At 48.8% G+C, this 72,089-nt stretch overlaps 1 protein-coding gene across 1 annotated transcript; it reads right to left on the reverse strand.

Annotated features, from left to right (window-relative positions):
- Positions 1-4,316: 4,316 nt before the first annotated feature.
- On the reverse strand, positions 4,317-26,915 carry LOC148538629 (E3 SUMO-protein ligase ZBED1-like). Its single transcript, XM_088452560.1, has 3 exons — positions 25,064-26,915; positions 5,109-5,282; positions 4,317-4,381 (listed from the first exon to the last, which is right to left on the reverse strand). The coding sequence occupies exons 1-3, from the start codon at positions 26,913-26,915 to the stop codon at positions 4,317-4,319; spliced, it is 2,091 nt and encodes a 696-aa protein (XP_088308686.1).
- Between the last annotated feature and the right edge of the window lie 45,174 nt (positions 26,916-72,089).

Here is a 72,089-nt window from a genome sequence, read left to right on the forward strand (position 1 = left end):
TTATATACAGTATACATTAATATGGGGCATGAGGCTATATTTTGCCTAAGGCCCTGTGGGGTCTTAGGGCTTGATTTAGTAGCAGGTGCAGGAGTGTATTTATAATAGGTGCAGGTGCCGCTGTGGCCACTTTCCTGGTGACCTGCACATGCGCTATTGACTCAGGGCAAACTCTAGTGTCCAGAATATAAGTGTGACGCTGGCCACGCACCGCTCAGGGCTCAGGACAGCGAGGAGGGGGCCTGTGTCGGAAACGGGCTACCTCCTCTCTAGAAACGCCCCATAGCAGACACAATGTCAATATTTTCACAGATCGAGCGTTTGTTAGCTATTGCGTATGTGTGAACACTGCACTGCGCACAGGCAGCAATTGCATTGCAATTACATTCATAAATAAGAACCATTCGTGAAGAGAGTGACAGGTAGTCAGTGTTTGGGGGTGGTAATGGGGTTGGTTAGAAAAACGCAGACGTGTCTCTCCGTTTTAAATGCTGGTACCGATGTTTACGCTGTTGCTCATCATTGGGTGGATATGGGAAGGCAGCAGTGGACGTCCCTATGCTCGGATAAGCTTTGGAAGCATTAGTATATTTTCGCAGCAGCATATCGCATGTGGAATCGCAGCTGAGATTGCATTAGCGTCCGCTGCTGAATCAGACCCTTAATCCGGCTCTGGGACAGAGCAGAAGGAAGGAGGAATTGAGCAGGGGCGTATTTCTAATGAGTGCAGGGTGTGCGGTGCACTCGGGCGCCTGTGTTCAGGGTGGGCCCACACGGCACACCCTACACACATACTTTTTAATACTTACGTCTCCAAAGTCCCACGTCGGCTGGAGCAGCCCACTTGTGCACGTCATGTCCAGGAAGTGTATGCAACCATCGGTACATCGGGTAACATCAGATGCTATCGCAGCACTTGAGGTTGGCCATACCCTGCCACAAGCACTGCGAGCACCTCAGTGTAAAAACAAGCCAGGTGACGGGTACTATGATGCTGTCTTATAATTATGCACACCTCTAAAACGCCGCTGAGATGCTCAGGCACGCCTGTGTTTGCACCTCCACTCCCCCGTATGTAATGGCCAGCCCCTGTTACCACCTACAAACGGCTTCCACTGTCACTTAATCTGCTGGGCTGTCTATGTGCAGCGAGCGAATGCATTGTGAACTTTCACTAAGGTATCCACATGCGCACAATGCATACCATCGGCAGCAGCGAAAGTATGCATATTAACGAGCGGGTCTGAATCAGACCCTCAGGTCTCTTACTAGCTGCTTTTATCTCTTTTTATGCCACACATGGGGGCCTAGTCATCGTTACTTAATTTTTACAAGAGCAGGTTATAATTAACATTTTCACCTGCAATTGTAAAAATGAAGTTATTGGGCCATTCATCACGAAGGTAAAGCAGGAGATATCACAGATATATCTCCAGCTTACCTTTCTCTCCTGGAATGGCCCGCTGTCCACATACACTAGTATCACAGATATCTCCTGCTTACCTTTCTTTCCCGGAATGGCCTGCTGTCCCCATACACTAGTATCACAGATATTTCCTGCTTACCTTTCTCTCCCGGAATGGCCCGCTGTCCTCATACACTAGTATCACAGATATCTCCTGCTTACCTTTCTTTCCCGGAATGGCCTGCTGTCCCCATACACTAGTATCACAGATATTTCCTGCTTACCTTTCTCTCCTGGAATGGCCCGCTGTCCCCATACACTAGTATCACAGATATCTCCTGCTTACCTTTCTCTCCCGGAATGGCCCGTTGTTCCCATACACTAGTATCACAGACAGTGGCGTAAATAAGGGGGGTTGAGCGGGGCACATGCCCTGGGCACCATGGCAAACCCTGCAGAGGGTGGCGCCGCTAGTCAGGGTTTCATACCCACCCTCCCACCACCATTGTGTCCTGTCTGGACTTTACCGAGCAGGCAAGTGTGCCACTGCCTGCTAGCCTGGTGTTGGCTGGGCTGCCTGTAGGGGGAGCTGCAGCGGAAGCTCGCAGCCCCTCCTAGGCAGCCTTTCTAAAAGCTCTATCCTCCTCCTGACTTGGACTAGAGCTGCCGTCTGCGGCGGATGACGAGTGATTGCGACCTCCCCAGTGCTCTCCATCTCCGCTCAGCGTAGGTAAGTTATTGGTGGGGGGAGGAGGGGGTGGAGGGTGTGAATGGCTAAGCTGCCACGGAAGGGGGGGGCTTTAATTTTTTAGGTGTGGCGTCGGGGGGAGGCAGCTGCTGGCTGCATTTGCGTGAAATAATTGTGTGACTGTATAGGCTTTCAGTGTGTGTGTGTATATGTGTCAGTGTGTGTGTTTATAGGCTTTCAGTGTGTATTTGTATGTATATGTGTCAGTGTTTATATATAGGCTTTCAGTGTGTGTGTGTATATGTGTCAGTGTGTGTATATATAGGCTTTCAGTGTGTGTGTGTGTCTATATGTGTCAGTGTGTGTGTGTATATATCTGTATATGTGTCATGTGTGTAAATATGTCTGTGTGTATCTGTCAGTGTATGTATATCTGTGTGTCTGTGTGTTGAGAGACAACGCGAGGGGAGGTGATGGTGTGTTGAGAGACAATGCGAGGTGGAGGTGATGGTGTGCTGAGAGACGACGCAGGGTTGGATCTGATCATGTGACAGATACGACGCAGGGGGGAGATGACGGTGTGCTAAGAGACGATGCAGGGGGGGTGATGGTGTGATAAGAGACGACACAGGGGGGGTGATTGTGTGGCCGAAAGATAGGTAGGGGGAGGTGGTGGTGTGCTAAGAGATGACACGGGGGAGATGATGGTGTGCTGAGAGTTGATGCTGGGGGGCTGATGGTGTGGCTGTAAGTTAACGCAGGGGGGAGGTGATGGTGTGGCTGAGAGTTGACGCAGGGGGGGAGGTGACGGTGTGCTGAGAATTGACTCAGGGGAGGCGGTGATGGTGTGCTGAGAGACAAATCGGTGGGGAGTTGATGGTGCGTTGAGAGACGAGGTGGGGGGAGGCGATGGTGTGGCTAAGAAGAGATTACACAGGGAGGGAGGTGATGGTCTGCTGAGAGATGATGCAGTGAGATGATAGTGTGGCTGAGAGACACAGGGGGAAGGAAGTTACACAGGGGGAACAAGTCTGGTTGAACCGCTGTCGTATGATGATGACCTTGTTGATATTCCTACACAAACAGGCATCTTCCGGATGATGTGACCTACATGAATATTGAATACCAACTGAAGACGCCTTTGTGCCAGTGAGGATGTATTTCTTCAGAGGTTCCACATTGTGAGAAACCACCGTATAGGTAAAGTGCATCTAGAATGCAAAGGAATGTTCACAGATTGACAAGAAATGGTTGGCGTGTCATGTTGCCACGCACTATTTTCAGTAGCCACGCCCCTTCGGGTATTTGACCACACCCTTTTTTACCATACGCCTAAGGCGCGCTAAACATCTTTTTAATGGGTGGTGGTGTTGGGGAGGGGGGGGCGCACCAATCTTAAATTTGCCCTGGGCTCCGAAGACCCTAGCTACGCCACTGTATCACAGATATCTTCTACTTACCTTTCTCTCGCAGAATGGCCCGCTGTCCCCATACTCTAGTATCACAGGGATCTCATGCTTATCTTTCTCTCGCGGAATGGCCTGCTGTCCCCATACTCTAGTATCACAGATATCTCCTGCTTACCTTTCTCTCTCGGAATGGCCTGCTGTCCCCATACACTAGTATGGGGACAGAATTCATCAAGCTCCGAAAATATAATATTTTCAGAGCTAGAGTGCGGGACCATTCGCCATCTTCAGGTGGCGAAAGCTACCGATACCCGATCCTTCGCTATGGTGAGGAGTCCCGGGTTGTGAAGAGGGATCTTTTCGGATACCTTCGCTTCTGTCCGTCTCCTTCCGCCGGACGTCGGGGCTCTTGAGCACATGCGTGATCTGTAGGTGGCTCATGCGCACTCCCATCACTGCTCCGAAAGGAACAGTGAAAAGATTCACTGATTTTCGGATCAGCTGATGAAGCAATGATGAATTGCTCCTGAATCCGCGGCGAGTTAAGATGTTAATTATCGAACCCCAATAATTAACATAATGAATAGGCCCCTAAGGGGTAAATTTACTAAATGTTGATTTAGCTAGATTTAAAACATAGATGGGCTTTCCAAATGCAAAAATTTGCATATTTATCATCCGTAGGGTTTCATCTTCAATTCGAAGTTGAAACCCTACGATGATAAATTTGTAGATTATGCCTTTGGAAAGCCCATCTATGTTGATGAGTGACCATATAGATGTACAGGGTTGCCGGCCTAGTCCATTATACAGGTCATAGAACTCTGCGGTGACTTCTGATATATCCGTAATAATGTAAGGTAGGGGGGTATATTGCACCTTATGATAGACAAGATTTAATTACATTTAGTAAGAAATAGAACTTGTGAACAGTATTAGCAACTTATTATGGTTTTATGTTGATCAATACCAATAAATGTATAATACTATGGGGAGTTAGATCACCTATGCGTCACAATTTCCGAATGGTAAAATGCGTTAACTAAATAAAAATTATTGCTGGTAAATACAAATGAGCAAAAATTGTAAGATGTGTGTCTGTCTGCGCTAGCATTTTCGCCAGGATTATGTCATGCATACATCACATACACTTACTTTTTGTTGTTATAAATTGGTTTATTGCTAATTATATACAAATGTTTTTCTTTCTCCTGGTTTTCCTACTCTTTTTGAAATTCTGATGACAGCACTGTGGGCAGGAGTTAGTTTTGCTCCTACTCATGTCTTGCTCTCTGCAGAGAGTCCATACATAAATAGAGCATGGGGGTTCACCATCGTTCTACCTCTTCCACCATCGATAGTCTTGCACCACATGCTCTCATATGTCAGCATACAGCTTTTCCCAGTATGTATAAATTGTTCATGCCCAGTTGTTTATTTATTGGCGCCACCCATTTTTGGGGAGTTGGGGCGACAGGGACCATCCATTTTCTGGCTATCATGACCGGTTAGAATATGCAATTTAACCAGAAATAGATGTGGATTCCGATTATCCATGATAGAATGCTGACCAACATATAAACATATGGGTCATCAGCATTCTTACAAATGTTTCCTTCTCCATTGTTAGAACTTTCTTCCACAGGCTCTTCCGTCTCTTCCTCTTCACGTATACTGGGAAGACTTGGCCTAAATGCATAGCTCTTGTATTTGTAGATCCTACGTTTGCTATACATTGGTGGGGTGTTGATGATTTTTCGCAGAATATCTGCTTCCTCTTCTAACGAGAGATCCATGGATTGGACATTAGAGCAGATGCCAGGATTCTGAGCTATGGCAGATGCAGCATAATCCCCATCATTATCATCATCATCTTTACAGCATTTGCTTCCGCAACATCCCATTTTGCAATGGAAACGTCTTACCTCCAGCTCCCTTCAAGAAGTGAGAATCAAGCCAAACAGCTCATTGTATATGATCCATATGTGACCTCATAATGGCCAGACATGGTAATACATTGTGACATCACCAGTCTGTGTAATCAGCAGAAGCAGCATCTGTCATACCTATGTGATTTTTGTCTTGGCATCCATGGATTATAATGAAAAATACTGAACCCAGTCATTAACAACCAGAGTTGACCAGTGACCAGTGACAAAATCGGCACCATTAGTCAGTGCTGCCTATGCTTACTTATCAATCTGCCTCCACTTCCACAGTGATGCTGAATGTACCCAAGTAGAACAATAAATATATAGTGAGATGAGATAGCCAAACTGACGCTATGTTATGGAAAGCATGAGATAGCACTGATCTGTTCAATTTAATTTGAGTGTTGTGGGCGTGTAGACAGACTTCCTTGCTGGTTTGTAAGAACAGCGGCTGGGATAGGCTTCCACATGCAGTCACGCGGATATTTAATATACATGAGCGGATTCTCGCATTACCATAGTATAGTAAGCAGGCAGCCGTAAAAGTGACCAATGATTATGTGGAGACCCACCCGCACCATTGTTAATCTGACCCTAATCATAAATCGATAGTCAATGTTTCTGATTGGATGGAAATGGATCGCAATCGTTGCCGCCATTTATTCTACGGTGTCAGCATCATAGCACCCTTTGTGTATGGGCTGCAACTAAGCAAAGGTGTCACCAGTTCTGGTGACACCCGGTACGCACTCCATTTTCCCCTAGTGCAGCAGAGACTGTTGCCGTAGATTTATTCTTTTGCTTTGGAGTTTACTTTGTTGGCCTATTGACCCTGGGCTGGATGTTCCCTGGCCCTTGGCTACATGGGTATTGTTGCACCTCATTTATCTGGGTGGGGAATTAGGTAGTTAAGTATAGTTGGGGTGGAGCTTAGTTTGGGGATCCAGATATGACATAGGTTGGGGGCTTAGTGTCTTATAGGGTGGGGGGGGTGTTCTTATAGTTGCTGCCTAAGCTGTAGAGATACCAGCTGATCAGCTGTTGTGCATATTATTTATTTCTGTTTTATTCTTGTTGGTCTGGACTACTTTACAAACGTTTCTTTGAGGTGAGTCTATGTTGCCGGGTCTGGTATTGGGAATTGTGGCCTTTCCTATTTTTACATCAGGGTCCATAGGGTATCCACAGGATACCTTGGGGTATAGGTGATGACGTCAGGCATCGGGCACCATAGAGTTAAGTTTTCAGCCTCCCAGGATGCACTAGGGTCCCCATCCTATACCCCGTCCCCGCGCCAAGGCATCTCAGTTTCATTGGTGCCCGATTCGGAGTCGGAGCACCTGTTTAGAGGGGGCTAAGCATAGCCCCTGAAGTTTTCTTCAAGGCAGCTGTGGCTGCCCATCTGGAAGTACAGCATGGACAGTCAATACTGACGTCGATGCTGTCTTCCCTACACCCCGCCGGTACCAGAACGCCGGTACCGATCCGGGGATGCTGGTAAGCATCTGGGGTCACCGCTAGCGGTGACCCCAGATGTTTTGGGCCATGGCCGGATCTAAGGGGGACAACAGGTAAGCAGCAGGGGTCCCGCGGTGGGACCCTGCTGAACATGGTCCAAAGTCCCCAGGCAGGGGGCTCCCTGGGGACTGGCTGCAGCGTGGAGCCAGGTATTAACCTGCGCTTCCACTACCCCCCTGGGACAGCGGACCGCGGCAGAGCTGTAGCGCTGCGGCATCCCAGGGGTTAAATGCAGGCCAGGGGAGCGCGCCTTCCCTGTCTCAGCCAGCGCCTCTCCTGCTGCACACAGCCCTCTCTGCACACGCCGACTGGCCCTGTGGCAGCGCTCCTCCCCCAGGCCAGCCTCCTCTATGCTCCTCGGTGGCCATCTTCAGTAACGCATGGTGAACGCTGCTGGAAGCCTAAGATCGGAGGCATCGTGGTCTGGGTCCCCCCGCATACCTCTCCTCCACTTGGTCAGATATGTGTATGCAGCGCTGTGTCCTGCCAGACTCTGTGTAGTTGAGTATCAGCGCTGATAGTGCAGGATTTATTTTTCTGTGCATTGTATGTGACTGTGCTAGCGCTGCTGCCTGTATTTTTAATTTACTGTCAGCCTTATCACTGTCCCTGTTCTTTCTGCTAAAGCCCTTGCGGTGCGGAGCTTGCAGGGTAGTCTCTCGCTATACTAACAAGTATTGGTGAGAGGGGTCACATACTTACCATCATGTCTGAGAGTGACTTTCCTCTCCAGCTTCAGTGTACTACATGTAAAGTACCTATAGCTTGGGAGGGTAGCGCGGAGGGACTATGCCGGCAGTGTTATTTATTGGTGTGGCCAATTACTGTCACAGCACCGGTACAGGAGCCGCCCTGGGCTTGTTTCGCCAAAGCACTTACAACCCTGGTGGGCCAGTTGGCTCCGCCGCCTGCGTTCTCACAGATGGGATTGTCCCAGCAATCAGTGGTGTCGTCACCCATGCAGGGTTTCCCGAGGCAATTGATGGTACCCCACAGTCTCCCTATTTCCCCTCCCCAGGTCTCTCAGGAGCCTGCGTGGGTTAATCCCCTGACTAGTTCTGTACAGCACTTGTTGGATGTGTTACAAGGGGAGTCTGTGTTGCGGCCACATAAGCGGCCGGTGGCATCTCTGTCTGCTCCTTATGAGGATGACGACGTGACGTCTGATGATGGGGAGATTCTGGATCTTTCGGACCAGGAACCCTTCCGTACTAAGGAGGCGGACGCTAGGTCCAAGGTGTATATTCCTGGATTTATTCGGGCAGTCCGCACAGCTTTGGTGATTGAGGACGAAGATCCTCCGGTGTCCAAATCTAAATATGCCTTTTTTAAGGATATTAAGGGTGACGCCACAGTGTTTCCTCTTTCGGGGTCAATTGGTGGACCATTTAGAGGAGGCGTGGAAACAGCCTGGCAAACGGTACCAGCCACAGAGGCATTTGGCGGTGGCTTATCCGTTCGCGGATAATTATTTTTCTAAGTGGGAATCCCCTCCACAGGTGGATTCTCATGTGACACGCCTAGTCCGTAGTGCCACATTACCCATGCCGTCCATGTCTTCCCTAAAGGATGCTACGGACCGCAAGGTGGAGATCTGCCTAAAGTCCGTTTATTCCCTTGCGGGGGGGGGGGCAGCTAGGCCGGCTATGGCCATTTGTTGGGTTGTCAGAGCTATGGAGCACTGGGCTGACACTTTGGAGGCGTCCTTCGATTCCGACTGTTCAGCTGAACAGATAGAGTTGATCGGCAATCTCCGGGATTCGGCCACTTATATCAACAAAGCGGCCTTGGATATCAGTACCCTGGCGTCTCGGATTTCTTCGGCAGCTGTAGCTGCTCGTCGCAACTTATGGTTGCGATCTTGGAAGGCGGACGCTGATTCCAACAAGGGCTTGGAAGCGTTGCCTTTTAGTTCTATTTGGTCCGGACCTGGACAAACTTGGAGCCACACTGGCGGCAGCCAAATCGGCATGTCTCCCATCTGCTGCAGTTCCTTCCGGTTCAGGTACGTCGTCCTTTCGGCCTTATAGGGCCCCCCAAAAATCGGCCAAGCCCCGGAAGCAGGCCTGGAGTACCAGACGTCCGGCCCCTAAGCCAGATGACAAGCCTGCGACCTGACGGTCCGGGCCTCCCTTTGGGGGATCCCAAAGTGGGAGGCCGCCTGCTGCAGTTCGCCCGGTGTTGGTCAGTCACCACGACAGACACTTGGGTTCACGAGGTGGTTTCTCGCGGGTACGCCCTCTCCTTCCGGCACAGACCCCCGTCTCAATTCTTCACCACGGGTCTGTCATCAGACCGGAACAAAGCCTTGGAACTGCGGAAGGTCTTGCACACTATGCTCCAGGCTGGAGTTATAGTGCCTGTTCCATTCTCCCAGAGGGGCCAAAGTTTCTATTCCAATCTCTTTTCGGTGCAGAAACCCAATGGGTCGTATCGTCCGATACTCAACCTCAAAGCTCTCAACAAGTCTTTGCGGGTGCCGAAGTTTCGGATGGAGACCCTACGGTCCATCATTCTGGTGCTGGAACTTGGAACCTCCATCATGTTGTCGTTGTACATACAGGACGCTTACCTGCATGTCCCTATTCTTTTACGTCATCAACAGTTCCTCAGGTTTGCAATCTGCAACGACCACTTTCAGTTCCGGGCGTTACCTTTTGGCCTGGCGACAGCACCACGTGTTTTCATCAAGGTGATGGCGGTCATGGCGGCTTCCCTGCGGCTGCAGGGAGTCCGCATGTTACCGTACTTGGACGACCTTCTCTTGGTGGCAGGATCTCCAGAGCTCCTTCTACGCCACTTGGACCTGACCATTGCGGTACTGCAGTGGCACGGCTGGTTAATAACCTGACAGAAGTCCACCCTGATCCTGTCTCAGCGGATTCTGCACCGCGGAGCCTTATTGGACTCCGGACAGCAAAAGATCTTTGTGACGGGGGAAAAGATCTCTGTCTTGCAGTTGAGGGTGCACAGTTGTCTGCAGAGCCGCCGGGTGTCTCTGCACTCGGCGATGAGGTTACTGGGTTCCATGGTGTCGGTATTCGAAATGGGGGAATATGCCCAGTTTCACTCCAGACTACTGCAGCACCTGATCCTGTCCAAATGGAATGGACTGCCTCAGACTCTAAAATCCCAGACGATGGTGCTCACTCTGGAGGTTCGCCTGTCCCTAGCCTGGTGGTTGCAGACGACCCATCTCAGCAAGGGTCGTCTGTTCTGGGTGGCGAATTGGGTCCTGTTGACAACAGACGCCAGTCTTCGGGGCTGGGGAGCAGTCTCTGGTCCACACTTGTTCCAGGGCAGGTGAACTCAGGCAGAAACAGAGCTTCCAATAAACATTTTGGAGCTCCGCGCGGTGTTCAATGCTCTCCAGCAGGCACATCGTGTTCTCCCAGGTCACCCAGTGCAGGTCCAGTCAGACAACGCTACCACCGTGGCCTACATAAATCGGCAGGGAGGAACCCGAAGTCGGGCGGCTCTCGTAGAGGTGTCCCGAATCCTGGTATGGGCAGAGCGCAATCTCCCGGCCGTATCAGCAGTATTCATCCCGGGAGTGCTAAACTGGGAGGCGGACTTTCTCAGTCGCCGGGACGTTCATCCGGAGGAATGGTCCCTGCACCCGGACGATTTTCAACTGCTGGTGGACAGGTGGGGTCTTCCAGAGATCGACCTCACGGCGTCCCGGCACACAACAAGTTGTCGGTGTACGGGTCTCGCACAAGAGACGAAAAGGCGTCTCTGGTGGATGCTCTGTCCGTCCGGTGGACGTTCCGGTTCGCTTATCTGTTTCTTCTGTTTTCCCTTCTTCCGCGGGTAATCCGGAAATTCAAACAGGAAGGAGGGACGCTTCTGTTGATAGCCCCCGCATGGCCCAGACGGCACTGGTTCTCAGACCTTCAGGGTCTGTCCGTGGACAGTCCTCTGCGGTTTCCGCTACGACCGGACCTTCTGTCACAGGGTCCTTGTCTTCACCCGGACCTGACTCGGCTGTCTTTGATGGCGTGGCTGTTGAGACGGCCATGGGGGTTTTCCAGCTCTAGTGCAAACCATGCTAATAGCTCGGAAACCGTCTTCCGCGAGAATATACCATCGTGTGTGGCATACGTTCTTCCAGTGGTGTCGACCGAGAGGTTATGCACCTCGGGAGTTTCGTCTGTCTAGAGTGCTAGCCTTCCTACAAGCGGGACTGGACCATGGGCTTCGCCTTGCTTCTTTAAAGGTGCAGGTATCTGCCCTGTCTGTCTGGTTCCATCGTAGCATTGCTACAATCCCTGATGTGCGCACCTTTATGCAAGGTGTTCTGCGAATTCAGCCGCCATTTATTCCACCTGTGGTGCCTTGGGACTTGGCTGTGGTCCTGAGGGCTCTCCAGGGACCGCCGTTTGAACCACTGGGCTCAGTGGATCTTAAATGGCTAACAGCTAAGACTGTTTTCCTTTTGGCCATAGCTTCAGCCAGACGTGTTTCTGATTTAGGGGCTCTCTCTTGTAGACCCCCTTTCTTGATTTTTCATGGGAACAGGGCAGTGCTGCGCACTCGTCCTGAATTTCTTCCCAAAGTTGTTTCCCAGTTTCATGTTAACGAAGAAATCGTTGTGCCGGCTTTTAACTCACCTGGCCTTTCAGTGGGTGAGGCCACTTTGGATGTTGTGCGGGCCTTAAGAACTTATGTTGACCGCACTTCATTTAGGAAGTCGGACGCCTTGTTTGTCCTCTATGGCTTCCGTAAAAAGGGTTGGCCTGCTTCAAAGCAAACTTTGGCAGCGTGGATCCGTATGGCGGTTTCAGAAGCTTATCTTCATGAAGGCCTGCCGGTTCCACCTTCTGTGAGGGCTCATTCCACTAGGTCTGTGGGTCCTTCATGGGCAGCTCGACGTGGTGCTTCTGCAGTCCGGATCTGAAAGGCGGCCACGTGGTCTTCTGTCCATACCTTTGTGAGGTATTATGCATTTGACACCTTTGCCTCTCAGGATGCTTCCTTCGGGCGGCGGATTCCCCTTTCAGCACAGGAGCGTCCCCACCCTTAAAGGATACTGCTTTGGGACATCCCCAAGGTATCCTGTGGATACCCTATGGACCCTGAAGTAGAAAATATGAGATATGGTAAGAACTTACCTTTTGTTATCTCTATTTCTACGAAGTCCACTCCCGCCCTGTCGCACCTGTGCTGCAGATGGGCTTTGCTCTGGTCACCGGTTTTTCCATCTCCCTCTGGTGAGAATGTGATTCTTGTGTGTGTCCAGATCTTTTTTTCTATCTTCCTTCTCCTCCTCCGGCCTATGGCTTGGTACGTAACTGAGATGCCTTGGCTCGGGGGCGGGGTATAGGAGGGGGACCCTAGTGCATCCTGGGAGGCTGAAAACTTAACTCTATGGTGCCCGATGCCTGACGTCATCACCTATACCCCAAGGTATCCTGTGGAACCCTATGGACTTCGTAGAAATAGAGATAACAAAGGTAAGTTCTTACCATATCTCATATTTTCGTTATCCTTATTTTCATAAAGAGCCATATTGACCCTATGTGTAGGCTGGAATTTCTCCTTACTTTGCAGGTACTTATCTCTCTTGTTATTTTTATTTCTCATTGCGAGGGCCTGGAAGGCTCCTTCAGGCACCCAACTCGTTGATATTATACTATTAGGGGTTTTGTATCTGTGGACTACCTGCACAGTGTATTATAAAGCTGTTACCTTTTCGTTTTTGACCTTGTTCTCTCCTTTATTTTTTGTTTTCTTTAATATATTCTGTACTTATCCTTCACCACACTAGGCCACTGACTGGATATGCGTAAAACTTTTTCATATTGTCTTTTTGTACTGTCTTTGATATTGTATATTTAATGTTATTTTGTTTTATTGCTGTCTTCATTCATGCCAGTCCTTTTGTATTGTTTATTTTGAAACTGCACATTTGTCTTGTCTCAAATGTATTCTGTTATTTTGGGTATAAACTTTAAAAAAACTTGCAAATATAAACTGATAAAAGAAAACGCAAAGGACAGCTCTTCAAATAAGAGCTGGGTCGGACTGGACCACAGGGGTGCGGAGAAATCCCCGGTGGTCCCCACTGCCTATGGGCCCTCCCCCCTTTTCTAGTTGTGAGGTTCCAGACCTCAAATTATAGATAGTTACTCTATTAGACAGTTACCTGGAGGAGCAGGACCACTGATCAACATGGGGGCTTGGTTCCCTTCTAGAGAAACTACACCAAGATTTGCCTCATGGTTAGGCAATCATCTGTGGTTTCTTTCTCAACCCCTCTGGTGGATAACCACACCCTTTAAGCATGGGCCCCTACCACTGCATTCCCAAGGTGGGCCCTTCATGCACTTCTGCATTTCTGTTAAACACACAGCTAACAGGCAGCTCTATTGTATTCAGTCCAAGGGGTAAATTTACTAAAGGTGGATTTTGCATTTTGAGTGATTTGAGGTGCGATTTTCATTCGATTTGGATTCGATTTTGGTTTTGAGTATTTACTAAAGGCCAAATCGCATGTAAAATCGGACTTCAAATTGACTTTGGACTCAAATTGACAATCGGAAAAACATTGGTACTTAGCCTAACACACACAACCCTTATTTACTATCATTCGATTTGAAATCGTCCTCAAAATCGGACTTCAAATCAGTCTTCAAATCCCCAATACAATAGAACTGCTTTATGCTTTCGATTTGAGCATGAGCAGGTCGGATTCACACAGATACATGCAGACATCAGTGAGATGCCTGCATGTATCTCACTGTGAAAAGCGTCTAAAGAGTTAAATTAAGAAAAAAAAAAGCGTGAGGTCACCCCCCAAAACACAACCAGCCCCGGACTTTGCCAACCCTGTACTGGTTGACTAAGTACAGGGAAAAAATGACGTAGGGTCTCCCTTTACTTAGTACAACCAGCACAGGGCTATGGGAAGCAGAGCTGGTTCTGGATTTACAGGGAAAAATTTGCGTAGGGTCTCCCTGTAAGATCCAGAGAGAGCCCTGGACCCTTTCTAATGGGGGGCTGATGCCACTGCCAGGGGACCCCTATCACCGGGCCCCCCAGCTGCAGCATCAGCCCTGACCGTTTGTCAGCCCTGGCCAGGGATCCCTGGGGAGTTGGAGACCCCTTTAAAAAGGGCACTAAAGTTTATCCTGCGGCTCCCACCATTGAGCACCAGCCAATGAAAGTACAGACACAGAGGGCCTGATTCAGAGCCGCACGCTATTTGCGCTCGCTCGGTCAGAAAAAGGGGCCGGCTATTTAAATTGAGCGCTCGCTCTTTGCGGTCTGTTGACGCCTCTATGTCTGAGCGAGCGAACGAAACATGCGCTCGCTGTTTTGTAAAGACGCCCCCTGGCCGCTCGCATCCTACGTCATCTCCGCTATTTATTTGATTAATCGAGTACATCGAAAGGCATCTGAACTGCTCGCAGTGCTTGTGGTAGGTTTATCCTACCGCAATCATACGAACAGTTCAGGCTAAGAGACAGCCAAGTGACGTGGTCGATGACGCTGCTTTGTTAATTATGCACACCCTTAAAACGCCCGTTTTGACCGTTTGGCACGCCTGCGTTTGGATCTCCACTCCCCGTTTTCAAGCATCTTCCCCTGTTACCACCCACAAACGCCTCATCCTGTCACTCAAATTAGCAGGCACTCACTATTTGGCGAACGCTCGATTTCCGATCGCACTGACTGGTTGGCGCATGCGCATTACCTCCCATACGCATGCACAGTTGTGCGAACATCGCTCGGAGCGAACGAGCGGCCGCTTACGAGCGGCTCTGAACCAGGCCCAGAGTTTCAAAGGATGAAGCCGCGTCTGTGCGCATCATTCGGGAAGGAGTAATCCATCTGGTTAGACTGATTACTCCTTAATGCAAGGGTCGGGTTATCGTTTTTTTATTTTAACCCTTGGATGCCTACTGGAGAAGGGGACTAATGGAGGTTAGATAGGTGAGTATTGTGTCAGTGTGTGTATGTATGTATTAAAGTTATACTTTGTAAGGTGTGTGTGTTTCTTGGGATATTTCTTTACAGGTGAACTACAAGTCCCAGAGTGCCCTTAACGCCCCTCATGCTGGTACTTGTGGTTCTCCAAGTACCACCATGCAGGGGAGGCTTGCTGGGACCTGCAGTTCTACTGGAAAGACAATGTTTATTTATATCTATATTTACACCACACTGTCACAATCAACCCGCCACCCAGGGGTGGTGGGGATAGCCCCGGGCTATCAACCCAGGCTAGGGGTGCCCTGGAGAGGGAGACCCCTTTTTTTGAAGGGGTCTCCAACTCCCCAGGGATCCCTGGCCTGGGCTGACTAACGGTCAGGGCTGATGCTGTGGCTGGGGGGGCCCGGTGATAGATACATGCAGGCATCTCACTGATGTCTGCATGTATCTGTGTGTCAACAAACTGCTCATGCTGAAAGTGAAAGCATGAAGCAGTTCGTTGTGTCGGGGATTTAAAGGGTGATTTGCCGTTCGATTTGGACATGAACTTGCCAAATTGAACAGCAAATCACTCTTCAAAACCAACTCAAATCTAATTTGTTTTGTAAATCGACTAATAGTAAATGCAGTGAAAAAACGTTTTTCACTGCATGCGATTTGAGTCGATTTGAGAAGTGCTAAATCACTCCTCAAATCAAGCAATAGTAAATTTACCCCCAAATATGACTGAATACACACACTTGCTACATGATTGCATACACCATCGACAAATATCATTCTGTCAAACACGATTCTTAGTAAATTTGTGAGTTTGTTTGAAACAAACTCACTGGTGTCCATGCAATACCCAGCGTATTTAATACGTGGCCAGATACGATTCTTAGTAAATATACCCCTATGTATTTATATACAGTATAGAGTGGGTTCTTAGGGCCTGATTCAGTAGCAGACGCAGAGGCGTATTTATAATGGGTGCAGGGTGTGCGAGGCACATGGCCCCTGGGTCCAGGGGGGTTTTGCACCGCACACCCTGCACCCATAAAACATACCTCTCCGGAGTCCCATGTCGGCTCCATAGTCTGCGCCTGTAAAAACAGCTGGAAAATGGCTGCCGCTGCCATTTTCCCGCCGTTTGCGCATGCGCAGTACAGGGTAAATTGCCACCGCAGCAATTTTCCCACTGACCTGTGCAGTAGACTTAGACTAGTTCCCGGAGTCTACTGCTGCTGTCAGTGCGCAGGCGGCATCAAGGAGAGAGGAGGGGACCCCAGACGGGGAATGCACACGGGCCCCTTCCTCTCTTAATTCGGCCCTGGGATGGAGCCCCGACCAATAACAAAGAGTGAGGAGGCAGTCCCTTCCCATAATCACCCATGGCTCCTCCAGTGAGCTGGGTCCCATGCTGGCCCTGATGTCAGCCAGCCCGGTTCGCATGAATGGAGCGTCAGTCACACAGAGGAGGAGGGATCACGGTGGCTGTTTCCCTGCTGCTGAGGGGAGGCCTGAGCCGGGTGCTGTGTTGAGAGTCTGGTGCAGATTATCAGTGACTGCAGTGGTTATGTGTGAGTTCTCTGACTGCACTATGCTATCCAGCCGTTTCAGCTGACCACCAAGCTGCTGGATCATTCCAGTTTCCATCTGGTGGTGGATCACTTATTGTGCACTCCCGGCCAAATCTGACTCTGTGTGCGCTCACACACACCAGCCTGGAGGTCAGTGCCAGATTAATGTCCACATGGGCTTGGAGCTGAAATTTATGAAGGGCCTATTGGGCGCCGATGCAGTGAGTGTGACAAGTGCTGCAGACTGATAATGTAAGGTCGTGATCAGTGTGGTTTACGTAGGGCTGTGGGTGTGATTAGTTCCATGGAGGGTATAGCTGGGCCTACATTCAACCTTGTGAAATGATGTACACTGTGTTTTGCTGCCTTTCTTTGAGTGCTAGAATAGTTTAGATTAAAAAAAGAAAAGAAAACAAATCCAAACAAGTTATTGGCATATTTCTATAAGGGTACATCCCACAACCCTAGCCACTGCAGTAATGGACACATTCATTAACTGACTTCTTATGCTGGGTACACAATATATGATAATTGATACAGGTCCAATAACCCGTACACATTGAGCGCGATTGAAATTTTTTAAAAAGTGGCTATTTTATTTAGGGCGCCCGACGGATCAATTCAATTGCTCTGTTCAGGCGCGGTAGCTGCCGGCTCCGGCATCTCTGCTCGCACCCTCAGGAAGGTGCAAGCAAAATGTGCGAGAAACAGTCAAATGGGGCACTTTGGTTGGCTGGTATAAAACAGACTAAAATCCTTTTATGTATTCAACATTTCAGAACTTCATTTTCATCAGGATTAACGTAAGGACTAACACAAGTTCTTAAACGTCGATAACATAAACAGATTTTAGTGTGTTCTATACCAGCCGTCCAAAGTGCCGCACATCCGACTGCTACATCGTCCTCTCTCTTCACAGGCAGAGGTAATATCTCTGTGTGTCTGTGCATATATATATATATATATATATATATACATACATACATACATACATACATACAGATATTGTTATTCCATTAGTTGTTGGTGAAAGTGAATTTTTCAGAGAATGATGGCAAATGGTATCTCAGAAACTAATACACTACCCTTTATACAAAGTAAGCTTGATGATGGGATAGTTCCTGTAGGCACCTCCTCTTACCAGATGAACACCTTACTGTGACAAAAGCAACCAATTAGGTGTTTAAAAAGTAATTTTACATCTATCAAAATTCTTTCAATAAAAAATGTTTTACACATCACTGGTTACATACAATATTTTATAGAGATGTGTTCACACTTTACCCATGTTGGAATGGAAAGCCTCTCTGTCCATCCCTCCAAACACCACTAAAATAAAAATAATAAAATATATATATATATATACATATACAGTAGATTCTCCAATGGCACTCGTAGGCTCTATTCAGGGCCGGTTCTAGATATTGTGGAGCTGAGGGTGAAAGTTCCCAGTTGCGCCCCCCCTATTTTATAGATGGTGTTCCTCTGCACATACCGGAGGCGATTGCGCTTCCGGAAAGGGGGTGTGTCCTTGCAGGGAGCACCCCAAAATTCATCACCCATTGGGGCAAGCCCAGCACTTATGCAGGTGCTGGGCTTCCCCCAAGCTCTCCCCTCACAGCGAATAATTGCCACATGCAGTAATGCCCTTTATAACACATTATGCCACACGCAGTAATGCCCTGTATAACACATTATGCCACACGGAGTAATGCCCTGTATAACACATTGTGCCACACGCAGTAATGCCCTTTATAACACATTGTGCCACAAGCAGTAATGCCCTATATAACACATTGTGCCGCACACAGTAATGCCCTATATAACACATTGTGCCACACGCACTAATGCCCTTTATAACACATTGTGCCACACGCAGTAATGGCCTTTATAACACATTATGCCACACGCAGTAATGCCCTGTATAACACATTATGCCACATGGAGTAATGCCCTGTATAACACATTGTGCCACACGCAGTAATGCCCTTTATAACACATTGTGCCACATGCATTAATGCCCTTTATAACACATTGTGCCACAAGCAGTAATGCCCTATATAACACATTGTGCCGCACACAGTAATGCCCTATATAACACATTGTGCCACACGCACTAATGCCCTTTATAACACATTGTGCCACACGCAGTAATGGCCTTTATAACACATTATGCCACACGCAGTAATGCCCTGTATAACACATTGTGCCACACGCACTAATGCCCTGTATAACACATTATGCCACACGCAGTAATGCCCTGTATAACACATTGTGCCACACGCAGTAATGTATAACACATTATGCCACACGCAGTAGTGCCCGGTATAACACATTATGCCACACGCAGTAACGCCCTTTATAACACATTGTGCCACACGCAGTAATGCCCTGTATAACACATTGTACCACATGCAGTAATACCCTGTATAACACATTGCGCCACACGCCGTAATGCTCTTTATAACACATTGTGCCACACGCCATAATGCCCTGTATAACACATTGTGCCACACGCTGTACTACCCTGTATAACACATTATGCCACATGCAGTAATGCCCTTTATAGCACATTGTGCCACACGCAGTAATGCCCTGTATAACACATTATGCCACACGCAGTAATGCCCTTTATAACACATTATGCCACACGCAGTAATGCCCTTTGCAACACATTGTGCCACATGCAGTAATGCCCTGTATAACACTTTGTGCCACACGCAGTAATGCCCTTTATAACACATTATGCCACACACAGTAATGCCCTTTATAACACATTGTGCTACACGCAGTAATGCCCTGTATAACACATTATGCCACATGCAGTAATACCCTGTATAGTGTTCACTCTAGCTCCGGCGGCAGGCAGGGCGCCGGAGCTAGAGAGGGCAACCTTGTGCGCGCGCGCGTTCGAAAAGGGGGCGTGTCTATGAGATGCGTCCCCTTTTCGTCATACTTGGGGGCGTGCCCGGCACTTACGGACATGCCAGGCAGCCCCCAAGCGATGCACAAAGAGAGAATAGATGCCGGGCGCATGCGCCCGGCGTCTATTCTCTGGCGGTGACCGGGTCACCGCACGTTTCTCCATCCACGGGAGACTGCGTCCCACGGGTGAGGATGGCACCCGCAGGCTGTGAGGGCAGGGCGCTTTTGCCCTCCTCCTGGAGGGCAGGGTGCTTTTTGCCCTGCAGAAGGAGGGCAGGGCACCGCGCCCCGCTAAAACAGCCTAGCGGGAACGCTACCTGTATAACACATTGTGCCACACCCAGTAATGACCTGTATAACACATTGTGCCACACGCAGTAATGCCCTGTATAACACATTATGCCACATGCAGTAATGCCCTGTATAACACATTATGCCACATGCAGTAATGCCCTTTATAGCACATTGTGCCACATGCAGTAATGCCCTGTATAACACATTATGCCACACTCAGTAATGCCCTTTATAACACATTATGCCACACGCAGTAATGCCCTTCGTAACACATTATGTCACATGCAGTAATGCCCTTTATCACACATTATGCCGCATGCAGTAATGCCGTGTATTATATATTGTCCCCAATTCAAATTACGCCACACAGTAGTCCCTTGCTCATGTTATGACACACACTAGCGCCCCTTTTACACAATGCCCAAATTAGTGCCCCTTATACACAATGCCCACAGAAATAGTGTCCCTTATACAATGAAAACAGTAGTAGTGCCCCCTACACAGAGCCCCCGGGAGTGTTGCCCCCTATGCAATACCCCCTATAGTAGTGCCCCCAGTAGTAAATGCCCTATTAGTAATGCCACCAGTGGTAATGCCCCCATTAGTAGTACCCCCAGTGGTAATGTCCACTATAGTAGTAATCCCAGTGGTAATGCCCCCTATAGTAGTGCCTGCAGTGGTAATACCTCCTATAGTAGTGCTCCATTAGTAGTGCCCCCAGTGGTAGTGGCCCCTATAGTAGTGCCCCCAGTGGTAATGCCCCCTATAGTAGTGCCTGCAGTGGTAATACCTTCTATAGTAGTGCTCCATTAGTAGTGCCCCCAGTGGTAGTGGCCCCTATAGTAGTGCCCACAGTGGTAATGCCCCCCTGTAGTAGAGTCCCATTAGTAGTGCCCCCAGTGGTAGTGGCCCCTATAATAGTACCCCCAGTGATAGTGCCTCTAAAAAAAATACATTTTAAAATACAAACACAATACTTACCTTAAGCCCTGCTCCTGCATCAGCTGCCGTCCGGTCAGACAGCTCTTTGGATCTATGACTGCTCCTTGGTTCTACATTTATACACACACATATACATTTATATATATATATATATATATATCAATAAATATATATAATCATACGCACACACACACTCACAAATAGACACATAAATACACAGTGGCCAGACATTACACTGTCCTGTGGAAAGATAACCTGGATGTGCTTGCCTGTTACTTCCCCTCCTGAGCTAGTGCGACTGGTTGACACAGCTTCAGAGCAGGACGATTATGAGGGGGCAGAGCTATGGTTGCCTCGGGGGCGGAGCTTCCACGGGTCCGAGGTGGGCGGGGCTTCGGTGTGCCAGTCTACCAGCGGAGAGGAGAGGGCCAAGGGATTGTGTGAGACCGTGATTTTGTTAACGTCGGCCGGGAGGTAATGGAGCTGGGCAGTGAACGGGGCTATTGCTGATGATAGAAACTTTTTTTTTTTACCATCTGCACTAGAGCCTGTGTATGCTGTGGGCCTATTTTCAAAGGGAGGCCTGAAGCTGTAGCTCCACCCGCCCCATTGTTAATCCGGCCCTGCCCCTATGACAAAGATTGTTTTTCCTCATTTTGAGATGCGAACATGGTGGAAAGATCCAAGCCAAATCCAAATCGCTCAATAAACTAACTGTAAGTTGAATTAGTAGTATTATTATTATTTTTGAATGATGTGGAGACCCACCCGCGTCATTGTTAATCTGACCCTGATCATAAATCGATATTCAATGTGTCTGATTGGATGGAAATGGATCGCAATCATTGCTGCCATTGATTCTACAATGTCAGCATCATAGCACCCTTTGTGTATGGGCTGCAACTAAGCAAAGGCATCACCAGTTCTGGTTACACCCGGTACGCACTCCATACCCCCCCAGCTGATATATTATTTATTTCTGTTTTATTCTTGTTGGTCTATGTTGCCGGGTCTGGTATTGGGAATTGTGGCCTTTCCTATTTCGTTTATCCTTATTTTCATAAAGAGCTATATTGATGCTATGTGTAGGCTGGAATTTCTCCTTACTTTGCTGGTACCTATCCTGTTATTTTTATTTCTCATTGCGAGGGCCTGGAAGGCTCCTTCAGGCACCCATCTCGTTGATATTAGTATGGTGGGAGCCGCAGAATAAACTTTAGTGCCCTGGAGAGGGAGACCCCTTTTTTTGAAGGGGTCTCCAACTCCCCAGGGATCTCTAGCCTGGGCTGACTAACGGTCAGGGCTGATGCTGTGGCTGGGGGGCCCGGTGATAGATACATGCAGGCATCTCACTGCATGTATCTGTGTGTCAACGAACTTCTCATGCTGAAAGTGAAAGCATGAAGCAGTTCGTTGTGTCGGGGATTTGAAGGGTGATTTGCCTTTCGATTTGGACATGAACTTGCCAAATCGAACAGCAAATCACTCTTCAAAACCGACTCAAATCGAATTTGTTTTGCAAATCACAAAACAAATCGACTAATGGTAAATGCAGTGAAAAAAACGTTTTTCACTGCATGCGATTTGAGTCGATTTGAGAAGTGCTAAATCACTCCTCAAATCGAGAAATAGTAAATTTACCCCCAAATACGACTGAATACACACATTTGCTACATGATTGCATACACCATCAACAAATATCATTCTGTCAAACACGATTCTTAGTAATTTTTTGAGTTTCTTTGAAACAAACTCACTGGTGTCCATGCAATACCCAGCGTGTTTAATACGGGGCCAGACACGATTCTTAGTAAATATACCCCTATGTATTTATATACAGTACAGTGGTCGAAGTGGGGCGGTATACGGCGGTATGACATACCGCCACTTCCCGGCCCCACTTCATTTTAGCCGCAGAAGAGAATGCATCAGCGCTGGGATGCAGTATGGCATCCCAGCGCTGGAGCAGCGGCGGCAATGTGTAGAGATGAGTCCCGCAGGGGACACATCTGGATCAGCGGCTGGCATGTAGCCGGGGCAAAGCAGCCATCTGGTCCCGGCTGCATTGTAAGCAGCGCACAGCCAATTGCAGGGCTTGCGGCCACCAGCCAATCACGGGGCTCGCGGGAGCCAGCCAATGAGAAGCTGTCAAGTGGCAGCTTCTCATTGGCTCGCACTACTGCAGCAGCAACGAAGACCCGGTGCTCCTGGCAGCTCCGTTCCAGCAGCGCAGGACTGCAGGTAAGAGGGAAGTAGAGAGAGGGGAGGATGTGAGAGAGGGAATAGAGAGAGGGGCAGACAGAAGGAGGCAGGCAGTTAGTATTGTAGGGGGTGAGGGAAGAGAGAGATTCAGTGAGAAGGGCAGGGTGTGAGAGAGGGGAGCAGGGAGGGAGAAGTGTGGGGTGGGGTGAGTGACGTACAATGCGGTGATATGGAAGCAGAGGCCCAGGGGGGGAAATTCAGTCTCCATACCCCCACCTCTAAATTCCCACTTCGAGCACTGATACAGTATACGTTAATATGGGGCGTGAGGCTGTATTTTGCCTAAGGCCCTGTGGGGTCTTAGGGCCTGATTCAGTAGCAGGCGCAGGGGCATATTTATAATGGGTGCAGGGTGTGCGGGGCACATGGCCCCTGGGTCCGGTGGGGTTCTGCACCGCACACCCTGCACCCATAAAGCTTACCTCTCCGGAGTCCCATGTCGGCTCCATAGTCTGCGCCTGTAAAAACAGCTGGAAAATGGCCGCCGCTACCATTTTCCCACCGTTTGCGCATGCACAGTACAGGGTAAATGGCCACCGCGGCCATTTTCCCAGGGACCTGCACATGTGCTAAAGACTCTGGGCACACTCTAGTGCCCAGAATGTAAGTGTGGCGCTGGCCGCGCACCGCTCAGGGTGCAGTCAGACCCACGGACGGAGAGAAGGGGCCCCGTGTCGGAGACTGCACACGGGCCCCCTCCTCTCTAGAAATGCCCCATAGCAGACACAATGTCGATATTTTCAAAGATTGAGCATTTGTTAGCTATTGCGCCTGTGCGAACACTGCACTGCGCACGGGCAGGAATTGCATTGCGATTACATTAATAAGCAAGAACCATTCGTGAAGAGAGTGACAGGTAGTCAGCATTTGGGGGTGGTAATGGGGTTGGTTAGAAAAACGCAGACTTGTCTCACCATTTTAAGTGCTGGTACCGATGTTTACCCTGTTGCTCATCATTGGGCAGATATGGGAAGGCAGCAGCGGGCGTCCCTATGCTCGGGGTGCTGTGGAAGCATTAGTATATTTTCGCAGCAGCATATCGCATGTGAAATCTCAGCTGAGATTGCATTAGTGTCCGCTGCTGAATCAGACCCTTAATCCGGCTCTGGGACAGAGCAGAAGGAAGGAGGGATGGAGCAGGGACATATTTATAATGGGTGCAGGGTGTGCGGTGCACACGGGTGCCTGTGTCCAGGGTAGGCCAACACGGCACACCCTGCACACATACTTTTTAATACTTACCTCTCCGAAGCCCCACGTCGGCTGGAGCAGCGCTACACAAGATGCCTGGAAAACGGCCGCCACTGCCATTTTTCCCGGCATTTTCCGCAAGCACAGTAGGGAAATCACCGGGAAAATGGCTGCCACGCCATTTTCCCACTGACCTGCGCAGTAGACTTAGACTAGTTCAAGGTCAGAGCTTGTGCAAGTGTGCGTGAGGCTGCGATGGTACTCGGTGTTACCGATGGTTTTGCAGTCTTGCTAAACATTACGGATGTGTGTAAGGTAAGGTGGGTGTCCTTATGTAGTGCAACTAATGGCATTATGATCGCAATGGATTAGCATACTATCGCAGTTAAACTGCGTGCGTAATCGCTATTGCAGTTGCGTTCCGTAGTGAATCAGGCCCACTGACCACACACATATCGATTTGTTGCATTACCAGTGCACACAAGAACATGCATATGACAGAGCTGCAGCCACATGTGCACGCCTGTAGGAAGCTAAGCACACACTCTGCACATTACACATGTCCCCTCTTAGTGCCTAACCCTAATACTCCACCCCACAGCGTAACCCTAACCAGCCCCAACATTCTTACATTCGGGATGCCAACAGTCTGAATTCTGGTGGCATTGTGAGTGGTTTCAGCATTTCAGAGCCGGGATCTCGACTGCCCAGCATCCCGAAAGTCAGTATGCTGACTACATCCTCTGCATAGTATGGATTATTATAAGTAGTACCAGCAACATCATGTTAACTAGCATACTTAATATAGCATTTCTTTCTCATTTCAGGTCTATATTATAAATAAATCACAATACTACAAATGTATTAAGATTAAGAAAATACAGCGCACACGTATCTTTCTGAGAGAAAACTTGTTATTAAACGGAATGTTATTTCACATTGTGATCAAATAATTTACTTTAAATTGAAATTCAAAAACATTATTTTTGAAACTTTTTCACTTGAGAGTCGAGTACGCCTTTCTGTTACAGTTTGTCCCTGCTTTGAAAAGATGCGCTCACATGGTACAGAAGTAGCCATTATGCAGAGGCGTCGTTTCATCAGGTCAAAAAGAGTCGGAAAAATCACTCTTTCTTTCCACAAAAGTAGCGGGTTGTCTACCCTGGGCAAAAGGGGCATCCTCATGAATTTATCGAACTCGATAATGCTTGCTGCTCGAGAATTCTCTGCATGAGTTTGGACTAGGCCTCCTACAGACATGTCAAAATCTTCCCATACAGAGCTGGAAGGTGTGGAAGTTCCAAGATCTTCTGTGGCCGGCAGAATACATTGAGCTATTGGTGGCCTAGGCTCTTGGTATTCATTTCGTCCACGTATTGCGCAACATTTATTAATGACGGTTTCTTTGGTCTCTTTAAAGCGATGGTCATCTTTGGAGAATCCATGTTCTCTGAATTTAGGATCCAGCAAAGTCGATTTCCATACGATGGTCAGATCCCGATAATTTTTTAGTAGACGGTCCGACACTTCCTCTGTAAGTTTGGTAACTAGAGCAAGGACAGTTTCGCTATCAAAGACAGTGTTCTTCAGCCGGAGACAGTGGCTTAGCAAGCCTTTGCTAAGTAGGACAACTTTAGACAACGTAACATTGTGCTCACTACTGATTTCCCTGGTGACCTCTTCAAAGCACCCAAGGATTTCAGATGACTTTTCAATAACATACCAGTCTTCATTTGTCAAACGTTGAACTGAATCGGGATTCAATATAGCTAAGGCACTTTGAAGAGGCTCTTTTATTTTTGAAATCCTCTGTAACATTTCAAATGTAGAATTCCAACGTGTTGGACAATCTTGTTTTAATGTTAAAACGGGATATCCCATCTGCCTTTGTATGCTGTGCAACTTATCACTAGCCTGTGGACTTCGTTTGAAATATTCCTCTGTAGACTTCACTTTTGCCCTTATTCCACCTAGTGTTTCCAGACTTGCTTGCACAACTAAGTTCAAGATGTGTGCAAAACATGGCACATGCCACCAATTGCAAAGCTGCACAGCTTTGACCATATTGGCCGCGTTGTCTGTTGTGCACGCCACAATTTTGTCATGTATGTTCCACTCCCTTGTAATTCTTTCCAACTCGCTGGCAATATTGTCTGAAGTGTGTTTGCCAATAAATTTGAAAGACGATAGGAGGTATGATTTCAGACAGCAGTCCTTATCAATAAAATGTGCTGTCACAGCAAAATAATTTTCGTTCTTCAAAGAAGTCCACCCATCTGTAGTGAGAGCTATGTATATTGCATTGTGTTGAATCTCATTTTTAATTCCCTCCAATGTATTATCATAAAACTTATTTAATAAGCTATTGGATAAAGTTTTTCTGCTTGGTAGTTCATAATTTTTGTTAAGCATGGATAGTAATTTCTTAAATTCAGTACTCTCAACAACATTGAAAGGATGGTACTCTTTAACAACCATCCTTAAAACTTGTTCATCTATTTTAGAACGTTTGGCGGCAGATATTGGTTTAGTTGTAAATGTAGTGATTTTGCTTTGTTTTGAATTTGAAGAAGTAGATGCTACAACAAGCTGCTCAGGAGGAGCTGCTGATGAATTATCGTGCTGGTTGTTACCTTCATTTGAAGGATGTTCTTCATGAATTTCAATTGCTAATTGCAATGGCCTTGAACAACTTTCTGTTAGGTTAATAGTCGGATGTTTAACCCGTAGATGTCTTGTCATATATGAAGTGGAAGACCCCTTGCCAGACAACACGGATGAGCATATGTTGCATTTAACTTTTTCCTTTGAGGGGCGAACAAAGTAATCCCATACCGGACTTTTTAACGCCATGATAATAATAGTACAGTATACTCACTGCACTCAGCGTGAAACTAAACAACTGCGCAAGTGCGTGTGCGAAATTAACAATCAACTGCTGACTCTGAATGAGTGACTGACTGACAGTACAGATCACTACATTCACTGTGACAGGCTGACAGCCAAGTAGCTAAGCAAAGTAGCAAGGTTGTTTTCAGTAACAGTGTGACTAAACAACCTTGCTACTTTGTTTTGCTTAGCGAATTGGCTATGCAATTGTTTTAATTTTGTTTTGGCGGGTTTGGGCTTATAATAGCAACACTAAATTCACTGACTCCCAAGGGGTGTGTCACTGTGAGTATGCCATGTAGGGGCGCTGCTGGCTCCGAGTGAGTCATGAGTCAGCTCCGCCCCTTGCAGCCCCAGCGTGCTGTGATGATTCGTCTCTCGAGTCTTCACTGAGTCTGCAGCACAGTGCACTGTCTTAGTCTCGAGTCAGTCACACAGGCAGCAGCAGTGATGATGAGCTGAGCAGTTAAGTATCAGGACACGCACTGCTGTTCCAAGCAACTTACCTCCCAGAGGGGTGTCACCTTGGAGCACTTTCGCCCAATCACAGTGTGCACATACTGCACAGCACAAAGCCACACATAGACAATAGTGCACTGACTGCACTCCCCCTCCCCGGTGGCCGCGGTACCAGCCAGCTTTATTTAGCCGCGCGGCATAGGCAGGAAGATTAACGTGCACTGACTCTCCATAGTCACAGCACACACCCCCTGCAGCCGCGGAAACGGTGTGAACTAGCGTGCATGGCGGCATTGGCAGTTTAACTTGCACTGACTCTCCCAAGTAAGTGCACACTGCACACAACCCCAGCAGCGCGGCATTGGCAGATTAACGTGCACTGACTCGGGTCAGTGCACATACACACACACCCTGCAGACGTGATAGCGGCGTGACCCGGAGGCCGCAGCAGAGCATGGGCAGGCAGTGCGCACAGAGGATCAACAGTGAACAAAACACTGGCAGCCAGGATCATATCCATGATGATACACCTGAGTCCTGAAGCCTCAGAGTCACTACAGTGAAGGTAATAATGACAGAGTGACTATGACACACTGTTATGTAAAACATCTGACTGTGTGTGTGACTGAGAGAAGCTACTGACGGCTGTCTCGACACACTAAACTTTGAATGACTCGAATCATCCGAACTTCTAAATGTTTTGAGTCATTGTGTTGAGACAGCAACTCAGTAGCTATCTCTACTGAGCAGTGAGTCTGGTGCAGATTATCAGTGACTGCAGTGGTTATGTGTGAGTTCTCTGACTGCACTATACTATCCAGCCGTTTCAGCTGACCACCAAGCTGCTGGATCATTCCAGTTTCCATCTGGTGGTGGATCACTTATTGTGCGCTCCCGGCCAAATCTGACTCTGTGTGCGCTCACACACACCAGCCTGGGGGTCAGTGCCAGATTAATGTCCACATTGGCCTGGAGCTGAAATTTATGAAGGGCCTATTGTGCACCGATGCAGGGAGTGTGACAAGTGCTGCAGACTGATAATGTAAGGTCGTGATCAGTGTGGTTTACGTAGGGCTGTGGGTGTGATTAGTTCCATGGAGGGTATAGCTGGGCCTACCTTCAACCTTGTGAAATGATGTACACTGTGTTTTGCTGCCTTTCTTTGAGTGCTAGAATAGTTTAGATTAACAACAGAAAAGAAGGACAGCGTAAGGCAGGTGCAATCTGACTGAGCCAGGTTAAACCCCGTGGCTGTGGGAGCAGTATACCTGTAAAGACTTTTGTTGATAAGTGTCAGTGAAAGGTGTTAGCCTATAGGGATCCTTGGGGGTTTGGCTTTGCTGGTATATTAGGACTGTTAGCCAAAGACTCCTCCTCTTTGTTTCTGGTAATTTCCAGTTAAAGGAGTCAGGGAAGTGGCTGTGCAATGTGATTAGCTGTGCATATTGTTGTCTTCTATTACTCTTTATTGTCTACACTTTAATTTCTGCTTACTACCCTTACCAGTTATATCTTTCTTTCTTTTGTCTCCCAAACTTTGCTTTTATTTCTTCTGACTTGTTCTTGCTGGTTCTGTCTCTCCCCACCACCCATTTTCTGTACCCTCATTCCTTGTCATTATCTTAACTCTCCCCCCCCCCCCCCCACACCCTCATTACCCACTTCTGTCCGCTCGGCTTGTGCTGCCAGAGCGGGGCCAGACGGGAGCCGCGCGGTTGCCGGTCACGTGGCTCGCCGAGTCTCTAGGCGGGCCAGCAGCGGTGATAGCAGCGCCGGGCTCAGAGGCTACTACAGCGGCCCCTGTTCCCGGCCGCGGATAATGTTGAGAGACGCGGCCGCTCAGGGCGCGTCTCTAGGCTTCCCTAACATGGCGGCGGTGGGGGTTAGCGGTGCCTCCACTTCCCCCCGCTGACGGTGCGGGGATACAGAAGGGGCTAGTCGCTGCTGATCGGGGGGCGGGGCGGGGCTCCCGTGCACTGCCGCTCCGGCGTCCAGGGTTGCTAGGCCTGCTAGAGGGAATAGGTTTCCCTTACCCCCCCCACCTGTGAATCTGCTTGCCGTTCAGGCGTCGGCCCCTAATGTATGTCACCCCTACCTCCTCCTGCTGCTGCTGCAGGGCATAGTGCTGGGTCCATGGTCGCTGCTGTCCCTGGCGGGGGTCAGCGGCCAACGGCCATTGCTGGCAGATACTCAGGGGCTCTAGGCCTGGGAGAGTAGGGGAGCGACTTTGAATGTCCCTGTAGATCAGGTGCAGCAGATGACTGCTATACAATATAATATAATAATACTGCAGGTTAGCTAGTATCGCATCTTCTTCTCAATGTCACGGATTACATAGCACCACCTTTTGACATGTGTCAGCCAGTGATGGGTGACCTATAACACCAACAGGGAGATCTGGAAAACATGCACTGTTGGGGATGTACTGCTATAGAGCTCAATATGTACATATGATGTCCAAGGCAGTGCTACATCCTTATGAGTTCCCCCAGAACCCCGGACTTGCTCCAATGATCTGCAATGGTGCCCACATCAGAAATAAAAATATTCAGCTCAGGCAGGATGGCCGTACTGCCGAATCTAATGGCTTATTGTGATCGCTGGTCCTGTATATGCTGGAGTTCATACACACTGAAAATATTTTGTATGACACATATGAAAGCGGGATTAGTGCTAATTATTATTTCTTCAGTGATTGGCCACACTCACTCTAAAATCAAGCATTGGGACCCCCCCCCCCTAGAAATCCTTCGGTTGCCACAGGTGGGGGTCAGGTAACACTGGGTCACACCTACGCCCTGCCATTAGCACTACGTGTGTGGCGGTCGCGCTTATGCAATTCACGTGTTCTTTCCCCTACCGCTTTTGCTAGGTGATGCTGCACCTGTAGTGCACCAGGTACCATTACCTCACAACTATAGAAAATAGGGGCACTTGTAAACGGCTGTTGGTTTGGGTAATATCATTTTTAGCACATTTTGCAATTAAGACCTATTAATTTACTAAAAATACACAGATGAATAATTCATAGGACCTATTGCCACAATATATCTGTAAAGCACAGATACAGCTCCGCTTACACAACAACATTAAAAGCATACGTATAAAAACCTATGTCAAGGTCATAAAATACAGTTTTTAAAAATCAAACACTGGTCTTATTAGCATGGGTAAAAGCAGCAGAACGTGAGGCATAACTATTCCATCACAACCAGTCAGCAGGCGAATAAAAAATTTAATTTGTTGGCAGCGCAGTTCACATCGGTGCAGTCATCTGCACACTTGCAGAACACTTTGGCCCCCCTCCCCGACGGGTCAGCTTTTGCATGTTTTGGGTTTGCAGGGGGTTTTACGTCCTGGTGCTGCGCCCTTGGTTTCTCCATCTACATCTGTGAATGCGGCTATGGATTTTGTGCCTGTTCCCCCTTTTCCTTCCCCTGCAGATGTTGTTTTTGCGGCTATGACCTCTGCTGACCAGATTGATGGTGCGGTGGTTTGCTGAATAGTTTGGTTGCATTGCTAAAATGGGTAACATTAGCTGGGTGGACCAATTTGAATTTCATTTTCTCAAATTGGCGTTTGCAATGGCGTTTCATTGCGCATTCCGTGTTTCGGCGGCTGCTCAGCTTTAGCAGGATGTATTGTGCAGCGCGGAGTCTATGATGCGCGACGCAACCAGCGCAACAGGGCATGGTGCTTGCTAGCGCTTCGGCATGCTAACCAGGGATTAGACTACTCGCTTTCAGGGGTTTGGAAAGATTTTTATTTTTTCCTACGGAGGCAACAAATAGTTCCCCATATAAGTAGAAATGATCCTAGTAGGTTTTGTTTTTACCTCCAGCCTGGTTAGCATGCTTGTATTTGTCACTAACATCGTTATTGTTGTTTTATGTTGTTTTGTCTGTGGATGGATAGAGGAATGCTGTGGCGTGAATTGAAGGGGCGTCTGATGTATACGGTGTGAATGTTTGGTTGGCCTAAAGGTGTTGATCGTGCACTTGAATGGACATGATGGCGGAGTTGTTGGTTCATCATGCACTCATGATCTAATACGTGCATTTGTTAGGTCTGATGGGGACCTTGGTTTATCATGCACTCATGATCTAATACGTGCATTTGTTAGGTCTGATGGGGACCTTGGTTTATCATGCACTCATGTTCTGATACGTGCATTTGTTAGATCTGATGGGGAGCTTGGTTTATCATGCACTCATGATCTACAGTAATACGTGCATTTGTTGGGTCTGATGGGGACCTTTTTGACGGGCAGTTTTGCTTCTGTTTTGTGGAGGCGTTGTTTAAGGTGATGGTGGAGTTGGGTTTAGTTTGGTGGCGTGCTGCGGCTTTGAGTTGCCTCGCTTTGGCGGAAAGAAGGGTAGTGTGCTCTTAGTTATACAAATTAGATGGGTGCGCTCTCCTGGTTCAATGATAGGCCAAACCCGTCCCTACCGGGAATGACACAGGTCGTCTGGGCGTGCTTTTTGGGGAGAGTTGAAGACCAACGAGTGATGTGTTTGGTCTGCTTGTGTCTATGGGAGGGTCCGTTCTTTGTTGTCCGCCACCATACTAACTTTAAGCTCACAATTAATTTCAATTGGCAACATCTAATAGTAATGCCCTTTATAACACATTGTGCCACATGCAGTAGTGCCCTGTATAGCACTTTATGCCACACGCAGTAATGCCCTTTATAACACATTATACCACATGCAGTAATGTCCTGTATAACACATTGTGCCACATGCAGTAGTGCCATTTATAACACATTATGCCACACGCAGTAGTGCCCTTTATAACACATTATGCCACACGCAGTAGTGCCCTTTATAACACATTATGCCACACGCAGTAGTGCCCTTTATAGCACATTGTGCCACACGCAGTAATGCCCTTTATAGCACATTGTGCCACACGCAGTAATGCCCTGTATAACACATTATGCCATACGCAGTAATGCCCTTTATAACACATTATTCCACATGTAGGAATGCCCTTTATCACACATTATGCCGCACGCAGTATTGCCATGTATAATATATTGTCCCAAATTCAAATTACGCCACACAGAAGTCCCTTACTCATATTGACACTAGCGCCCCTTTTACACAATGCATAAATTAGTGCCCCTTATACACAATGCCCACAGAAGTAGTGTCCCTTATACAATGCCAACAGTAGTAGTGCCCCCTACACAGAGCCCCTGGGAGTGGTGCCCCCTATAGTAGTGCCCACAGTAGTAAATGACTTATTAGTAATGACCCCCATTAGTAGTGCCCCCAGTGGTAATGCCCCCTATAGTAGTGCCCGCAGTGGTAATACCCCCTATAGTAGTGCTCCATTAGTAGTGCCCCCAGTGGTAGTGCCTGCAGTGGTAATGCCCCCTATAGTAGTGTCCCCTACAGTAGTGCCCCCAGTGATAGTGGCCCCTGTAGTAGTGCCCGCAGTGGTAATGCCCCCTATAGTAAAGTCCAATTAATAGTGCCCCCAGTAGTAGTGGCCCCTATAATAGTACCCCCAGTGATAGCGCCTCTAAAAAAATAATACATTTTAAAATACAAACACGATAGTTACCTTAAGCCCTGCTCCTGCATCCGCTGCCGTCCGGACAGACCGCTCCATTAATCTATGACCGCTCCTCGGTTCTACATTTGTACACACACACACACATATATATATATATATATAAGTCAATATATATGATCTGTCGAAGCCGGATAATTGGCTAAGACAGAATCTGTTAGAATCGGTTTAATATTAAATCTGCACGACGCCATTTTGCGAATGGCAATGAGACGCCATTTTGCGACTGGCCGCCCAGCTCCATTTCAGTGAATCTTGCCCTTTATAAGTACATACGGTGATGCTATTAGTGTCGTGCGATTCCCACACAATAGAAAGATGTTAAAGATCCTCATTATATAAATACAGACCTTCACCAAAACATATAATCTGATCAACCCTGCAAAACACGTACCATGGTGTACTCCACAAACACGTAGTCATACAGCGCTAACTAGCGTCTTTTCTCAATACCCCAATACTCACACACTGCACACTTACATAGAAAGATTCCCTAGCATTAAAGTGTAATATTCAAGGTTTATTCAGTATTATTAATGTTGTGAAATAAATGTAATTTGATATCTAAGATTTAGTACATGGTAAGCAGACAGTGTTTGGTGTCGTTCTGATCCACTGTGTCTTTGCAGATTTCTGGTACCATCGGTGAGGAGATCGCAACATGTGTCTGCAAACTATGGGTCTCATTCAGACCCGCTCGCAAGTGGGTCGATGGTACCCAAATACGCACGACGGAGGAAGCTCCGTCGTGCGCATACGCGAGATCCAGATAGCGACGGCCAGGCTGTCGCTCCGGGTCTCGCACCAAAGGGGGTGTGCTGTCGATGGTGAGTGACAGCACGCCCCCTTTGGCGGGTATGCCGGGGGCGTGGCTGCCAGACGGAGGCGTTCCCATGGGAACGCCTACCGTCTATAGTCGGCCCCACTGACATCACTAGTGATGTCAGTTGGAGTGATTTTGGCTCTGATAGACCCCAAATCACTCCAGGGCTTGCGGCAGCGAGACCCTACCGCAGGGTCTCGTCGCAAGCCCGATGGTCTTGACCATCGCGACCATCATAATGGACGCTCGCATAAGCCGCTCCAAATTTACCTAGGACGGCCCTGATTCAGAGCGAGCGCTCTGGTCAGAGCGTCCGGCTCTGAATCAGGGCCTATGGACCATAGAGAGTTAAACATTAAAATGTACTCTGTGATGTAGCCAGCTTAGATTTATTATGCAGTGGGAAAATGGACGCAAAGGGCTGTTGGAGGCTGGATTGTGACCATACGAACTGACCTATGAACTATACTGTAACAGAAGAACCAGGAAGAAGAACCAATGGAATCATGCCAACTTGTTCTATTGTATTACTTATCTTTGTAAGAGTAAATATGTGAGCTCTCTGAAATCAGATCTCAGGCTTCTTGCTTTACTGTTGACGGAGGTTTCTTCTTTGATGCCGGGATCTGGATCCAGAGCTCTTGCGTATGTAAGACTGTACCTTGGGTGTGTATAATTTATTTGCGCTAATTGTATTTAGATCGCAGCGTCTATCTGTTTTTCATATTGGATAATAACTTTGTGCTTTGAACCACAATCAAAGTCTGAAAGCATTTATTTCTTGTGCGACTCATAATGCTAAATATAGGTATAGGTAGGAATCGATAAATCATACATACACACACTCACAAATAGACACATAAATACACAGTAGCCAATCATTACACTGTCCTGTGGAAAGATAACCTGGATGTGCTTGCCTGTTAATTCCCCTCCTGAGCTAGTCCGACTGGTTGACACAGCTTCAGAGCAGGACGATTATGAGGGGGCAGAGCTATGGTTGACTCAGGGTCGGAGCTTCTGCTGGTCAGGTGGGCGGGGCTTCGGTGTGCCAGTCTACCAGCGGAGAGGAGAGGGCCAAGGGGGGTGTGAGATAGTGATTTTGTTAAACGTCGGCCGGGAAGTGATGGAGCTGGGCAGTGAACGGGGCCGTTGCTGATGATAGAAAAAAAATATTTTTTTTTTCCCTGTCTGCACTGGAGCCTGTGTATGCTATGGGTCTATTTTCAAATGGAGACCTGGAGCTGTATCTCCACCCACCCCATTGTTAATCCGGCCCTGCTGGGGGTGTACAGATGTGTTACATACACCTTTTCTCAAATTGCTCCAAATAGCTCTATTAGACGTACTACAGACTTTGCCATTTAGCTGTACCAATTCCTGTGTGACCAAAGTATTCATCTAGTGTCCCTGGTATATTGTGAGCGAAACTGTAGGCCGCTACAATGTGCATATGATGCAGAACTTAGGAAAAAGTATGAATCGCTATCCATGACAGATTCATCCGAGTTGCGGCAAGCGTCTCATGCTATACAGTATGTTGCAAAAACGCTATGTGAATGAGGACTCAGAGGTCATCTGTATCTGTACACTCAGGGCCCGATTCAGACCCGCTCGCTAAGATGTGATCGGTTGCACGATGTGTATGCAAATTGCATAGGCAGTGCTACTGCACAGCAATGCATTAGCATGCCCAGTATTTCTTAGAAAGCGATCACATAGTGTATGCAGACACCCACCAGCCTGTTTTAAGATGCCCATTTGTGCACGTCATGTCCAGGAAGTGTATGCAACCATCGGTACATCAGTTAACATCGGAAGCTATCACAGCGCTTGAGGTTGACCATACCCTGCCGCAAGCACTGCGAGCACCTCAGTGTAAAAACAAGCCAGGTGACGGGTACTATGATGCTGTCTTATAATTATGCGCACCTCTAAAATGCGGTTGAGATGCTCAGGCACGCCTGCGTTTGTACGCTCAGGCACGCCTGCGTTTGTACCTTCAATCCCCCGTTTTTAATGGGCAGCCCGTTACCACCTACAAACGGCTTCCCCTGTCACTCACTCTGCTGGGCTGTCTATGTGCAGCGAGCGAATGCATTGTGAACTTTCACTAAGGTATCCACATGCGCACAATGCATATCATTAGTAGCAGCAAAAGTATGCATCTTAGCGAGCGGGTCTGAATCAGACCCTCAGACCTCTTACTAGCTGCTTTTATCTCTTTTTATGCCACATGTGGGGGCCTAGTCATCTTCACTTAATATTTACAAAAGCAGGACATATTCACCTGCAATTGTAAAAATGAAGTTATATCTCCAGCTTACCTTTCTCTCCCGGAATGGCCCGCTGTCGCCATACACTAGTATCACAGATATCTCCAGCTTACCTTTCTCTCCTGGAATGGCCCGCTGTCCCCATACACTAATATCACATATATCTCCTTACCTCTCTCTTCTGGAATGGCCCGCTGTCCCCATACACTAGTATCACAGACAGTGGCATAACTAAGGGGGGTTGAGCTGGGCTCCATGGCGAGCCCTGCAGAGGGGGTGTCGCCGTCCAGGGCATCGTATCCGCCCTCCCACCACCATTGTGTCCTGTCTGCACTTTACCGAGCAGGCAAGTGTGCCACTGCCTGCTAGGCTGGTGTTGGCTGGGCTTCCTGTAGGGGGAGCTGCAGCGGAAGCGCAAAGCCCCTCCTAGGCAGCCTTTCTAACAGCTCTATTTTCCTCCTGACCTGGATTACAGCTGCCGTCTGCAGCGGGTGAGGAGTAATTCTTACCTCCCCGGCGCTCCCCGTCTCTGCTCAGCACAGATAAGTTATTGGTGGGGGGAGGAGGGGGTGGATGGCTAAGCTGCCACGGGAGGGGGTGGTTTAATTTATGTGTGGTGCCGAGGGAGGTGGGGGGGTAGCTACTGGCTGCATTTGTGTGAAATAAATGTGTGTCTGTATAGGCTTTCAATGTGTGTGTGTGTATAGGCCTTCAGTGTGTATGTGTCATGTGTATATGTGTGTGTGTCGTGTAAATATGTCTGTATCTGTCAGTGTATGTGTATATGTGTCACTGTGTGTTGAGAGACAACGCGTGGGGAGCTGATGGTGTGTTGAGAGACAATGCAAGGGGGGGGTGATGGTGTGCTGAGAATTGACACTGTAGGGAGATGATGGTGTGCTAAGAGATGATGCAGTGAGATAATAGTGTTGCTGAGAGATGCAGGGGGAAGGAAGTTACACAGGGGGAACGAGTCTGGTTGAACCGCTGTCATATGATGATGACCTTGTTGATACTCCTACACAAACAGGCATCTTCCAGACGATGTGACCTATATGAATATTGAATACCAACTGAAGACGCCTTCGTGCCAGTGAGGATGTATTTCTTCAGAGGTTCCACATTGTGAGAAACCACCGTATAGGTAAGGTGCATATAGAATGCAAAGGAATGTTCCCAGACTGACAAGAAATGGGTGGAGTGTCATCTTGCCATGCCCTATTTTCAGTAGCCACGCCCCTTGTATTTGACAGCACCCTTTTTTTTACTGCACGCCTAAGGTGCGCTAAACATCTTTTAGTGGGTGGTGGTGTTGGGGGGTGGGGGCGCACACCGATCTTAAATTTGACCTCGGCTCCGAAGTTACGCCACTGTATCACAGATATCTCCTACTTCCCTTGCTCTCGCAGAATTGCCCACTGTCCCCATACACTAGTATCACAGATATCTCCTGCTTACCTTTCTCTCCTGGAATGGCCTGCTGTCCCCATACACTAGTATCATAGATAACTACAGCTTACCTTTCTCTCCCGGAATGGCCCGCTGTCCCCATACACTAGTATCACAGATATCTCCACCTTACCTTTCTCTCCCGGAATGGCCCACTGTCCCCGTACACTAGTAACACAGATATCTCCAGCTTACCTTTCTCTCCTGGAATGGCCCGCTGTCCCCATACACTAGTATCACAGATATCTCCAGCTTACCTTTCTCTTCCGGAATGGCCTGCTGTCCCCATACACTAGTATCACAGATATCTCCTGCTTACCTTTCTCTCCTGGAATGGCCCGCTGTCCCCTTACACTAGTATCACAGACAGTGGAGTAACTAAGGGGGGTCGAGCGGGGCACATGCCCTGGGCACCATGGCAAACCCTGCAGAGGGGGGGCGGTGATGGTGTGCTAAGAGACGACACAGGGGGGGTGATGGTGTGGCTGAGAGATAGGTAGGGGGAGGTGATGGTGTGCTGATAGATGACGTGGGGGAGATGATGGTGTCCTGAGAGTTGACACGGGGGGGTGATGGTGTGGCTGAGAGTTGACGCAGGAGGGGGAGGTGATGGTGTGCTGAGAGACAGCTCGGTGGGAAGTTGATGGTGTGTTGAGAGACGAGGTGGGGGGAGGCGATGGTGTGGCTAAGAAGAGATTACACAGGGAGGGAGGTGATGGTGTGCTGAGAGATGATGCAGTGAGATGATAGTGTGGCTGAGAGACACAGGGGGAAGGAAGTTACACAGGGGGAACGAGTTTGGTTGAACCGCTCTCATATGATGATGACCTTGTTGATATTCCTACACAAACAGGCATCTTCCGGATGATGTGACCTACACGAATATTGAATACCACCTGAAGACTCCTTCGTGCCAGTGAGGATGTATTCTTCAGAGGTTCCACATTGTGAGAAACCACCGTATAGGTAAAGTGCATATAGAATGCAAAGGAATGTTCCCAGACTGACAAGAAATGGGTGGCGTGTCATGTTGACATGCACTATTTTCAGTAGCCAGGCCCCTTCGGGTATTCGACCACACCCTTTTTTACCATACGCCTAAGGTGCACTAAACATTTTGAAATGGGTGTTGGGGAGGGGGGGGGGGGGGCGCACCGATCTTAAATTTGCCCTGGGATCCGAAGACCCTAGTTATGCCACTGTATCACAGATATCTTCTACTTACCTTTCTCTCGCAGAATGGCCCGCTGTCCCTATACACTAGTATCACAGATATCTCCTGCTTACCTTTCTCTCGCAGAATGGCCCGCTCTCTCCATACACTAGTATCACATATCTCCTGCTTACCTCTCTCTCCCGGAATGGCCCACTGTCCCCATACACTAGTATCACAGGGATCTCATGCGTATCTTTCTCTCGCGGAATGGCCTGCTGTACCCGTACTCTAGTATCACAGATATCTCCTTACCTTTCTCTTTCGGAATGGCCCGCTGTCCCCATACACTAGTATGGGGAGAGAATTCATCAAGCTCCGAAAATATAATATTTTCAGAGCTTGAGTGCGGGACCATTCACCATCTTCAGGTGGCGAATGCTTCAAATTCCCGATCCTTCCCTATGGGAAGGAGTCCCGGGTCGTGAAGAGGGATCTTTTCAGATACCTTTGCTTCTATCCGTCTCCTTCCGCCGGACGTCGGGGCTCTTGAGCGCATCCATGATCTGTAGGTGGCGCATGTGCACTCCCATCACTGCTCCGAAAGGAACAGTGAAAAGATTCACTGATTTTCGGATCAGCTGTCACCGCACCGAAGCAATGATGAATTGCTCCTGAATCCGTGGCGAGTTAAGATGTTAATTATCGAACCCCAATAATTAACATAATGAATAGGCCCCTAAGGGGTAAATCTACTAAATGTTGATTTAGCTAGATTTAAAACATAGATGGGCTTTCCAAACGCAAAATTTGCATATTTATCATTATGCGTCACAATTTCCAAATGGTAAAATGTGTTAATTAAATAAAAATGATTGCTTGTAAATAGAAATTTGCAAAAATTGCAAGATACGTGTCTGTCTGCGCTAGCATTTGCGACAGGATTATGTCATGCATACATCACATACACTTACACTTACTTTTTATTGTTATAAATTGGTTTATTGCTAATTATATACAAATGTTTTTCTTTCTCCTGGTTTTCCTACTCTTTTTGAAATTCTGATGACAGCACTGTGGGCAGGAGTTAGTTTTTCTCTTTCTCGTGTCTTGCTCTCTGCAGAGAGTCCATACATAAATAGAGCATGGGGGTTCACCATCATTCTATCTTTTCCACCATCGATAGTCTTGCACCACATGCTCTCATGCCCAGTTGTTTCTTTATTGGCGCCACGTTCAGGGAGTTGGGGCGACAGGGACCATCCATTTTCTGGCTATCATGACCGGTTAGAATATGCAATTTAACCAGAAATAGATGTGGATTCCGATTATCCACGATAGAATGCTGACCAACATATAAACATATGGGTCATCAGCATTCTTACAGCCAATGATGTTTCCTTCTCCATTGTTAGAACTTTCGTCCACAGGCTTCTCCGTCTCTTCCTCTTCACGTATACGGGGAAGATTTTCATCCACAGGCTCCTCCGGCTCTTCCTCTTCACGTATACTGGGAAGATTTGGCCTAAATGCATAGCTCTTGTATTTGTAGATCCTACGTTTGCTATACATTGGTGGGGTGGTGATGATTTTTCGCAGAATATCTGCTTCCTCTTCTAACGAGAGATCCATGGATTGGACATTAGAGCAGATGTCAGGATTCTGAGCTACGGCAGATGCAGCATAATCCCCATCATTAGAATCATCATCGTCTTTACAACATTTGCTTCCGCAACATCCCATTTTGCAATGGAAACTTCTTACCTCCAGCTCCCTTCAAGAAGTGAGAACCAAGCCAAACAGCTCAGTGTATATGATCCATATGTGACCTCATAATGGCCAGACATGGTAATACATTGTGACATCACCAGTCTGTGTAATCAGCAGAAGCAGCATCTGTCATACCTACGTGATTTTTGTCTTGGTATCCATGGATTATAATGAAAAATATTGTCTCCAGTCATTAACAACCAGAGTTGGCCAGTGACAAAATCGGCACCATTAGCAGTGCTGCCTATGCTTACTTATCAATCTGCCTCCACTTCCACAGTGATGCTGAATGTACCCAAGTAGGACAATTAATATATCGTGAGATGAGAGGGCCAAACTGACGCTGATGTGTTGCTTTATTTTAAGTAGTTTTTGTTATAGGAATAATAAATGTAACAAAGCTTTTACAATGTCAAGAAAGTCATGGAAAGCATGAGATAGCACTGATAAGTTTAATTTAATTTGAGTGTTGTGGGCGTGTAGACTGACTTCCTTGCTGGTTTGTAAGAACAGCGGCTGGGATAGTCTTCCACACGCAGTCACTGGATATTTTTTATACATGAGCGGATTCTCGCATTACTATAGTGTAGTAAGCAGGCAGCCGTAAAAGTGACCAAGGATGCGTCTCTCTCAGAATCAGCCTTGCCACACCTCTCTGTACATTGGGTACACTCACTTTGGCAGATGGTCACACCCCTTCAGCGGGCCCCTATTACTGCATTCCCCTGGTGGGCCCTTCACGCTCCAGTGCACAGTCCATCACTGCATAGGTGGAGGGTTTGCCTGTATCCAGGCCTGAAGGACACACAGTCACGGCGATCAATACATGTTTTCTCCTATCTCTGGTCAATTTCAAAGAGGAATGAAGAATGGCCACCCTGGGGAAATTGGGGCATAGAAAAGTAAATGGGTAGAGTTATAGAGGTAAATTTACCTCCAGAAATGTATAACAGGAGGTGCACAGGAGGCAGTCCCTGAAGGTTCACATTTTGAACAAGAAGAACTGAGAGCCCAGTAGGGGGAAGGTGACAAGTAGCCCCTATGACAAAGATTATGTTTTTCCTCATTTTGAGATGCAAACTTCGTGGAAAGATCCAAGCCAAATCCAAATCGCTCAATAAAACTGACTTGTGTAAGTTGAATTAGTAATATTATTATTATTTTTGAAGTATGTGGAGACCCACCTGCGTCATTGTTAATCTGACCCTGATCATAAATCGATAGTCAATGTTCCTGATTGGATGGAAATGGATCTCAATCGTTTCCGCCATTGATTCTACGGTGTCAGCATCATAGCACCCTTTGTGTATGGGCTGCAACTAAGCAGATTCGTCACCAGTTCTGGTGACACCCGGAACGCACTCCATACCCCCCTAGCGCGGCAGAGTTTGTTGCCGTTGATTTATTCTTTTGCTTTGGAGTTTACTTTGTTGGCCTATTGACCCTGGGCTGGATGTTCCCTGGCCCTTGGCTACATGGGTATTGTTGCACCTCATTTATCTGGGTGGGGAATTAGGTAGTTAAGTATAGTTGGGGTGGGGCTTAGTTTGGGGATCCAGATATGACATAAGTTGGGGGCTTAGTGTCTTATAGGGTGGGGGTAAATGGTGGGGGGTGTTCTTATAGTTGCTGCCTAAGCTGTAGAGATACCAGCTGATCAGCTGATGTGCATATTATTTATTTTTGTTTTATTCTTGTTGGTCTGGTATTGGGAATTGTGGCCTTTCCTATTTCGTTTATCCTAAGTTTCATAAAGAGCTATATTGACCCTATGTGTAGGCTGGAATTTCTCCTTACTTTGCTGGTACCTATCTCTCCTGTTATTTTTATTTGTCATTGCGTGGTCCTAGAAGGCTCCTTCAGGCACCCATCTCATTGATATTATCCTATTAGGGGTTTTGTATCTGGAATACCTGCACAAAGCTGTTACCTGCTCGTTTTTGACCTTGTTCTCTACTTTATTTTTTGTTTTCTTTAATATATTCTGTACTTATCCTTCACCACACTAGGCCACTGACTGGATATGCGTAAAACGTTTTCATATTGTCTTTTTGTACTGTCTTTGATATTGTATATTTAATGTTATTTCCTTTTATTGCTATCTTCATTCATGACAATCCTTTTGTATTGTTTATTCTGAAACTGCACATTTGTCTTGTTATAGATAGTTACTCTATTAGACAGTTAGTTTCCTGGAGGAGCAGGACTACTGATCAACATGGGGGCTTGGTTCCCTTCTAGAGAAACTACACCAAGATTTGCCTCATGGTTAGGCAATCATCTGTGGTTGCTTTCCACAACCCCTCTGGTGGATGACCGCAACCTTTAAGCATGGTCCCCTACCACTGCATTCCCCAAGGTGGGCCCTTCAGGCACTTCTGCATTTCTGTTAAACACGCAGCTAACAGGCAGCTCTATTGTATTCAGTCCAAATACGACTGAATACACACACTTGCTACATGATTGCATACACCATCGACAAATATGCTGTCAAACACGATTCTTAGTAAATTTGTGAGTTTGTTTGAAACAAACTCACTGGTGTCCATGCAATACCCAGCACTTACACAGAGCAGCACAACAATGCAAACTCAACAACAAAACACAGCATTGCTGGCGGAGTCCGCCCTGTGGATGTCAAACCCTGCACTTGGGTATCAAGCATAGATCTTCTACCAAACACAATCCCATCCTTAGATGGCTGTACTGCCCCCGTAGAGGTGGTACAATACTTCTCTACAAATAGATAGAAGGTGAGCACACCCAATGCGCACACACTACACCCGGGCTGATGATAAGCCGTACTTCCCGCCAATGCAACATTCTACCTCAGAGAATCACAGTCCGCCACCATACACACAAAACCACCTGCTCTATGCTAGCAAACAAACTTCCCAGAAACAAAAACCAGCCTCCGTCAAATGCACCCCATCAGGCCTATAGAGGTGCTTATCACGGTACCGTATTAACGGATGTGTAATAACAAAACCTCTATGAGACAGCATAAATTTTGTCACTGTAGCATTGATCTTTTACGAGCCTCGTCCGAAGCTTTAGGAGAACGAGCGCCACGCCAGTGTTGCCTAGGGGTAATGCATGACCACATGACAGTACAGAAAGGCCAAGCGCCCATAATGAGGAGGAGCTCTGACACAAGGTCAAGTCGTAAATCAAGGGCAATCCAGGAACCAATATATCGTTCCCATCTAGATGTATCACCAACACTTTGGGTACACCAAATTTCTGTACTGCGGCTACAATAAAAATTAATAATTTAAGATAGAGTAAATAGCAGAAAAGCAACATACAGGAGCGTAACACAATTTTTTTTTGATTATAACTAAATTCTAAACTAAGCAGTAATTAATGTTTCTACTTCAGGGTCCATAGGGGGTCCACAGGGTTGACCTTGGGGTATAGGTTGGGAACCAAATCCGTGCACCACGCAGTTAAAGCTTTTAGCTCCCAGGATGCACTGGGTCCACTCTCCGTATAACCCCACCCCCAAGCCATAGGCACCTCAGTTTAAGTTGGTGCCCGGCCGGAGTCGGGTCACCGTTACTGCAGGGGGGCTGCTTAGCAGCCCCTAAGCTTAAAATGTATTTTAAAAAGAGTTTTATTTTATTATTTTTTTACTACTCTTCAGAGCGGCAGCATCAGACTGTCCAATGGACGTCTAAGCTGCCGCTCCTACACCCCGCCGGCGCTGCGACACCAGTACAGATCTGGGGATCGCAGCGGGACCCCAGAGTCTGTACTAGCCGGGCTCTGGAGGAATCCCTGGACTGCTGCCGGATCGACGGGGACAGGTAAGTCGCGTGGTCACCGCTTGCGGTGATCGACGTGTGTATGCAGCCTTATGCCTCCGGTCTCTGGGGACAGACCGGAGGCGCTAGCGGTGGTGGTGGGCTCCCCCTCCATGGAGGCATACCCCGCATGTCCTCTAGCCCACCATTGATTATAGCGGGAGCCGGGATCCCGGGGGGTTAATTACTAGCCAGGCGAGGAAGCCTTCCCTGTCTAGCGGCTCCTCAGCTCAGCACGCCTTTCAATAATACAGTCTGGCGTCGCTGAGCTGCTTCCTCCGTGGGCCGCGCTTCTTCTGAGGTCTCCAGCGGTCATTTTCTCTCTGTGGTGCTGCAGAACTCCTAGGATGACAGTGAGCCTAGTCGCCCCCCTTTTGCGTACCTGGCCATTTTGGGTGAGTGTACACAGCGCTATAGCCTTCGCAGACACTGAATCTGGGCAGTTGAATGTAGCGACATTGTGCAGTATATTATATGTCATGCAAATGTATGTATATATATTTTTCTGCATTGTATGTGACTTATGCTAGTGCTGACTGTCTGCTTTTTCTCTCACCTGTCAGTGTATATCTATCCCTTTTCTTCATCTGCCGTAATGCAGGTGTACCTAGGGTGGTTCTGAGTCCTCACATATATATATATATATATATATATATATATACTTGTTTATATTTGTGAGGTTTGTCACATACTGTTGCGTGCTGCACGTTGCCATATTTTAGATGGAACTGTGTGTTGCATACGCTGGTAATGGGTCCCTGCAGCTAATCTTAGCGTCCGTCAGGACCGGTATGGCGGTGCCTATTATTTTTGTCTAGATAATCAAATATATCTGACCAGGAGATTGCACACGATACTGCACCTATTATTGCTATCCTGCAAGTCATAGCCTGCAGGTAGTAGTGCGGAGGATTTGACTCAGAAAGGTTTATGTATGTGGCGCCATCTGGTGCCGGGCCCCTTGCACGACCCCCTTGGGCGGTTTATTTCTCAGGATCCTCTCCTTTGAGGATCGCCGGGCGGGCCCCATTGTCGTAACTCGCTTGGGGTTACTTCACCATACTACCCTTTTCAACTCGGGGTATCTCACAAATTCTTGCACTTTACCCCTGTGTCACAGACTATCGCTCCCTGCCGGGGTTTTTCACAGTACATGAATTACCTTCGGTACCACATCGGTCTGTCATTCCCCTTGCAGGGATTACCACAACGGCCACCCTGGTGGATGTCGTTTTCTACGAAATACTAAATGGCGTGATATACGCCCTGTGGTTACTTCCCAGTGGCTCTGCCGTGAACTGGATGGTGTTTTCGTCTCTTTCCCTCTCACATGGGGGGAGCCGATTTCAAGTATTATTATCCCTGCTTTGGGGCTGGTAGCCAGGTTAATTCTGGATATAGAGCATGTCGATCCTGCATCTGTATCATGCATTCCCTGTTTCTTCCCAGCGGGTGGATCTCATGGCGGGAGTCTGGCTGTCGCCAGATACGAGGGGTCGCAAAGGCCTCCTGTTTCCCATTCCCTGAGGGTCCTCACAAGTAATAGAAATCTCCTTCTGGGGTGGATTTGTATGTTAATCGTCGGGTTACAGGCATTAATACACCTCCCATCCCGGCCTGGACGGATTTTACGGATCCGTAGGTGGTAACTTTGCCTGAAATCAATGTACTCGTTTTCAGGGCCTGTTGCCCGTCCTACCATGGCCATCGCATGGTTGGTTAATACTGTTGCATACTGGGCTGATGCATTTGTAACGTTTTTCCCCTCCAACACGTCTGGGCTTCAAATGTCTTTTGCCGCTCACATAAAGTATGCAGTTGTCATATGTGGGATTACCTACATTGGATGCCGGTCTTCTAACTTTCAGGGTTTCGGCCGCGACTGTATCCGCCGCAATACCCTATGGCTGCTTTATGGGAAAGCAGAGGTGCAGACTCCTTCCATGGGGAAGATCTTGTTTGGTCCTGACCTTGACAAGATTGTTACATCATTGGCAGTATCACTAATGGAGAGATACCGTCTTTAGCTACTCCCACTACATTCGGACTAACTCTGTTAAGTCTTTTTGTCCTCAGGGTCAGCCTAAAGGCCTGTTTTTTCCTAGGCTGTTGGCCTCCACGGGGGCCACCATATCCAGTACCAAGCAGTCCTGGACTTCCGGACGACCCTGCTTCTACGCCTGAGGATAAACCTTCAGCCTGACGGGACAGTTCTCTATCTGGGGGATTCCAGAGTGAGATACTGATTCTCAACTGCCTATCATTGCTCAGGCGGCCTCCTCACAGGCGTTGTTACACGGGCCCTTCTTCAGACCCGATCAGGGCCTTGCAAACTCAGAAAGCTATACAGTCTTTGCGGTAAGCAGAGCTATTTCGGCCAGCCTCACTATCTCAGCGAGGGACTGGTTGTTCTACTTTCTTTCTGGGGCAGTGACCGACTGGTCCTCATTTGCCTATACTCTGTCTCAAATCCCTGAATCAGGTTCCAAGGGTGCCTGGACTCAGGTGGAATCCTCCATGCTCCATCATCCGACGTTTGGAGCCTGGGGACTTTATGGTATATCTGAGTATTCAGGATACGTACCTACGAGTACATACAGAGCCCTCTCATCAGCATGGGTTCAGGTTTGCTGTGCCACAGCAACACTTGCAAGTTTCGGGCTCTGCCTTTTGGGACTGTCCTCAACTCCACCGGGGTTTACCAGCTTTATGGATTTTCTGACAGTTCACCTGTTCAGTGTATCCGAATGCTCCTTTATCTGGACGGCCTCCTGCTTTTAGCAGGATCACCGAGGTACTTTACCGCCAGGTCAGGATAACTGGCTTCTTCTCGGCACAGATAATTAGTCAACGGAGAAAAAGTCCTCCCTGCATCCCTCACAGGGTGTTCTTCATCTGGGAGCACTGCTGGATTCTCAGAATCTGAGAATTTTTTGGCGTAAGACAAGATCTCCGCTCTTCAACTTGGAGTGTGCGGATGTCTACGCAGTCGACATATGTCATTACTCTTGGTGATGCGCGGTCTACCAGAGTGTCTGTCTACCTTTTGGTAGGGTGGAATGTGCTCAGTTCCTTTCCAGGCCTTGCTATAATTGACTCCTCTCCAGATGGATCGAGTTTTTTCCATCGGATCGCTGTTCGAACATTGATGCTCTCTCCGGAGGCGAGTCGGTCTCTGTCCGAGTGGCTATGGCCATCTCGTCCAGGGTATTCTTTGCTACAGTGTCTGGTCCGCATTCATTTCGGGGCAGCTGGACATCTGTCGCTTCCGCCCTGCCACTTAACTTGTTGGAACTTTAGGCTGTCTTGGGCCTTCACTCTGGCCTAACCCATATGTCACGGTAAACCTACATAGGTTCAGTCCGACAGTGTCACAACAGTGGCTTCCATCTAGGCAACACTGGTAGTTGGGTGGCAATGACAGGAATGTCATACATTCTGACATAGTCCAAGAGTCTTCTCCTGGCCAACTCTGCAGTGTTCATTCCGGGAGCTCTCCATTGGGAAGCGGGCTTCCTCAGCCGTCACGACGTGTATCCCGGGGACTAGTCTCTTCTCCAAGAGAGGTTTCAACTCCTGGTGAGCAGAGGGGCCTCCCTGGGGTGATTGATCCTCATGGCCTTCTGACTCTATCACACACTACCGGTGTTACAGTCCAGCTCTAGGAGTACTGAAGCTACCTTCAGTGACTCGTTTTCAGTGAAGTGGTCCTTCCACTTTGTGTACCTGTGTCCTCCGGTCTCCTTTCTTCCTCGAGGTCTTCGGAAGTTTAATTCGAGTCGGAGGGGCTTTCCTTCTGGGGGCTCCAATTCATCCCAGACGTCACTGGTACTAAGATTTTCGGAGTCTCCTCATCGATGCACCGTTCCTACTGCTTCACTATCTGGACCTGTTGTCTCAGGGTCCTTATTTTTCCCTGGACCAGGATCGTTTGTCTTTGACTTCGCTTCTACTGTGGTCCTAGGGCTTCCCTGGCTCTGTCTTCATTGAGATATTTAGAGCAGATAGGCCAGACTTTGCTGGGATCTGCCACAGACTGTGGCATACATAATTCTTATGGTATCGTACCTGTCGATAAGATCCTCCGGTGTCCAGGATTTCCAGATATTCTGGCATTCCTTCTGGCTGGCTTGGGTTTCACCCTTGGCCTGGCCTTCCTGACAGTGCGGATCTCTACACTGTCGGTATGGTTAAAATATGGAATTGCTCCAATCTGGTATCCAGTTCATCCTTTGGTGTGTTTTCTGGATTATGCCTCCATTTGTCCTCCCTAGGGACTCCTTGGGAGTTAGTTGTGGTTCTTCGTTCCCTCCGGGGACAGTCGATGGAACTGCTGGTTGTGATAGCCATTACATGGTCTATTGCTTAGGCTCTCTCTTTCTCTCAGGGTGTTTATATTAACCAGGAGAGTGTCTGAATTGGGAGCGTTCTCATGTGGCTCCCTCTTCTGGAAGGCATCATGTCAGGGTGTGAGTTGTTCTCGCCCTGTGTTTCTTCTTAATGTGGTTTTTAGGTTTCATATTATTCTGGAACTTATGGTACGGCCATTCAGTCCCCAGTCCTCTCGGCTGGTGTGGCCTCATTGACTGTGGTCCGGCCTCGTTGGATTTATGTGATCCGTTCAAGTTCCTTACTGAAATCGGACTCCTTATTGGTGGTCTGAGATTTCTGGTTTTCACAGGAAAGGATGGCCGGCCTATAACCAAATGTTGGCCGGATGGCCTCGTATGTTTTCCTCAGGGGCCTACCCATGGGTAGGCCTTTCTGTTGTGGAGGCTTGTTTTTTCTCGGGCCATGTAACCCTCGTGGGCGGCTTGCTGTGGCACCTCGGCTGTTTTGCCTTACTAGGTGGCCACGTGGTCTTCTATCCACACCTTTTTTAAGGTTCTAGGCATTGGTTTCCTTTGCCTCTCAGGATGCTTTCTTTTTGGCGACTGATTCTCCTCTCAGCACAGGAGCGTCCCCACCCTTGGCTGATCTGCTTTGGGACATCCCCAAGGTCAACCCTGTGGACCCCCTATGGACCCTGAAGTAGAAAACAAGAGATATGGTAAGAACTTACCTTTGTTATCTCTGTTTCTACGAAGTCCATAGGGTCCACAGGGCGCCCACCCTGACGCACCTGGCTTCATATGGGCTGTGTGGCTGGTCACCGGTTTTCCGTCTCCCATTTCTGTGAGTATGGTTATTGAGTGTTCCAGTTTTCTCTCTCTTTTTCTCTCCTCCTCCGGCCTTTGGCTACTTACAAACTGAGGTGCCTCTGGCTTGGGGGTGGGGTTATAGGGAGAGTGGACCCAGTGCATCCTGGGAGCTAAAAGCTTTAACTGCGTGGTGCCCGGATTTGGTTCCCAACCTATACCCCAAGGTCAACCCTGTGGACCCTATGGACAACTATCTCTTGTTTTCCTTTGAAAGTCAAACTTTAAAGTATAAAATGAAAGCTAATTAAGATATATTGTATATCCATTTAATTTTAGCCACCTAATGAAACATTGAACAAATGCATTTTAATTTTAAATTTAATCTAGATTAGCTTGGACAACAGTAGAGAATGATAAAGAAAAACCAGGGAGGGTAAGGGGTGGGGGGGGGCGTTGGATGGAGAGAGGAAAAAACAAAACAACTCGGTGAGAGGTAAACTAAAAACCTGCTGAGGTATGTTTGGCCAAATTAGTCCGTCTAGTCAGGTAAAATAAAATCCCTCAAGACCCCCACTTGTTACAACCCAGTCGCGGCGGCAGCAGTATCTGCGCCAGTTCTAATAGAATGGGTCCCGAAATCCCCAGGGGAGAGGCCAATGTGAAGCAAACAGCATCTAAGAATGAATTGGAACTGATATTTGGTAAGAGGCGAACCGTCAGAATGAAGCAAACATGCGCCGCCAACTACAGGCCGCAATGCCATGCAAAGTTTTGCCAGATGTACTGGGCAAACACGGTCGTCTTTGCAAGCTGCTAGGGAGACCCAACGGCCGCTACCCATTTGATCAGTTTTAGAGTGCCGTATTCTGCACAACACACCCTGATACTGACAATTGAACGGGACATGGGCGAAAACGCTAATCCAGCAGGGGCAACTAGTTCCGAAATTCGGAAGGCGCCATGAAACGCCATTGAAAATGCTAAACAGAAAAGATTAGCATCAAACTGGGAAACCACAACATCCAAAATCGCAGCTATCAGCTTAAGCAATAGGGGAATATCGATTGGCCGAGGTGAGGCGCAAGCCCAACCCTTAAATGCCTTAATAACGGCAAAGCTCTTGGTAAGGTCTGGACGCCCCTTCAGTCACGAAAGAAATGCCCGTCAGCATGCGCGCAGCTACCTCACGGGGCCAACCTGAGACATAAAGCCGCAAAACAAAAGAAAGCATTGAGCAATGCGTGCTCTCACCTCTGCTTCCGCAGTGATGGAGGTAGCTTTCCCATACGGACCAAGCCTTCTGATAGGCCCGCAACGTAGCAGGAGCATTGATTGCTCGGCTAGGCCCTCCATGCCGGCTCGATGACTAGCTGAGCATAGGGGGGGGCAAGGCTAACCATCTAAACAAGCCACAGGAGCAAGCGATCTAAACCTGTCCCACAGGAAACGTGAGAGCGCGTCAGCAATGTTATTGTTAGAGCCCGAAATGTGAATCACCTTGAACAAGGTGTTAAATTGTAAGCAACGCAGCACTAACTGCGCAAGCGAGCGTAAGGCTGGCAACAAAGAGGCGCGCTGTCTATTAACAACGTGCACAAAGCCTAGGTTGTCGCATCTAAAAACAATACTCCTATCGCTCAACTCAGTGGCCCACAGTTCCAACGCCACCATAATGGGAAACAATTCAAGGAGTAGCAAGTCTTTAGTTAAACCCCTGGAAAACCCCTCTGGCGGCCAAGGGGCAGCGCACCATGACTCTCGAAGGTAACACCCAAAGCCCGACGAGCCGGCCGCATCAGCTAACAACTGTAACTGCTAGCTGGGGACCGGAGGGGGCAGCCACAAGAGAACACCATTAAAGTCGGATAAAAAAAGAGAGCCAAATAGATGGATCCCGTTTTATTTCAGCAGAGAGCCAAATAAAATGGTGCGCCCTGCGAACACCCGCAGTGGCTCTCTGGAGCGTCCTGGAAAATACCCTACCCATGGGAATCACCCGGCATGAGAAATTGAGCAATCCCAGGAGAGATTGCACTCACAGCAGTGTCAGCTTACCCACAGCCATGCAATCCTGAATGGCATGTTTTAAGTTGAAAATTTTCTCAGACGGAAGTCTGCAGCAGCCATCCGAGGTATCAATTTCGATACCCAAATAGGACAGCCGGGAAACGGGGCCCAAAGTTTTCTCGCTGGCAATCGGAACCGGAAAAGGGGGTTGAATTGACTCTAACAAAAAACCCGCAACGTGGGGAATCAGCAGGGTCGACGCACAGAAAATCTTCCAGGTAATGGGCCAAGCCGTGCCCTCGGGTACCAGCCTCAAAACACCAATGCAAAAAGGGGGTTAACCCTTCGAAATAAGCACAGGACACGGAACACCCCATAGGCAACCACTTGTCTATGTAGTATCCATCGTCCAATCGAAAACCCATGTACCTGAACGAGTCAGGGCGCAGGGGCAACAAACGAAAAGCCGATTCAACATCTACCTTGCCCATCAGTGCGCCTGGCCCTTGAGCCCTGACTTGCTCCAGCGCCTTCTCAAAAGACTGATAATACACCGAGCAAAGCTCCTGCGGATTGGCACCATTAACTGAACGGCCAGACGGGCAAGACAGATGCCAAATGACCTGAAAGAACCCGGCATCTTCTTAGGGACTACGCCGTTGGGGGACAATACCAAGTCTGCTATTGGCGGCTCAAGAAAAGGGGCCAATGAGGCGACCGGGCCGCACCTCTTTAAGGACTTTGTCCTTAACTATGAGGGGCAGCTCTATGGCCGATCGAAGGTTCCGTGGAGAACCCACAGGCACGACTGAAGCTATCGGTAAACGAAAACCAGACTCAAAACCGACACTCAAAAACTGCGCCGCAACTGTGTCGGGGTACCATGCGAGCCATTAAGCCATGGTATCAAGGTAAACATGGGAATCGAGCTTAACAGGGGAGACAGCTTTAACTAGCCGGCGTTCTGCGGAGCAAGTTTCCAAATAGCAGGCCGAGAAGATAAATATCCCAGCCTGCCAGTTAGAATAAGTCTGGAAAACTTCCAAACCAATACCGCCTTTGCGCTTAGCAGCTCGCAACTCCTTGCGCATTTTATCTGTAAGGGAGAATACATCCACATAACGACCCTTCCGTATTTTGTCTTTAACGGTAGGGCGGAGGCCCCTCAGGGCCGCAGTGTTCACGCAAACAAACCACCCCTGTGTCAGTGGGCGCCTTGTCATCACGAGGGGTATGGCGATTACGCTGAGGCCTCCGCAAGTGCCTGTCAGCCTCAATCCTAGCAAACTTAGCTGCACGCTTGCGCGTCGAGCGAGCTCTCTGGGAAGGGCTAGTGTCACTGGAGTCAGAGGTGGAATAACTGCCATCGCTAAACGTAGAATAAGAAATAAACGAACAATCAAACACCGCCTCCATTGGGGGAACAGCGTGGCTACTGGATTGATAAGCACCAGAAGTCGTCTCGCAGCCAGCATCCAATGAGGGATCATCGGAACTTGAAATAAAATGGAGCAAGGGCCTCCGGGGCCAGGGCAGGTTGCGGAACCCCAGACGGACCCTCCTCCGAGACTCCTGCAGATGCACTGACGACCGGAGCATCAATTATCTGCATAAGCGCAGCCTGTGATGTGGAGCTAGCGGTCTGGGGAGCCACCATGTTAAATGGCGCGGCTTGTGCATTAGGAGGAAGGAGGGCCGCCAACATGGGTGCTAAAGTAGAGCCATATTAACAAAAAATGCCCTATTATAGCAGTGGGGTCAAATGCAGGAACACATTTTGGCCAGCTACATGCAGGGTTGAGGAAGCTGCTATACTAGATAGAGGAGCCAGTGGCCCAGGGAAGTAGCAATCACAGGGAGCTCACCAAGCTGAGATGCACCCCCGACACCACTGAAGGGGTTACTGCATCAGCCGCAACAGGCCCCGCCCCCGCCGAGCCCTAAAATGGCGGCCGCTTATACTAGCGGAGGAGCCAGAGACGGCGGCGCCCTCAGTGCCTCCGCCGGGCGTATTAATACCTCCCGCACCTCGGCTGGAGGCAGCCGATTAGGGGGGTCATGACCGGAGTCACAGAGCTCCGCGTCCGTCGCCGAGTGGCGCGCACAGACAGGGCGCGGCGCTGGGCGTCCCGTGACATGGGAGCGGGAGCAGCAGCGGTGGGCTCAGTGATGCTGGCGGGCCCAGAGGCAAAGCTCCAGGCACCGAACTAGCCGCTGGCGCTGGTAAGTAACAGGCGGGGGGAGGAGCAGGGCGACGAGGGCGGACCATAATGGCAACGGCAATGCAGGCAGCTACCCGGAATCAGACCAGGCCAAGTGACTGGAGGGGCACAGAGAGAGAATAGAAGAGAAAAGAAAGGTAGATAAAAGGGGGCACAGAGAGAGAATTAACAGAGATATGAAAAGTAAAGAATTAAAGATATAAAGGAAAGAGTCATTTTTCCTGTGCACACAGTACCTTGACCAAATAATTCCCAGGAAAGAGGCCTCAGGCTTGTAAGCCTGGCCTTAAATAAGCTCTGTCCCTACTTCTCCCACTAAGGATTTCATAGGTTGGGACCAACACAATGATCACCACCCAGGCCAAAGCCTAGCCTCCTGGTTTAAGCCACTCCTGGCTCATTCGAGCTCTCCGTTATTCAAACGAAGCCAGACACGATTCTTAGTAAATATACCCTTATGTATTTATATACAGTATACATTAATATGGGGCATGAGGCTATATTTTGCCTAAGGTCCTGTGGGGTCTTAGGGCCTGATTCAGTAGCAGGCGCATGGGTATATTTATAATGGGTGCAGGTGCCGCTGTGGCCACTTTCCTGGTTACCTGCACATGCGCAATTGACTCAGGGCAAACTCTAGTGCCCATAATATAAGTGTGGCGCTGGCCTCGCACCGCTCGGCGCAGGACAGCGAGGAGGGGGCCCGTGTTGAAGACTGGCTACCTCCTCTCTAGAAATGCCTCTAAGCAGACACAATGTCGATATTTTCGCAGATCGAGCGTTTGTCAGCTATTGTGCACACTGCACTGCGCTCGGGCAGCAATTGCATTGCGATTACATTCATAAATAAGAACCATTCTTGAAGAGAGTGACAGGTAGTCAGTGTTTGGGGGTGGTAATGGGGTTGGTTAGAAAAACGCAGACGTGTCTCACCGTTTTAAATGCTGGTACCGATGTTTACGCTGTTGCTCATCTATGGGTGGATATGGGAAGGCAGCAGTGGGCGTCCCTATGCTCGGGTAAGCTTTGGAAGCATTAGTATATTTTCGCAGCAGCATATCGCATGTGGAATCGCAGCTGAGATTGCATTAGCGTCCGCTGCTGAATCAGACCCTTAATCCGGCTCTGGGACAGAGCAGAAGGAAGGAGGAATTGAGCAGGGGCGTATTTATAATGGGTGCAGGGTGTGCGGTGCACACGGGCGCCTGTGTTCAGGGTGGGCCCACACGGCACACCCTGTACACATACTTTTTAATACCGTATTTATCTCTCCGAAGTCCCACGTCGGCTGGAGCAGCCCACTTGTGCACGTCATGTCCAGGAAGTGTATGCAACCATCGGTACATCGGGTAACATCAGATGCTATCGCAGCACTTGAGGTTGGCCATACCCTGCCGCAAGCAGTGCGAGCACCTCAGTGTAAAAACAAGCCAGGTGACGGGTACTATGATGCTGTCTTATAATTATGCACACCTCTAAAACGCCGCTGAGATGCTCAGGCACGCCTGCGTTTGCACCTTCACTCCCCCGTATTTAATGGCCAGCCCCTGTTACCACCTACAAACAGCTTCCACTGTCACTCACTCTGCTGGGCTGTCTATGTGCAGCGAGCGAATACATTGTGAACTTTCACTACGGTATCTGCATGCGCACAATGCATACCATCGGCAGTAGTGAAAGTATGCATCTTAGCGATCGGGTCTGAATCAGACCCTCAGGCCTCTTACTAGCTGCTTTTATCTCTTTTTATGCCACACATGGGGGCCTAGTCATCGTCACTTAATTTTTACAAAAACAGGTTATAATTAACATTTTCACCTGCAATTGTAAAAATGAAGTTATCGGGCCATTCATCACGAAGGTAAAGCAGGAGATATCACAGATATATCTCCAGCTTACCTTTCTCTCCTGGAATGGCCCGCTGTCTCCATACACTAGTATCACAGATATCTCCAGCTTACCTTTCTCTTATGGAATGGCCTGCTGTCCCCATACACTAGTATCACAGATATCTCCAGCTTACCTTTCTCTCCCAGAATGGCCCGCTGTCCCCCATACACTAGTATCACAGATATCTCCTGCTTACCTTTCTCTCCTGGAATGGCCCGCTGTCCCCATTCACTATTATCTCAGATATCTCCTGCTTACCTTTCTCTCCCGGAATGGCCCGCTGTCCCCATACACTAGTATCACAGATATCTCCTGCTTACCTTTCTCTCCCAGAATGGCCCGTTGTCCCCATACACTAGTATCACAGACAGTGGAGTAACTAAGGGGGGGTCGAGCGGGGCACATGCCCTGGGCACCATGGCAAGCCCTGCAGAGGGGGGCGCCGCCAGTCAGGGCTTCATACCCGCTCGCCCACCACCATTGTGTCCTGTTTGCACTTTACCGAGCAGGCAAGTGTGCTACTGCCTGCTAGCCTGGTGTTGGCTGGGCTGCCTGTAGGGGGAGCTGAAGCGGAAGTATGCAGCCCCTCCTAGGCAGGCTTTCTAAAAGCTCTATCCTCCTCCTGACTTGGACTAGAGCTGCCGTCTGCGGCGGGTGAGGTGTGATTCTTACCTCCCCGGCGCTCCCGTCTCCGCTCAGCGCAGGTAAGTTATTGGTGGGGGATGGAGGGGGTGAATGGCTAAGCTGCCACGGAAGGGGGGAGGGGGGTGTTAATTTTTTAGATGTGGAGCCGGGGGAGGGGGGGGGCAGCTGCTGGCTGCATTTGTGTGAAATAAATGTGTGTTTGTATAGGCTTTCAGTGTGTGTGTATATGTGTCATAGGCTTTCAGTATGTGTGTTGTGTGTATATTTGTCAGTGTGTGTGTGTATATCTGTCAGTGTGTGTATGTGTCGTGTGTAAATATGTCTGTGTTGTATCTGTCAGTGTATGTATATTTGTGTCACTGTGTCTGTGTGTTGAGAGACAGCACGAGGGGAGGTGATGGTGTGTTGAGAGACAATGCGAGGGGGAGGTGATGGTGTGCTGAGAGACAACGCAGGGTTGGATCTGATCATGTGACAGAGACGACGCAGGGGGTGAGGTGACGGTGTGCTAAGAGACGACGCAGGGGGGGTGATGGTGTGCTAAGAGACGACACAGGGGGGGTGATGGTGTGCTAAGAGACGACACGGGGTGATGGTGTGGCTGAGAGATAGGTAGGGGAGGTGATGGTGTGCTGAGAGATGACGCGGGGGAGATGATGGTGTGCTGAGAGTTGACGCGGGGGGGTGATGGGGTGGCTGAGAGTTGACGCAGGAGGGGGAGGTGACAGTGTGCTGAGAAGACGCCTTCGTGCCAGTGAGGATGTATTTCTTCAGAGGTTCCACATTGTGAGAAACCACCGTATAGGTAAAGTGCATATAGAATGCAAAGGAATGTTCCCAGACTGACAAGAAATGGGTGGCGTGTCATGTTGCCACGCACTATTTTCAGTAGCCAGGCCCCTTCGGGTATTCGACCACACCCTATTTTACCATACGCCTAAGGTGCGCTAAACATTTTGAAATGGGTGGTGGTGTTGGGGAGGGGGGGGAGCACCGATCTTAAATTTGCCCTGGGCTCCGAAGACCCTAGTTATGCCACTGTATCACAGATATCTTCTACTTACCATTCTCTCGCAGAATGGCCCGCTCTCCCCATACACTAGTATCACATATCTCATGCTTATCTTTCTCTCGCGGAATGGCCTGCTGTCCCCATACTCTAATATCACAGATATCTCCTTACCTCTCTCTCTCAGAATGGCCTGCTGTCCCCATACAGTAGTATGGGGACAGAATTCATCAAGCTCCAAAAATATAATATTTTCAGAGCTTGTGTGCAGGACCATTCGCCATCTTCAGGTGGCGAATGCTCCCGATACCCGATCCTTCCCTATGGGAAGAAGTCTCGGGTCGTGAAGAGGGATCTTTTCAGATACCTTCGCTTCTGTCCGTCTCCTTCCGCCGGACGTCGGGGCTCTTGAGCGCATGCATGATCTGTAGGGTGGCGCATGCGCACTCTCATCACTGCTCCGAAAGGAAAAGTGAAAAGATTCACTGATTTTCGGTTCAGCTGTCATCGCGCCGCAGCAGTGATGAATTGCTCCTGAATCCGCGGCGAGTTAAGATGTTAATTATCGGACCCCAATAATTAACATAATGAATAGGCCCCTAAGGGGTAAATCTACTAAATGTTGATTTAGCTAGATTTAAAACATAGATGGGCTTTCCAAACGCAAAATTTGCATATTTATCATCCGTAGGGTTTCATCTTCAATTCGAAGTTGAAACCCTACGGATGATAAATTTGTAGATTTTACCTTTGGAAAGCCCATCTATGTTGATGAGTGACTATATAGATGTACAGGGTTGCCGGCCTAGTCTATTATACAGGTCATAGAAATCTGCGGTGACTTCTGATATCCGTAGTAATGTAAGGTAGGGGGGGTATATTGCACCTTATGATACACAAGATTTAATTACATTTAGTAAGAAATAGAACTTGTGAACAGTATTAGCAACTTCTTACGGTTTTATGTTGATCAATACCAATAAATGTATAATACTATGGGGAGTTAGATCACCTATGCGTCACAATTTCCGAATGGTAAAATGCGTTTACTAAATACAAATTTGCAAAAATTGCAAGATGCGTGTCTGTCTGCGCCAGGATTATGTCATGCATACATCACATACACTTACTTTTTGTTGTTATAAATTGGTTTATTGCTAATTATATACAAATGTTCTTCTTTCTCCTGGTTTTCCTACTCTTTTTGAAATTCTGATGACAGCACTGTGGGCAGGAGTTAGTTTTACTCCTACTCATGTCTTGCTCTCTGCAGAGAGTCCATACATAAATAGGGCATGGGGGTTCACCATCGTTCTACCTCTTCCACCATCGATAGTCTTGCACCACATGCTGTCATATGTCAGCATACAGCTTCTCCCAGTATGTATAAATTGTTCATGCCCAGTTGTTTCTTTATTGGCGCCACCCATGTTTGAGGAGTTGGGGCGACAGGGACCATCCATTTTCTGGCTATCATGACCGGTTAGAATATGCAATTTAACCAGAAATAGATGTGGATTCCGATTATCCATGATAGAATGCTGACCAACATATAAACATATGGGTCATCAGCATTCTTACAGCCAATGATGTTTCCTTCTCCATTGTTAGAACTTTCTTCCACATACTCCTCCGGCTCTTCCTCTTCACGTATACTGGGAAGATTTTCTTCCACAGGCTCCTCCGGCTCTTCCTCTTCACGTATACTGGGAAGACTTGGCCTAAATGCATAGTTCTTGTATTTGTTGATCCTACGTTTGCTGTACATTGGTGGGGTGGTGATGATTTTTCGCAGAATATCTGCTTCCTCTTCTAACGAGAGATCCATGGATTGGACATTAGAGCAGATGTCAGGATTCTGAGCTACGGCAGATGCAGCATAATCCCCATCAGTATCATCATCATCGTCTTTAGAGCATTTGCTTCCGCAACATCCCATTTTGCAATGGAAACTTCTTACCTCCAGCTCCCTTCAAGAAGTGAGTACCAAGCCAAACAGCTCAGTGTATATGATCCATATGTAACCTCATAATGGCCAGACATGGTAATACATTGTGACATCACCAGTCTGTGTAATCAGCAGAAGCAGCATCTGTCATACCTATGTGATTTTTGTCTTGGTATCTATGGATTATAATGAAAAATACTGTCCCCAGTCATTAACAACCAGAGTTGACCAGTGACAAAATCTGCACCATTAGTCAGTGCTGCCTATGCTTACTTATCAATCTGCCTCCACTTCCACAGTGATGCTGAATGTACCCAAGTAGGACAATAAATATATCGTGAGATGAGAGGGCCAAACTGACGCTGATGTGTTGCTTTATTTTGAATAGTTTTTGTTATAGGAATAATAAATGTAACAAAGCTTTTACAATGTCAAGAAAGTCATGGAAAGCATGAGATAGCACTGATCTGTTCAATTTAATTTGAGTGTTGTGGGCGTGTTGACCGACTTCCTTGCTGGTTTGTAAGAACAGCGGCTGGGATAGGCTTCCACATGCAGTCACGCGGATATTTTGTATATATGAGCGGATTCTCGCATTACCATAGTGTAGTAAGCAGGCAGCCGTAAAAGTGCTCAAGGATGCGTTTCTCTCAGAATCAGCCTTGCCACACCTCTCTGTTCATTGGGTACAGATGGTCACACCCCTTCAGCGGGCCCCTATCACTGCATCCCCTGGCGGGCCCTTCATGCTCCAGTGCACAGTCCATAATTGCATAGGTGGAGGGTTTGCCTGTATCCAGGCCTGAAGGACACACAGTCACGGCGATCAATACATGTTTTCTCCTATCTCTGGTCAATTTCAAAGAGGAATGAAGAATGGCCAATATTGCCCACCTTGGGGAAATTGGGGCATAGAAAAGTAAATGGGTAGAATTATAGAGGTAAATTTACCTCCTGAAATGTTTAACAGGAGGTGCACAGGAGGCAGTGCCTGGAGGTTCACATTTTGAACAAGAAGAACTGAGAGCCCAGTAGGGGGAAGGGGACAAGTAGCCCCTATGACAAAGATTATGTTTCTACATCAGGGTCCATAGGGTATCCACAGGATACCTTGGGGTATAGGTGATGACGTCAGGCATCGGGCACCATAGAGTTAAGTTTTCAGCCTCCTAGGATGAACTAGGGTCCCCCTCCTATACCACGCCCCCGAGCCAAGGCATCTCAGTTTTCGTTGGTGTCCGGCTCGGAGTCGGATGCACCTGTTTAGAGGGGGGCTAAGGATTAGCCCCTGAAGTTTTTTCGTAAGCAGCTGTGGCTGCTCATCTGGAAGTACAGCATGGACAGTCAGTGCTGACATTCATGCTGTCTTCCCTACACCCCCGCCGGTACCAGAACGCCGGTACTGATCCGTGGATGCAGGTAAGCATCTGGGGTCTCAGCTAGCGGTGACCCCAGATGTTTGGGACCATGGCAGGATTCAAGGGGGCTGCAGGTAAGCAGCGGGGTCCTGCGGTGGGTCCCTGCTGAACACATGGTCCAGAGTCCCCAGGCAGGGGGCTCCCTGGGGATTGGCTGCAGTGTGGAGCCAGGTACCTAACCTGCGCTTCCACTACCCCCCTGGGACAGCGGACCACGGCTGAGCTGTAGCGCTGCGGCGTCCCAGGGGTTAATTGCATGCTAGGGGAGCGCCCCTTCCCTGTACACAGCCGGCGCCTCCCCCGCTGCACATAGCCCTCTCTGCATCTGCTGACTGGCCCTGTGGCAGCGCTCCTCTCCCAGGCCGGCCTTCTCTCTGGTCCTCGGTGGCCATCTTTACTGAACCATGGTGAGCGCTGCTGGACGCTGGTGATCGGTAGCATCGTGGTCTGGGTCCCCCGGCATACCTCTCCTCCGTTGGTTACAGGTCTGTGTATGCAGCGCTGTGTCCTACCAGGCTCTGTGTCTGCGTAGTTGAGGATCAGCGCTGATAGTGCAGGAATTGATTTCTTTGCATTGTATGTGACTTCTGCTAGCGTCTGCTGCCTGTACTTTCACTTTCTACTGTCAGCCATTTCACTGTCCCTGCTCTTATGCTAAAGCCCTTGCGGTGCGGTGATTGCAGGGCGGTTCTCCCACTATACTAACGAGTATCAGTGAGAGGGGTCACATACTTACCATCATGTCTGAGAGTGACTTTCCTCTCCAGCTTCTGTGTACTACGTGTAAGGTACCAATAGCGGAGGGGGAGGGTAACACGGAGGGACTATGTCGGCAGTGTTATTTATTGGCGCGGCCAATTACTGTCACGGCTCCGGTACAGGAACCGCCCTGGGCTTGTTTCGCCAAAGCGCTTACAACCCTAGTGGGCCAGTTAGCTCCGCCACCTGCGTTCCCTCAAATGGGATTGTCCCAGCAGTCAGTTGTGTCGTCACCCATGCAGGGTTTCCCGAGACAATTGATGGTACCCCACGGTCTCCCTATTTCCCCTCCACAGGTCTCTCAGGAGCCTGCGCGGGTTAATTCACTGACAAGTTCTGTACAACACTTGTCGGACGTGTTACAGGGGGAGTCTGTGTTGCGGCCACATAAGTGGCCGGTGGTGTCTTTGTCCGCTCCTTACGAGGATGACGATGGGACGTCTGATGATGGGGAGATTCTGTATCTTTCTGACCAAGAACCTCTCCGTACTAAAGAGCCGGACGCTAAGTCCAAGGTTTATATTCCTGGCCTTATTCGGGCAGTCCGCACGGCTTTAGTGATTGAGGATGAAGATTCTCCGGTGTCCAAGTTGAAGTATGCCTTTTTTAAGGATATTAAGGGTGACGCCACAGTGTTTCCTCTTTCGGGTCAATTAGTAGATCACTTAGAGGAGGCGTGGAAACACCCTGGTAAACGGTATCAGCCTCAGAGACGCTTGGCGGTGGTTTACCCGTTTGCGGACAATTATTTTTCTAAGTGGAAATCCCCGCCACAGGTGGATTTCCATGTGACACGCCTGGTCCGAAGTGCCACATTGCCCATGCCCTCCATGTCCTCCTTGAAGGATGCCACGGACCGTAAGGTGGAGATCTGCCTAAAGTCCGTTTATTCCCTCGCGGGGGGGGGCAGCCAGGCCGGCTATGGCCATTTGTTGGGTAGCCAGAGCTATGGAGCGCTGGGCAGATAGTTTGGAGGCGTCTTTCGATTCCGACTGTTCGGCTGAACAGACCGAGTTGATAGGCAATCTCTGGGATTCGGCCACTTACATTAATGAAGCGGCTTTAGATATCAGTACCCTGACTTCTCGGATTTCCTCGGCAGCTGTGGCTGCTCGTCGCACCTTATGGTTGCGATCTTGGAAGGCGGACGCTGATTCCAAAAAGGGCTTGGAAGCTTTGCCTTTTAATGGAGAAGTCCTCTTTGGTCCTGATCTGGACAAAATTGTAACCACGCTGGCGGCAGCCAAATCGGCATGTCTCCCATCTGCTGCAGTTCCTTCCAGTTTAGGTACGTCGTCCTTTCGACCTTACAGGGCACAGGGTAGGCCTAAAGCACATTCTTTTCCCTGACAGGCTGGCCCCAAGAAATCGGCCAAGCCCCGGAAGCAGGCCTGGAGTACCAGACGTCCGGCCCCTAAGTCCGATGTCAAGCCTGCTGCCTGACGGTCCGGGCCTCCCTCTGGGGGATCCCAAAGTGGGAGGCCACCTGAGACAGTTGGGTTCATGAGGTGGTTTCTCACGGGTATGCCCTCTCCTTTCGGCACAGGCCCCCATCCCGATTCTTCACCACGGGTCTTCCATCTGACGGGAACAAAGCCACGGAACTGCGGAAGGTTTTGCACACTATGCTCCAGGCTGGAGTTATAGTGCCTGTTCCTTTCTCCCAGAGGGGCCTGGGTTTCTATTCCAATCTGTTTTTGGTGCAGAAACCCAATGGGTCGTACCATCCGCTCCTCAACCTCAAAGGACTCAACAAGTCCTTGTGGGTGCCGAGGTTTCGGATGGAGACCCTACGGTCCATCATTCTGGCGCTGGATCCTGGGGATTACATGGTGTCGTTGGACATACAGGACGCTTACCTGCATGTCCCTATTCTTTCGCGCCATCAACAGTTCCTCAGGTTTGCAATCAGCAAAGATCACTTCCAGTTCCGGGCGTTACCTTTTGGCCTGGCGACAGCACCCCGTGTGTTCACCAAGGTTATGGCGGTCATGGCGGCTTTCCTGCGGCAGCAGGGAGTCCGCATGTTGCCGTACCTAGACAACCTTCTGTTGGTAGCAGGATCTCCGGAGCTCCTTCTGCGACACTTGGAACTAACGATTGCGGTACTGGAACGGCACGGCTGGTTAATAAACTGGCAGAAGTCCACCCTGATCCCGTCTCAGAGGATTCTGCACCTCGGAGCCTTATTGGACTCCAGTCAGCAGAGGATCTTTGAGACGAGGGAAAGGATCTCTGCCTTGCAGTTGAGGGTGCGCAGTTGTCTGCAGAGTCGCCGTGTGTCACTGCACTCGGCAATGAGGTTACTGGCCTCCATGGTGTCAGTATTCGACATGGTGGAATATGCCCAGTTTCACTCCAGACCTCTGCAGCAATTGATCCTGTCCAAATGGAATGGACTGCCTCAGACTCTAAAGTCCCAGACAATGGTGCTCACTCCGGAGGTTCGCCTGTCCCTAGCCTGGTGGTTGCAGACGACCCATCTCAACAAGGGTCGTCCATTCTGGGTGGCGAACTGGGTCCTGTTGACAACGGACGCCAGCCTTCGGGGCTGGGGAGCAATCACGTGTCCACACTTGTTCCAGGGCAGATGGACTCAGGCAGAAACAGAGCTTCCAATAAACATCTTGGAACTCCGCACGGTTTTCAATGCTCTCCAGCAGGCACATCAGGTTCTCCAAGGTCACCCCGTGCAGGTCCAGTCAGACAACGCCACCACCGTGGCCTACATAAATCAGCAAGGAGGAACACGAAGTTGGGCGGCGCTCGTAGAGGTGTCCCGGATCCTGGTTTGGGCGGAGCGCAATCTCCCGGCCATATCAGCGGTATTCATCCCGTGAGTTCTAAACTGGGAGGCGGACTTTCTCAGTCTCCAGAACGTTCATCCGGGGGAATGGTCTCTACACCAGGACGTCTTTCAACTTCTGGTGGACAGGTGGGATCTTCCAGAGATCGACCTCATGGCGTCACGGCACAACAACAAGTTGCCGGTGTACGGGTCTCGCACAAGAGACGAAAGGGCGTCTCTGGTGGATGCTCTGTCTGTCCAGTGGACGTTCCAGTTTGCTTATCTATTTCCTCCGTTTTCCCTTCTTCCACGGGTAATCCGGAAATTCAAACAGGAAGGAGGGACGTTCCTGTTGATAGCTCCCGCGTGGCCCAGGCGGCACTGGTTCTCAGACCTACAGAGGCTGTCCGTGGACGTTCCTCTGCGGTTTCCGTTACGCCCGGACCTTCTGTCACAGGGTCCTTGTCTTCTCCCGGACCTGACTCGGCTGTCTTTGATGGCGTGGCTGTTGAGACGGCCATGTTAAGGTCCAGGGGGTTTTCCAGCTCTGTAGTGCAAACTATGCTAAGGGCTTGGAAACCATCTTCTGCAAGGATATACCATCGTGTGTGGCATACCTTCTTCCAGTGGTGTCGGCTGAGAGGTTATGCCCCTCGGGTGTTCCGTCTGTCTAGAGTGTTAGCTTTCCTACAGGCGGAACTGGACTATGGGCTTCGCCTTGCGTCTCTGAAGGTGCAGGTGTCTGCCCTGTCAGTCTGGTTCTATCGTAGGATTGCTGCAATCCCTGATGTGCGCACCTCTATGCAAGGTGTTCTTCGGATTCAGCCACCTTTTGTTCCACCGGTGGCGCCTTGGGATTTAGCTGTGTTTCTGAGGGCTCTCCAGGGACCGCCGTTTGAACCACTGGGCTCAGTGGATCTTAAATGGCTGACAGCTAAAACAATTTTCCTTCTGGCCATTGCTTCGGCCAGACGTGTTTCTGACTTAGGGGCTCTCTCCTGTAGACCCCCTTTTCTGATTTTTCATAGGAACAGGGCGGTGCTGCGCACTCGTCCTGGATTCCTTCCTAAAGTTGTTTCAAGTTTCCACATCAACGAGGAAATCGTTGTGCCGGCTTTCAACTTGCCTGACCTGTCTGTGGGTGAGGCCACTTTGGACATTGTGCGGGCCTTAAGGATTTATGTTGACCGCACTTCTTCTTTTTGTTTTCTTTAATATATTCTGTACTTATCCTTCACCACACTTGGCCACTGACTGGATATGCGTAAAACGTTTTCATATTGTCTTTTTCTACTGTCTTTGATATTGTATATTTTATGTTATTTCCTTTTATTGCTGTCTTCATTCATGCCAGTCCTTTTGTATTGTTTATTCTGAAACTGCACATTTGTCTTGCTTCATATGTATTCTGTTATTTTGGGTGTAAACTTTAAAAAAAATTGCAAGTATAAACTGATAAAAAAAAAAACAAACCTCAAAGGACAGCTCTTCAAATAAGAGCTGGCTCGGACTGGACCACAGGGGTACGGGGAAATCCCCGGTGGTCCCCACCGCCTATGGGTCCAACCCCCTTTTCTAGGTGTCAGGTTCCAGACTTCAAATTATAGATAGTTACTCTATTAGACAGTTAGTTACCTGGAGGAGCAGGACTTCTGATCAACATGGGGGCTTGGTTCCCTTCTAGAGAAACTACACCAAGATTTGCCTCATGGTTAGGCAATCATCTGTGGTTGCTTTCCACAACCCCTCTGGTGGATGACCACACCCTTTAAGCATGGGCCCCTACCACTGCATTCCCAAGGTGGGCCCTTCAGGCACTTCTGCATTTCTGTTAAGCACGCAGCTAACAGGCAGACAAATATAATTCTGTCAAACACGATACTTAGTAAATTTGTGAGTTTGTTTGGAACAAACTCACTGGTGTCCATGCAATACCCAGCACTTACACAGAGCAGCCCAACAATGCAAACTCAACAACAAAACACAGCAGTGCTGGCGGAGTCCTCCCTGTGGTTGTCAAACCCTGCACTTGGGTATCAAGCATAGAACTTCTACTAAACACAATCCCATCCTTAGATGGCTGTACTGCCCTCGTAGAGGTGGTACAATACTTCTCTACACATAATAGAAGGTGAGCACACCCAATGCGCACACACTACACCTGGGCTGATGATAAGCCGTACTTACCGCCACACAAAATGATCGCAAACAAACAATGAACCCTAGGGTACGAGAGGGCGGGCAAATAATTCTCAGGAAAGAGGCCTCAGGCTTGTTAGCCTGGCTTTAAATAAGCTCTGTCCCTACTCCTCCCACTAAGGATTTCATAGGTTGGGACCAACACAATGATCACCACCCAGGCCAAAGCCCAGCCTCCTGGTTTAAGTCACTCCTGGCTCATTCGAGCCCTCCGTTATTCTAAACCTAGTAACGGTTGATGTGTGCCCAGTGTGTGTGATCATTGTACCATAAAATATAAACACTTCAAACTTATCTAAGAATAAACACACAGAGATAGTAATGGATTTTAAAACAGGTCAGCTATTTATTTAAGAAATGAATTTAATTATTTAAAATATTGTGTGGTGGCCCAACAATGCAAACTCAACAACAAAACACAGCATTGCTGGCGGAGTCCGCCCTGTGGATGTCAAACCCTGCACTTGGGTATCAAGCATAGATCTTCTACCAAACACAATCCCATCCTTAGATGGCTGTACTGCCCCCGTAGAGGTGGTACAGTACTTCTCTACAAATAGATAGAAGGTGAGCACACCCAATGCACACACACTACACACGGGCTGATGATAAGCCGTACTTCCCGCCAATGCAAGATTCTTCCTCCATAGAATCGCAGCCCGCCACCATACACACTAAACCACCTGACCTATGCTAGCAAACAAACTTCCCAGAAACAAACACCAGCCTCCATCAAATGTATCCCATCAGGCCTATAGAAATGCTTATCATGGTACGTTATTAACGGATGTGTAATAACAAAACCTCTATGAGACAGCATAAATTTTGTCACTGTAGCATTGATCTTTTACGAGCCTCGTCCGAAGCTTTAGGAGAACGAGCACCACACCACTGTTGCCTAGGAGTAATGCATGACCACATGACAGTACAGAAAGGCCAAGCACCCATAATGAGGAGGAGCTCTGACACAAAGTCAAGCCGCAAATCAAGGGCAATCCAGGAACCAATATCGTTCCCATCTAGATGTATCACCAACACTTTGGGTATACCAAATTGCCGTACTGCGGCTACAATAAAAATTAATAATTTAAGATAGAGTAAATAACAGAAATGCAACAGACAGGAGCGTAACCCAATTTTTTTGATTATAACTAAATTCTAAACTAAGCAGTAATTAATGTTTCCTTTGAATGACAAACTTTAAAGTATACAATTAAAGGTAATTAAGATATATTGTATATCCAGTTTTATTTTAGCCACCTAATGAAACATTGAACAAATGCTTTTTAAGTTTAATCTAGATTAGCTTGGACAACAGTAGAGAACGATAAGAAAAAACCAGGGATGGTAAGGGGAGTTGGATGGAGAGAGGAAAAAACAAAACAACTCGGCGAGAGGTAAACCAAAAACCTGCTGAGGGACTGTATGTTTGGCCGAATTAGTCCGTCTAGTCAGGTAAAATAAAATCCCTCAAGACCCCCACTTGTTACAAGCGACAAGTGGCAAGTATTACCCGAGTAGGATGGACAGGGGAGACATAGCAATACAAACTACACACAGATAGAACAAGATGAACAACGAACAAACACATGACACATAGGCAAACAAAACATTAAGAAATACGCAACAGTAGTTTCAGCCAGCGGCCACCGGCCTAACATAACGCTTACAACAAGCAGCTTCCCAACGCTCCAAGGCCATGATCTGCGGAACCGACAACCCAGCCGCGGCAGCAGCAGTAGCTGCGCCAGTTCTAATAGAATGGGTCCCGAAATCCCCAGGGGAGAGGCCAATGTGAAGCAAACAGCATCTAAAAATGAATTGGAACTGATGTTTGGTAAGAGGCGAACCGTCAGAATGAAGCAACCATGCGCCGCCAACTACAGGCCGCAATGCCATGCAAAGTTTTGCCAGATGTACTGGGCATACACGGTCGTCTTTGCAAGCTGCTAGGGAGACCCGACGTCCGCGACCCATATGATCAGTTTTAGAGTGCCGTATTCTGCACAACACAGCCCCCACCCTGATACTGACAATCGAACGGGACATGGGCGAAAACGCTAATTCAGCAGGGGCAACTAGTTCCGAAATTCGGAAGGCGCCGTGAAACGCCATTGAAAATGCTAAACAGAAAAGATTAGCATCAAACTGGGAAACCACAACATCCAAAATCGCAGCTATCAGCTTAAGCAATAGGGGAATATCGATTGGCCTTCTCTTATCAACTGGCCGAGGTGAGGCGCAAGCCCAACCCTTAAGGGGCTTAATAACGACAAAGCTCTTGGTAAGGTCTGGATGCCCCTTCAGTCGCGAAAGAAATGACCGTCAGCATGCGCGCAGCTACCTCACGGGGCCAACCTGAGACATAAAGACTTAAAGCAAAAGAAAGCATTGAACAATGCGTGCTCTCACCTCTGCTTCCGTGGTGCTTGAGGTAGCTTTCCCATACGGACCAAGCCTTCTGATAGGCCCGCAACGTAGCCAGAGCATTGATTGCTCGGCTAGGCCCTCCATGCCGGCTCGATGACTAGGCGAGCACAGGGGGGGCGGCAAGGCTCACCATCTAAACACGCCACAGGAGCAAGCGACCTAAACCTGTCCCACTGGAAACGTGAGAGCGCGTCAGCAATGTTATTGTTAGAGCCCAAAATGTGAATCGCCTTGAACAGGGAGTTAAATTGTAAGGAACGCAGCACTAACTGCGCAAGCGAGCGTAAGGCTGGCAACAAGAGGCGCGCTGTCCATTAACAATGTGCACAAAGCCTAGGTTGTTGCATCTAAAAACAATACTATCGCTCAACTCAGGGGCCCACAGTTCCAGCGCCACCATAATGGGAAACAATTCGAGTAGCAAGTCTACTCTGGCGGCCAAGGGGCAGGGCACCATGACTCTCGAAGGTAACACCCAAAGCCCGACGAGCCGGCCGCATCAGCGAACAACTGTAACTGCTAGCTGGGGACCGGAGGGGGCAGCCACAAGAGAACACCATTAAAGTCGGCTAAAAAAGAGAGCCAAATAGATGGATCCTGTTTTATTTCAGCAGAGAGCCGAATAAAATGGTGCGCCCTGCGAACACCCGCGGTGGCTCTCTGGAGCCTCCTGGAAAATACCCTACCCATGGGAATCACCCGGCATGAGAAATTGAGCAATCCCAGGAGAGATTGCACTTGCCGCAGTGTCAGCTTACCCACAGCCATGCAATCCTGAATGGCATATTTTAAGTTGAAACTTTTCTCAGACGGAAGTCTGCAGCAGCAATCCGAGGTATCGATTTCGATACCCAAATAGGATAGCCGGGAAACGGGGCCCAAAGTTTTCTCGCTGGCAATCGGAACCCCAAAAAAGGAAAAAAAAGGGGTTGAATGGACTAACAAAAAACCCGCAACGTGGGGAATCAGCAGGGTCGACGCACAGAAAATCGTCCAGGTAATGGGCCAAGCCGTGCCCCCGGGTACCAGCCTCAAAACATCAATTCAAAAAGGTGCTGAACCCTTCGAAATAAGCACAGGACATGTAACACCCCATAGGCAAGCACTTGTCTATGTAATATACGTCGTCCAATCGAAAACCCATGTACCTGAACGAGTCCGGGCGCAGGGGCAACAAACGAAAAGCCGATTCGACATCTACCTTGCCCATCAATGCGCCGGGTCCGTGAGCCCTGGTTTGCTCCAGCACCTTATCAAAAGACTGATAATACACCGAGCAAAGCTCTTGCGGAATGGCATCATTAACTGAACAGCCAGACGGGCAAGACAGATGCCAAATGACCTGAAAGAACCCGGCGTCTTCTTAGGGACTACGCCGACGGGGGACAATACCAAGTCTGCTATTGGTGGCTCGAGAAAAGGGGCCAATGAGGCGACTGGGCCGCACCTCTTTAAGGACTTTGTCCTTAACTATGAGGGGCAGCTCTATGGCCGATCGAAGGTTGCATGGAGAACCCGCAGGCACGACTGAAGTTATCGGCAAACGAAAACCAGACTCAAAACCGACACTCAAAAACTGCGCCGTAACTGTGTCGGGGTGCCATGCAAGCCGTTAAGCCATGGCATCCAGGTAAACATGGGAATCGAGCTTAACAGGGGAGACAGCTTTAACTAGCCGGCCCGGGGCCGTCAGGCTTTCTGGGGACTGGGGAAACAACAGGTTTCGAGGAGCTGGAAGCTGGGTGGGCATCGCTGCATTTGCTGCAGAGGTGGAGAAAACGACACCGCTGGCCAAATGAACACTGAGTTGAGTTAAATGCGAAGCACTTACCCTTACTACTGATCGAAGGGCCAGGCCAGGTAGCGCCTGATTTTCATCGCTGGTTAACTGCAGCTGTGGAAAATTTCAGGCCCTGAGTGACGTCGAGCTAAACCTCAACATCCTTACACCCAAAATCAATAATGGGGAGCCAGTCCTGCTTACGACAAAATTCTTAGTTGTAAAAATGCCATGCAACCCCTCGGCCGGACCTTTGCATACTAGGAATATGGTGAAAGTACTGAATGATATTGGGGCGAGTTTCCAAATAGCAGGCGAGAAGATAAATATCCCAGCCTGCCAGTTAGAATAAGTCTGGAAAACTTCCAAACCAATACCGCCTTTGCGCTTAGCAGCTCACAACTCCTTGCGCATTTTAACTTTAAGGGAGAATACATCCACATAACGATCCTTCCGTATTTTGTCTTTAACGGTAGGGCGGAGGCCCCTCAGGGCCGCAGTGTTAGCGCAACAAACCACCCCTGCGTCAGTGGGCTCCTTGTCATCACGAGGGGAATGGCGATTACGCTGAGGCCTCCGGAAGCTCCTGACAGCCTCAATCCTAGCAAACTTAGCTGCACGCTTGCGCGTCTAGCGAGCTTTCTGGGAAGGGCTAGTGTCACTGGAGTCTAGGTGGAATAACTGCCATCGCTAAACATAGAATAAGAAATAAACAAACACCAACCGCCTCCATTGGGGGAACAGCGTGGCTACGGGATTGATAAGCACCAGAAGTCGTCTCGCAGCCAGCATCCAATGAGGGATCATCGGAACTTGAAATAAAATGGAGCAAGGGCCTCCGGGGCCAGGGCGGGTTGCGGAACCCCAACAGCAAGAGGAGCCCCAGACGGACCCTCCGCCGAGACTCCTGCAGATGCACTGACGACCGGAGCGTCAATAATCTGCATCAGCGCAGCCTGTGATGTGGAGCTAGCAGTCTGGGGAGCCACCATGTTAAATGGTGCAGCTTGTGCATTAGGAGGAAGGAGGGCCGCCAACATGGGTGCGAAATTAGAGGCCATATTAACAAAAAATGCCCCATTATAGCAATGGGGTCAAATGCAGGAACACATTTTGGCCAGCTACATGCAGGGTTGAGGGAGCTGCTATACTAGATAGAGGAGCCAGTGGCCCAGGGACAGCAACAATCACAGGGAGCCCACCAAGCTGAGATGCAGCCCCCGGCAGCACTGAAGGGGTTACTGCATCAGCCGCAACAGGCCCCGCCCCCCACCGAGCCATAAAATGGCGGCCGCTTATACTAGCAGAGGAGCCAGAGATGGCGGCGCCCTCAGCCATCGCCGGGCGTATTAATAGCTCCCGCACTGCGGCCGATTAGGGGGGTCATGACCAAAGTCACAGAGCTCCGCGCCCGGCGGCGAGTGGCGCGCACAGACGGGGCACGGCGCTGGGCATTCTGTGACATGGGAGCAGCAGCAGGGGGCTCAGTGGTGCTGGCGGGCCCAGAGGCAAAGCTCCAGGCACCGAACTAGCTGCTGGCGCTGGTAGGTAACTGGCGGGGGGAGGTGCAGGGCGACGAGGGCGGA

The sequence above is a fragment of the Taudactylus pleione genome, unplaced genomic scaffold (assembly GCF_031769625.1).
Source record: "Taudactylus pleione unplaced genomic scaffold, aTauple2 ptg000038l, whole genome shotgun sequence".
NCBI lineage: Eukaryota > Metazoa > Chordata > Amphibia > Anura > Myobatrachidae > Taudactylus > Taudactylus pleione.

Excerpts from the sequence above, each read along its gene's own strand:
- LOC148538629 (XM_088452560.1), bottom strand. The coding sequence starts at position 26,915 with ATGGCGTTAAAAAGTCCGGTATGGGATTACTTTGTTCGCCCCTCAAAG. Across the intron at positions 5,283-25,063 it reads AAGGCGTACTCGACTCTCAA|AAGAGGAAGCAGATATTCTG; the intron begins GTGAAAAAGTTT and ends ATCTCTCGTTAG. Across the intron at positions 4,382-5,108 it reads CAATGGAGAAGGAAACATTT|GTGCAATATACCCCCCTACC; the intron begins GTAAGAATGCTG and ends GTCTATCATAAG.